At 36.0% G+C, this 72,089-nt stretch overlaps 2 protein-coding genes and 1 pseudogene across 2 annotated transcripts; 1 reads left to right on the plus strand and 2 right to left on the minus strand.

Moving 5' to 3' along the window:
- The first annotated feature begins 3,105 nt into the window (after nucleotides 1-3,105).
- Nucleotides 3,106-5,648, plus strand: LOC114387015 (prefoldin subunit 1-like). Its single transcript, XM_028347119.1, has 6 exons — nucleotides 3,106-3,398; nucleotides 3,502-3,555; nucleotides 4,612-4,717; nucleotides 4,862-4,868; nucleotides 4,987-5,071; nucleotides 5,280-5,648. Exons 1-6 carry the CDS (start codon nucleotides 3,375-3,377, stop codon nucleotides 5,391-5,393), a joined length of 390 nt encoding a protein of 129 aa, XP_028202920.1. The 5' UTR covers nucleotides 3,106-3,374; the 3' UTR covers nucleotides 5,394-5,648.
- Nucleotides 5,649-19,203: 13,555 nt separating this feature from the next.
- Nucleotides 19,204-29,146, minus strand: LOC114386192 (annotated as a pseudogene).
- Nucleotides 29,147-47,802: 18,656 nt separating this feature from the next.
- LOC114387123 (DNA-directed RNA polymerase V subunit 1-like) lies at nucleotides 47,803-64,364 on the minus strand. Its single transcript, XM_028347254.1, has 19 exons — nucleotides 64,213-64,364; nucleotides 64,016-64,099; nucleotides 62,762-62,866; nucleotides 62,017-62,143; nucleotides 61,814-61,929; nucleotides 61,276-61,329; nucleotides 60,568-60,738; nucleotides 59,838-59,996; nucleotides 57,589-59,481; nucleotides 57,316-57,491; nucleotides 57,016-57,091; nucleotides 56,276-56,400; nucleotides 55,104-55,240; nucleotides 54,085-54,359; nucleotides 51,720-51,893; nucleotides 51,496-51,636; nucleotides 49,284-51,406; nucleotides 48,775-48,889; nucleotides 47,803-48,480 (listed from the first exon to the last, which is right to left on the minus strand). The coding sequence occupies exons 3-19, from the start codon at nucleotides 62,840-62,842 to the stop codon at nucleotides 48,175-48,177; spliced, it is 6,249 nt and encodes a 2,082-aa protein (XP_028203055.1). The 5' UTR covers nucleotides 62,843-62,866; nucleotides 64,016-64,099; nucleotides 64,213-64,364; the 3' UTR covers nucleotides 47,803-48,174.
- Between the last annotated feature and the right edge of the window lie 7,725 nt (nucleotides 64,365-72,089).

Here is a 72,089-nt window from a genome sequence, read left to right on the forward strand (position 1 = left end):
CATACTTAACTGAATTCCAATGTTTACAGAACCATGTAACTCTACACCATGACAACCATAGTATAAAAAATATAAAAACTACAAGTCATGACACAGTTATCAAAACGATAAAACTCTGATTATAATTGAACAACAAATATAGTACTTATAGAACAGTATGCAAGTTATGTCCTTATCAAAATTAACATAAGCCTTAAAATTGACATTAATAGTTGTTTCCATAATAATTATTATCATAATGTTTTTATCTATAGTGATACAAAAATAGAAAAATAAAGTAAATAATTGCATGAGAATTGAGCTAAGAGTCTGTGAGCATTCAAAGTGTGCAACGTGGGTACAAGGTTGAACAGAAGGAGGAAGGTGTTAGATAGTTGTGTTGTGTGAGAATGAGAAGAGAAAGTTAGTTACATACATGTTGGGTTGGGAAGAAGCAGAGACAGAAAAGTGATGCAGAAAAGGATTGGAGAAAAGACAAATATGTGAAGGAGAACAACAAAGTCCATTAGAATTGGAAACAAAACTACACTTTCTCTTCTCTCTCTTTCTGTGTTCTGTCTTTGGCTCCACCTAATTCTTCTGCTCACAACTGCCGCTTCACATGCAAATGGCTTTCGTATGTATAATTAGACTTAATTATACAGTTGGTCCTTAATCATAATTACAACTTTAATTGGTTATCTCAGTTATTAAAAAGTTTAATCAGATATTTTAATGTTAAAAACTCCACCCTTATCAAAATCATGTAATCTTTGTCCAATTCGGTTTTTTAAGAGGTACAGGGACCCAAGTGAAAAACTTAATTAAACCTTTTAATAATTAGAATTCACCAACAAGTTATTGGTTATAGACTTGATTTTCTTATGTAGGTCTAGAGCCTTGTGGATGAAAAATATATGATTAGAAGGGAAATCTTAACCAATCAAGTTTTCCGATGAATAATAATCATAAGTCAACCTGATGGATAGTTTACACCAATATTATGGTGTTAAAAAATAATTAAGGATCCAATTAAACTTTTAATTATAATTAAGGGATTAATGGTATAATTAAGCCATATAATTATCTTAACTATAATTATTGTCATAGCTATAAATTTCAAAATTAAACATTATAAAACTTAATACACAACAACATGTTTTTATAACAATCTATTTATATTCTCTGTATATTTTACTAAATCTTAAAATAAATAGTTGATAATGTAACATTGTATATTTATAAAGTAAGACTTTATTTTCTCTATAAATCAATTAATCTGAAATTATAATAAATATAACTTTTAAGCTTATATTATTACAAAAGTTAATAAATTAATTATATATAAAATTGTGATTATATGATAATATAATATTAAAATTATTACTTTTAGTTTTTATTAACTAGAAGTCATGAGTTTCTCACATTATTTTCACATCCTTCTTAGTTTATATTGATACATAAATTTTATCTTTCATTTTTTATTATTTTGTAACTGTAGATATTAAAAGGGTTCAAAAGTGTTTGTATTAGTGCTAAAAGAACACCTTTTAAGTATAAGAATAAAAGATAAATGAAACTATAAAGATCAAATAATTGAGTATTTTTTTCCTTCAAAAAATCTACTATTAATTTTCTTCCTGTTACAACTCTACCAAGAGTTTGCTTTATCATGCTGAGGATGTTTCTAATTCAAATAAAATTACTAGTTAGTTCTCATAAAGAATAGTTATGTGGTTTAGATCATATAAGTAGATATGAAAATTAATGAAAGGGAGAAATAAAATAAAATATATTTATTGTTTGGATAATTTAAAAAATACGTTAGATAGAACAACATGCAAAATAATGAAACATATATTATGCATTTTTAAATCTGTTTTAAAACAAGTTTATATATGTGTGAAAGGATCCAAACACAATGGACGAAGCAGTCGATTCCAAAGACAATAGTGGTTATCAATGGTGGATCCACACTTATGTGACGGGTTGCACATTGATGTAAATCCATTTGCACAAGGGTTGATGTTGGATCTTCAAAGGTTTTATTTTTTTATTTTTTTTACTTGTATGAAATTCAGAAAATGGAATGGATAAGGAGAGAGAAAGTGACGAGTTTATGAAGGACTGAATGGAAGGAATTTGGTTCAAAGTCTGAATGTGTTTGGATGGAGAATGATGAAGATAACGATGGTGTTCAAGTGAGATTAAAGGCTGGTTTAAGTTTGGCAAATTTTTAGGAAACAAAGAAAACCTTAAATTTGAGTTTAAGGTAAAATTATGGTGGCTGGTTGGGAAAAAACAATTTCTGGGTTTGTGTAAGTCGAATGAAGGTTTAGAATGAAGAAGAAGGAGAATAAAGAATGTGGTTTGAAGAATCACTCCTCCGGAATTGGTGTCATACATAAGGTAGTGTTCCTTGATAAACCAATTCCTTGAATCACTCAAGATTCACTCTCACACTTTAGAAGATGATTAAAACTCAATTCAAGGTCTGTTGTCCTTTATTAGAAAATGCGCAGCGCATAAATAGGAATGACATCAAGTTGATTACAAAAGTGAGAAGATGAAATGATCACCAATAATAATAATTAATGGTGTCATTATACCTAATTAAAATTGTAATTATATCTAATTAAAATTAGAATTAAGACACAAAAACATGTGGAAAAATGCGTAAGTCCTAATCAGTCACAAGCCTAGAGTTTCCACCTTGTTAAACCTTAATTTCTTCAAGTTAAAACCAGCCCATAGGTGGTGCAAATCCAAATAGAATTGACCTCCACTTTAACATAAGTTTGGGCCTTTATTTCAACTAACAAAATGCTAATAAAACCACTCAATAAAGGTGACGCCCTCTACTCTTCTTGGAACATGGTACAATTGACAATTTGAAACTTTTTCATTTCTAACTTGGACCTAAATTCAAATAGCATGATTAACACTTGTTGAAGACTTCCTTGACCTTCTTTATTCTAACTCTTGTCATAGATTCTCCAAATCTTTCTAAAGATTCCTTACCCTTAGTACTTGTCATCTCCTCATCACACATGCACTCTCTCACCTTTAAAAAGTTATATATGAACAAAAATCTTAGCGTAAAACCTTATCCCATGTTTTTCTAAATCTGAATTTAATCCCAATCAAATATTCTATTATCTTTATTTTAAATCAAATATTCTATTATCTTTATTTTAATTTTATCTTATTTTGATCTTTAAATTCTTTTCTAAATATTTCCAAATAAAACCTACACGAAACGGTGCGTTTGATTCAAGTGCTTATTTTTCTTCTTCTTTTTCTGCTTCCTGTTCCCGGATCCAATCGCGTTAGGGTTTTTGAGAGTTGCAGTGTGCAGACTTCTTAGGATCATCTCTTAGCAGTGATCGATTGAGATGGCAGACGAAGCTAACAGAACTGTAATAACACTCTCTCTTTGTTTCGTTCTGTCTTCATATTCGAAATTGTTTTATATATACTTCTTCCAATTGCTGTAACCATTTTTTGATCCACAAAATGCAGGCTTTCCTTGAAATTCAAAGTCGCATGATCGATACTACTGGAAAAATAAAACAGGTTTGTCGTAATCTTTCTTGATTGCTAGTTATCATTATTTTTATTTGAATTTGATTGAACCTAGCTGAATAATTGAATTTTATTACCTTAAGCAAATAGTAGACAGTGTAAATTGAGTTTAAAATCTATGCACTTTTCAGAAATGATGCTAAGGATGACTTTTATGGTAATTATTATGAGTTTAATGATGATGACCTTTATAGTAATTATTATCTGATCACAAATCACGATTTATATGATTTTTAAGATAATTTTATAAAAGTAAAACAGCTTATCATAAATGGTGATCTATAATTGGGTGACACATAGTCTTTTTTCTCAATTATTATTCAACAAAATTAACATACTTGACTATTGCTGATTGTTTGACAGTGTGAAAACTCTTTACACTGTCAGTGAATGTATTATTTACTAGTAAATTTATAATTTTTTTTTTTCATATTTGGATTAATTTGTGGCTAAGTATTGGCTACTACTAGTAATTAGTAAGGTTAGGCTAGAGGTATCTTTGTAAAAGAAAAGGGCGCCTAAGGAATTTCTTTTTATCTTAAGTTTGATCAGAGGCTGAGTTGGGATGGATCCTAATGGAATCAGATCACGTTTAGTTTCATATATTGATGGTGTTTTTCCAGCATGTGTTTCCTGGCTCTATTCTTGATGTTTTAGAGGATTTAATTGATGTTCTTGGAATGGTTGTGAAGAAGCTGTTATGTTGAAAAAGAGTGATTTGATGCACAGTTGCAAACTATTGCTATGACTAATATATTATGATTTAATTGATGATTTGATGCACTTATTTTGCTATGACTAATACATTACAATATTTTAAGTGGTACGGCGTGTGTGTCTGTGCTGCCCTTGCACTGCTATCAACTCTGACTGAGAATACTTACATATGAGTTCTGAAAGAGAATAAGTAATTTTGTTTATTTATAGGTGGGAAAAAAGAATGAAAACCTTGACTTTTGTATTTTGCATATGGGAATTATATCTATATGCTTGTTAGGGGTTGCCTGAGACTCTTGGGATTTATATTATCTCCCTTGGCACATGCAGGTGCAAACCCAGATGCGTTCCAAAGAAGCAGAAAAGAAGCGTGCTTTTCTGACCATGGAGGAGCTGAAGCAAGTTCCTGATGATACTAATGTTTACAAATCCATTGGTATGTAAGGAAAATCACGAGCTCGTGTAATGCTGCTATTCTTTAAACAACCCAAAAAATTTGAATAATTTTATCGCTGTTTGTATTTAGTGATGCCCTAGTTTTCTACAGAAATATGATGAGTCCATTTATTTTGTTTTGCAGGGAGAATGTGAGTCGTGGTTACCTATTTGAACATACTACTAAATAGAGTACACAAAAACTTGATTTATGGGCTGTTTAGAAAATATAAATTGCATACATTAACCCGCTCTTAACATAATGGCCAGGTTTGTATTGGAGACCAAGGCAACATTAATGAATGAGCAGGAGAACAAGTTTAAGGATGGTGAAGCTTCAATTACAGCTTTACAGGTATATGTCCTTCCTTTGTTTGTGTGAAAACTTCTTGCCTTCCATCATTTTTATACTTATTTTATTTTGAATTTTCTAAAGGTGAAAAGGAGTTAAATCTCATTATTGAAACCAATATAACTATTTTTGCTAAATTTCTAAAGCAGTAAATATGAGTTTCCATAATCTTTTGAGTGAAAATAAGTTCTTATTCTATGGCTTTGAACAGAGCTCAAAAGAATACTTGGAAAAACAGATGGCAGAGGTGGAAACCAATTTGAGAGAACTGTTACAACAAGATCCTGGTCTTGCTAGGCAAATAATGTCAATGAATGTAGTGTAAACTTTCCATTAGTGAAATTAACTTCCATTGGTGGGTTTTCTGGTGCATTTGAGCAAAATAGAAAATTCAGGACTTGGTGAGATGTGAGGATGTGTACTGCCTGCTTCATGGGTGATTTTCTATCCTTCTCAAAATGTTGAATTTGGAGGGATTTTTGTAAGTTATTTTAATTCTTAGATTGCTATGTTTATTACATGAATGAGAATCCTTATTAGTTGTGTGCAGTATGGTTATTCATGCAACAACTTCTAGTTAGTGTATGTCTCTTCTATCTCCTTTGTGTTTGTGAGAAGGCCTAGTGCTTGGATGTAGCAGTTTGGTGATTGAGGATATTATAAACTATTAGGAAAAAAGGGGGGGCTGTAATAGAAACCATTAAAACTGAACTATTGGAAGCTTAATTTATGACAAAACTGAATGGGAACGCTTGATTTACATGAGCCAACCTCCCCTAATGAAAAAATGCTGTCCATGTTATAGTCGTTGAATATGTAGTATACTTGGAACTATATCTTCATTGGTTTAAGTCAGTAGTAGAAAAGAGTTGTGTTTTATGGTGATTGGAGAAGAGTAGCCTGAAGTTCTGGGAAACTGAAAAAGAAAAAGAAAAAGAAAAAGAAAAATCCCCAAAAGGTGAAAAAATAAGGAAGCACGCATTTCTAATTACACCATTACTGATTTTGTTATTTTGTTATGTAGATTACTACAGAGACACATTCATTAATTTACTAAATAAAGGGGGAATTTTTTTTCTTTACTATAAAAAATGTTTGTAATAAAGGAACTTTATGGGTGTTTGGCTTAAAGGAGAGAAGAGAAATAAAATAGATGGAAAGATAATTTGAAAAATGAGAAATAAAATGATGTGTTGTTTGGTTTAAGAGAAATAGGTGGCAAATATTATCGTGTCAAAGGAAATCGGTTTTTCTTTTTTGCCTAAAAAAAGTTCGATTTTTACTGCTTGTGAAGACAGAATTTGCAAACTTAACTCTCTTTAAAGTCATTGGTAACAAACAACCGGCCCACTATGCCGTCTGCAGTGTATTATTTCCGTCTATAGAAACAAACACAACCTATATATATATATATAAAAAAAAAAAAACTGCAGTTGCAAGCACTTAATCTAAAGATTGAAATCATTTAACTGATTCGTCCAAGTTTCTAAAAAACAAACGTATGAAACTTTAAACAATGCCTAAGAAGTTGTAGTCTAAAACATATGCATGGTTGGGTCTTTTTTATCTCTTGTATATTTTTTTTTAAAGAAAAAATATACAAGAGATAAAGAAGAGAGGATATAGGTATAAGTGGTACTGCACATGGATACAAAGCTAGTTAAAAAACTAGCACGCCTGATGACCAACTCTAAATATGTTCTCTTTCCCACTCCATGGTGTAATCATTAAAATTCGCTAAAATCTTAAACTTAGTTGCAAAGTGTCTATTTATAGAACCAAGGGAAGCGGAAAAAAACCCACCAAAGAATTACTTAATCACCATGAAATCCTGATAGAGCAGCAGTCATAGATGACATTGTAGTAGCCACAAGACCCAAGCGGATCCTTAAGAAACCACTGAGTTGGGAGGAATATGTCCACTAATCACTCGAAGATAGAAATAGAGGGACAATTTGGGAATCTCACCTTCGAGTAGTGCTGGCCTTCCTCATGGTGTGTATCTCCATTGTGCGCGCGTTTTGCATCTGCGTTTTGCCTTGTTCCCTACATGCCTATAAGACCGTTAGGATTAGTACTTATCTTTTAATTTCAAATACTATAAATATATGTAATGAATCAAGAGGAAGGCAATGAAAAATTCAGTTATTCAAATCTCTTATCTCTATTTTGTGGAGGTGATTCTTGTCCTCGAATTCAGGAATATACGCGCTTCTATTATTTGGTGCTTCCATTGATCCCTCCCATGGCCGACAACACCCGTGCTCATACCCTTTCTCGTTTAGAGGAGGTTGTCACCCTTCTAACCCAAAACCAGCACACCCTCACCACCACTCAAAACTCCCTTCACTCTCGTCTCGACGAGGTTATCTCACGCTTCCAGTCCCTCAAAGCTTCTTCCCCAACCCACTCCCCGCGACCTTCCCCTCCCTGTATGAACCTCAATGTACCTCGGTTTGATGGTACCAACGCATCGGCTTGGCTTTTCAAAATAAATCAGTTCTTCGACTACCACCGCACCCCTGAGGAGGAGCGCCTCCAGGTGGCTTCCTTCTACCTTGACGGGGCTGCCCTGAGCTGGTTCCAGTGGCTCTACCGCAACGACCAACAACCTTCCTGGTCCTCGTTCCTTCAGGCCCCCTAGCTCTGTTTCGCTCTATCCCTCTACGACGACCCCCGTGGTGCCCTGTTCAAGCTCTCCCAACAAGGATCGATGTTCGCTTACCTCGCCGAGTTCGAAGCCCTGGCCAACAGGATTATGGGTCTACCCACCCCTTTCCTCCTTAGTTGTTTTATTTCGGGTCTCATTCCTGAAATACGCCGCGAGGTTTTGGCCCTACAACCCTTGTCGCTTGTCCAGGCTGCGACTCTTGCCCGCCTACAGGAAGACAAAATTGTTGATGCCCGTTGTTCCTCCCGTCAAAAACCACCTTCCCATATTCTTCAACCCATCTCCACCTTGCCCCCGACACCACTCCTCCCCCTCTTCTACCTTCTTAACCCAAAACTACTTATAAGCAACTCACCCAGGCTGAGATGGCATCCCGCCGCAAGCGTGGCTTGTGCTACAACTGCAGCGAGCGCTACGGGCCTAATCATTACTCTCGCGCCAAGTTTTTTCTTCTTATTTCCTCCGAGGATGATGATGACACCCAACCACCTGACCCCCCTGACCTTTCCAAGCCCATTTCCCCACCACCACCACCTACAGACCATAACCCTGCCCAGCTCAGCCTCTACGCGCTATTAAGACACCCAGCTTCGACCACCTTTCGCGTAGTGGGCACTGTCCATGCCCATGACGTCATCATTCTCGTGGACAGTGGTAGCACCCATAACTTTGTCCACGACCGATTGGCTCACTTCCTCCATTTGCGTCCCCAATCTATCCCTGCTCTGGCAGTCATGGTCGGCAATGACACGGAGATCAAGTGTGATAAGGTTTGTCGCGATATCACCGTTACGATTCAGGGTCGCGCTTTTACCCTAGATTTGCATGTAATGGCTTTGGGTGGAACAAATATTGTCTTAGGCATGGCCTGGCTCAAGCTTTTGGGTCTAGTCACTACTGACTATTCACACCTCACAATGTCCTTCAAACATAACGGCGAGCCCATTACTATTCACGACAACGTCGATCTTGGCCCATTCGAAATACACCATGGCCAAGTCCGACACCTGGTCAACACGCACAGAATCGCGGCCCTATTCCATATCCAGCTCCAGGAACACAGTCCAACCCCTTCAGGATCCCCTTTCACACCCTTCTGTTACGTCCTCTGCTTACCAAATTTTCCCACCTTTTCCAAACTCCGACCCAGCTCCCAGCTCCTAGCTCCCACCACCCTGGCCAACAGACCACACAATCCACCTTGAACCCAACTCGAAACCAGTCAATGTTTGTCCCTACCGCTACCCTTACTACCAGAAACGGGAGATTGAATGGCAGGTGGAAGATATGCTCTGGCGGCAGCTAATTCGTCCCAGTCGCAGCCCGTACTTCTCTTCGGTGTTGCTGGTCAAGAAGAAAGACGTGACATGGAGATTTTGTGTAGACTACCGTGCACTAAATACGATCATTGTCAAGGATCGATTTCCTCTCCCCACCATAGACGAGCTTCTTGATGATTTGGGCAACTCATCTTGGTTCTTGAAGATGGACCTTGCTCAAGGTTTCCATCAAATTCGCATGGTGGAGCACGACGTCCCTAAAATGGCTTTTAGAACGCACCAAGGGCACTATGAGTACGTCGTGATGCCATTTGGCCTCTGTAACGCACCGTCCATGTTCTAGACGACGATGAATGAGTTATTCCATCCATTCATTCGCAAATTTGTGCTGGTCTTCTTCGATGATATCTTGGTTTATAGTCGCGACTTCCGGGCTCATCTCAAACACTTGGATTGCGTCTTTCAGACTCTGCAATAGGGTGAATTCCATCTAAAAGCTTCCAAATGCATTTTCGGCCAACGACGTATCGAGTATCTCAGCCACTTTGTATCCTCCAAGGGCGTGGAACCGAACCCCTCCAAAATCACAGCTATGTCGCAATGGCCAGTACCATCCTCTCCCAAGCAGTTGTGCGGGTTCTTGGGCTTGACTGGGTCCTACCGGCGATTCGTCCACCATTATGCCCAAATCGCGGAACCACTCACCCAACTTCTCCGGAAGGAAAAATTTGCATGGTCTCCCGCTGCTCAGACTGCTTTTGACAACTTAAAGCAGGCCATGATCGTCACTCCGATGCTAGCCTTGCCGGACTTCAGTGTCCCTTTCGTTGTTGAGACCGATTCCTCGGGTTTCGGCATGGGATCCGTGTTGATGCAGAGGGGCCATCCAATCGCTTATTTTAGCAAGAAGTTCTGCCCCAAGCTACTTCGATCCTTAACATACATCCGCAAACTGCACACCATTACCACCGCTGTGAAATGCTGGCGACAATATCACCTGGGCCACGCGTTCGTCATACTCACTGACCATAAAAGCCATCAGGAGTTAATGACCCAGCCTGTGCAGAGTCCAGAGCAGCATGTGTATCTCACGAAGCTTCTTGGCTACAATTACATAATTCAATACAAGGTATGGCACAATAATGTGGTGGAAGATGCTCTCTCTCGTCTGCATGAACCAGGGCATACGGAGGAAGTTTTTTTAATCGTCTCGATGCCTCACCCCAAGTTCCCGGAGGAACAGAAAAAGGAATTGTACGCATCGGCGGAATTCCAAAATCTCATGCATCGCGTTCGCAGTGAACCTTCGCAATACCAGGCGTTCAAGATCAGAGACGACCTCTTACTGTACCAGGGCCGCATACGGGTTAACAGAGACAATCCCTTTATCCCTCTTCTCCTCGAAGAGTACCACAAATCTCCGTTAGGAGGACACATGGGGTTGGCCAAGACTCTATGTCGTCTTTGGCAGAGTTTCTTTCGGGATAGCATGCGCCGTGACGCACAGCAATACATCAAGGAATGCCAGGACTGCTTGTAAACTAAATACAGTACCCAGAAACCGGCAGGCCTTCTCCAACCAATTCTGCTGCTGTCACGACCCTGGGAAGATTTAGCCCTCGACTTCATTATTGGGCTACCTAATTCGAACGAAGCCATGATCATCATGACCGTCGTCAACCGCTTCTCGAAGGGCGCCCATTTCAGGTCTCTGTCGTCCCACTTCATAGCCCATATGGCGGCTTAACTCTTCATCAACCTCGTCTGCAAGCACCATGGGTTCCTTTGGAGCTTAATTTCCGACCGAGACCCTGTCTTTGTGAGCAAATTCTGGCAGGAACTTTTCAAATTATGTGGTACCAAGCTGCGCATGAGCACGACTTACCACCCTCAGAGCGACGGTCAATCGGAAGTGCTCAACCGCGTCGTCGAACAATACCTCTGTAGCTTTGTTCATGACAAATCGGCCAAATTGAGAAAATTTCTCAGCCTCGTGGAGTGGTGGTACAACACCTCCTGCCATTCTTCCACTGGCTTATCACCATACGAGAAACCGCCAGCCGCGATTCCAGACTACCTCCCTGGCTCCTCTATCGTCGAAGCCGTTGACTTCCTTCTGACTTCCCGCCAAGAGATGTTGAATGCTCTCTGACGGAAACTCGAGCGTTCCCAAGCTTAAATGAAGACCACCGTAGACCGTCATCGACGACAGGCTAACTTTACAGTTGGCGACTGGGTCTACGTGAAATTGAGACCCTATCGCCAAACGTCAGTAGCTGATAAGTTCCAGAAACTGGGGAAGCGCTTTTATGGACCATATCAGATAACTGAATCAGTAGACAAAGTCGTTTTTCATTTAGCCTTACCACCAACTGCTAAGATTCACCCCGTGTTCCACTGTTCGAAGCTTAAGCTCCATCATGGCCCCATTGTTACAGCACAATCCCTTCCACCATCTTCATGGGACAATAATCCAGTAATTAAGCAACTCGCCATCTTGGATCACAAATGGGATAAACAGGACCCCCCAGTACTGTCAGTCCTAGTCCAATGGGCAAGTTTGCAGCCTGAAGATGCCACTTGGGAGAACTGGGTCGATCTCCAAGGAATCTATCACCTTGAGGACAAGGTGCTTCCGCAAGGAGTAAGAGATGATAGAGCAGCAGCCATAGATGACTTGGCAGTAGCCACATGACCCAAGCAGATCCTTAAGAAACCATTGAGTTGGGAGGAATATGTCCACTAATCACTCAAAGACAGAAATAGAGGGACAATTTGGGAATCTCACCTTCGAGTAATGTTGAGTAGTGATGGCCTTCCTCATCGTGCGTATCTCCATCGTGCGCGCGTTTTGCATCTGCGTTTTGCCTTGTCCCCTGCATGCCAGCAAGACCGTTAGGATTAGTACTTATCTTTTTATTTCAAATACTATAAATATATGTAACGAATCAAGAGGAAGACAATGAAAAATTCAGTTATTCAAATCTCTTATCTCTATTTTCTGGAGGTGATTCCTGTCCTCAAATTCAGGAATATACGCACTTCTATCAAATCCTCCCTCATAATACTTAAGGCTTCCAACGCATGAAATCACCAAGATCCATGCAGTGCTGCACAACCCACCACCAAATACACAAACCATCGTTCCAAGAAACTCTTTACATGGTGCCTAGACACACATTTGGATTGGACACCCACTACATGAATGATAGCACGAACCCAACATAGCAATTCTTCATCCATGACCAGCTCTAGAACATATCATCCAAAATCTTCTATGATGCAAATGACTCTTCCTTGAAAATAATTGTTCCTACAAGACCAAATATTCTACACAACAGAACACCATAAGAATTTTCACATAACATTAATATTAATGGAGCTTGTGGATCCGACAGAAGAGCCGAAGATATACCCAACCAAGAGTAGCATATATCCCATATACTTCTAATGACTGGACATGAAAAAACATGTACTTCACAAACTCCTCTCCACATGCATAATTGGCATGCTCCAATCTCCTTTGTAATAAAAATGTTCCTTTTTTGCATATTTGAGATAGACGGAAAAACGGTTTTAACAAAGTCTCCAAATGAAGAACTAAATGTTGGGGGGACTTTCAAACTCCAAATGGTGTCAAAGATCTCTTTTCTCACGTTGTTAATCAATGAACTATGCAATCCATCGTATGCAGAATGTACTGTATATTATTTGGAATTATCAATCTCCCACTACCAAAAATCAACATGATCTAGTTTAGGACAATACACTCTTATTCGATCTTAGAGATTCACTAGTAAGTCACCTTCCCACCCAAATAGTTGTCTCTTGCCACCTAAACTCCCACAACCATACACCATCAACCCACCTACCCATGTCACCTATCATTTTATCTTGTTGATCTAATACCAAAAAAAGCCTACCAAACTTTTTGGCAATTGAAACCCCATCTAACCACCCATACTTCCAAAAACTAAAGTTACGACCACCCCCTATATCCCAAGAAATGCAACTATCAAACCACTTCATGGAATTTTCTTCACCACACACTTTTTTAAAATCTCTCCACCACAATGATGATCTATTAGATACGCCACTTTCTAACAACCTACACCACCTTCCATCACTCCAAAATGATCCTTTCTCCCATAAAACCTACCTCCATTTACCTAACAAAGCATTATTAAACAAATTAATATCCTTAATCCTTAACCCTCCATGACTCCTAGGACAACAAATCCTTTTCCAACTAACCCAAACAATTTTCCACCTTCCCTCCTTGCAACCCCAAAAGGAAATCCCTTTAGAGATTAACCAACTTATTAACAACCACCAATGGAGATTTAAAAAAGGATAAAAGAAAAGAGGAAGATAATAAATGACCTAATTGATGAGGTACACTCTATTGGGAAAGGATAAGTGTCTATGCTTCCTAGTTGCCAACTTCTTGTGGAATTTATCAACAATAGGCCTCCAAGTGTCTTTCTTCCTATGGTTCGCTCCGATTGGAATTCCCAAGTAAACAAGTGGTAGTGACATAGTTCTATAATTCAAAAAATCCACAAAAGCCTTCACTTCCCCTCTATCCCTTCCAACCACCCCAAAAGAGCTCCTATGGAAATTTACCTTCAAACTTGACACAACTTCAAAACATCTCAAGATGGTTTTAATTGTGATGACATTCTCCAATGATGTTTCTCCCACAAATAAAGTGTCATATGCATATCGTAAAAGGTTCACCTCCACCTTATCCTTTCCCACAAAGTAACCTTTAAATAGATTGAACCTCTTTGCTTTTCTCATTAAGCCGCTCAACCTTTTGGCCGCCACATTGAACAAAAAAGGAGCTAGTGGATCACCTTGTCACAACCCTTTTGAGATAGAGAATTCTTTTGTAGGACTCCCATTAACCAAAATTGACACCCTACTAGAAATAAAAAAAAAACCCTTTATCAACCAAATCCATTTATCATTAAACCCAAGTCTCTTAAGCATGTAAAATAAAAACCTCTAATTTATCGAATCACCCACCTTCTCAAAATCCACCTTAAACACAAAACACTTCCTTTTAAGCCTTCGAGCTTCATCCACAACCTTATTGGCTACCAAAACACTATAAAGTAAGTGCCTTCCTGTCAAAAAAGCACTATCAATGACACCCACCAATACCTTTCTCAACCTATTAGCCAACACCTTTGTCACAATTTTATATAAGCAACCTACTAATGAAATGGGCCAAAAATCATTAAGAGATTGAGGGTCCAAAGGTTTAGGGATCAAAGATACAAAAAAGGAATTGGACCCTCTAGGAAAAACTCTATATGGAAGTCTTAAAAAAACCTCATAAAGTCACTCTTCAAGACATCACAATCCTACACCGCCTTCTTCACTTCACTCTTCGTAAAAGGAGCGGTCAAACTTTGCTTTTCTTCCAACATAATTTTGAGAGAAAAAGACCCCATCAAGAGTGGGCCTAGAGACATCAGATTCCAAAAACCTTTGATAAAAGAAATCTTTTACACCTCCCTTGACCCTAGAAGGGTCCTCTACTTATTCCTATCTAACATCAATCCTCTCATTGTATTTCTTCTTCTTTTCCAATTCACCACCACATGAAAAAACTTTTCCCTCTTTTAACCACCTTGATCTTGATCTTTGTCTTAGAAGATATTCATGGTATGGTGCAAGCTTCCAAAATTCATCTTGTAATTCTCTCCTAATTGTGATACCACCCTCATCCAACCCCTTCATTTCCTTTGACATCTAATTCATTCATCTTTCGCCCACATAAAATATATTGAGTCTTGACATCCTCACTTTTCTCCTTACTCCAACTCTTAATACATCCTTTCAACCCCTTAAGTTTCTCCTTAAGTATATACCCTTTCAACCTCGAATCTCCATCCTCTTCCAAGCCTCCTCCACACACACCTTGAAGCTTTCTTTCTTCTGCCACTAATCCATGACACGAAAAGGTTTTAGACTTCAATCAACGGATATATTTTTCAAATGAAGCGAACAATGATTTGATATATTTCTCTTAAGCACATACACTGTACTCCCCGACCACATACTATACCACTCCATGGACACCAAGGCTCTATCAATATGACTCTTATTACTGCCATTGAGCCTAATCCAAGTAAAGCTTCTACTAACTAAGAGTGGCTCAACCAATTCCATTGAATCAATGAAATGATTGAATTCCCTCATGACCTTATCCTCCCCATGTACACACCAATTCCCAATCTCTCCCCATTCCTCCTTATACAATTAAAGTCATTTATGACACACTATTTTGTTATACAACTTGTTGACCTCCTCCCACATAAATCTTCCCATAGCCTTTACTTGTTTACCAGATCTCATGGAGAATATATATTAGCCATCACAATGTTTGAATTTCTTACACGCCACACTTCTTCAAGAAGGATAAATCCTTCACACACCATTTTAACAACAACTTCAAAATCTTATTTTCCCCAGATGCATAGAAGTCCCCCTCCACCATTAATAGTGGGGGCCATAACCTAATCAATGTTATAATGTCCCCACATAACATTGGTCCCTAGATATACTTTGCTTCTTGGTTTCTTGTAAGCATAACAGTTGTACCCTCTCCTTGGCAATCAGGTCTCTAATTGTTTTGGACTTTACCTGATTACCCAGACTCCTGATTTTCATAGAAAGATCCTTAGAAATTCAACATGTTCCTTCCCTACTCTCCTGGCCTTTTTCTCCTTACCAACACAATTTTGGTCCTTGTCCTCCAGCCTTACAAACTCCTGAACCATGTTTCCCTCCTTGCCCTTGTAAGAAACCCCAAGATGTTGCCTTTACTCCAAAATTCCTCTAGCTTCATCTTTTTTGTCATGTACCAATAATTTACCCTACACATGCTTTTTGAACTTGCAGGAAACCAAGGATATAAAGTGACCCTTCCCCCTATTGACGTCTTCCTCCATGTCCAAAGATACCAAAAGGTTGTTTGGAATGAACTACCTTAGCACTAAATCCACTAGAAATTGATTTCGAGCTTATCCTCGAGGTTGAGGGAATGAAATGAGCAAATCTATTCTCTATTGAAATATTGGGACGTTGCAAAATTTTTACCAAACTAGCATTCAACTCCCTCCTAGCATTACTTTTAGGTCTAGTGTTGGCCTTTTCTCTCTCTTCACCTATCACGAGAATGAGTCAAGGCCCAATATCCTCCACTTTGCCACACAAACCTATTTTTTGCATATCGATTTTCCCCTTTGACTTCACAATGGTTGGGACAACCAAAGTGGTTTCCACCTCCGTATGGCCCACCCCTAGAATACAGCCTCCTTTATTCTTTTCCTCACCATCCATAGGGTTAGAATCCCCCAGTCTCACCTCTTTTTTATCTCTAACCCAGTTACTCCCCTCTTTTTTATCTCTAACTCGGTTACTCCCCTCTTTAGGTGACTCTTTACCTCCTAGATAACATATTTTGCATCCTTTTAGATCCTGAACCTCTTCTTCAGAATGGTGATCCTTGTCCTCCATACCTTTTCCATCTTGGTGTGTCCCTCCAGCTCCTTCCATTTGTTGTACTTTTTGCATACGCCTATCACCTTTATATGATAGCCTATCTTGACACATTTTTGCATGGTTATCAGAACATTTGCCTGAGATTAAGGTGTCACCATCCTCTTCGACCACCACGCATGCATCATCCGCCTCATCCTCCACCATCCCAGCAATCTTTGGGTACTCAGAGAACTCTGAGCAAGATGACTTTACTTCATATCCCATATCATTTTCCATAGATGATGCTCCTTCCTCATCCTCATGCTCTTCCTATCTATCACATTCGCAGTTCTTTACAAAAGTATTTTTTTCTTCAGTGCATCTCACCTTGCAAACGATTCCATTGAGTGTGTGAGATCGAGTGTGGTGATGTTAGCTTAACCAAGATCCTTCCATACTCCAAATGCTCCATGTTTTTTGTCTCTTCATCTAGACCCACAAAAGAATCGAAAAGACATAAAAAGTTGAGAGAAGATAAGCTCCCCCCAAACATTTAAAGGTATGTCGTATACCCTTACCCATGACAACCTGTAGCTCAACGATATGTAAGGATCCCATTCTTTAATCGAATGGAAGGGCGCTAAAACCCCCTTGTCTCCCCTCCTTCATTACATACCGCTATCATTACCTCTCCCTTCACCCCCGATATCAACATCAAATCCTCCCCAATGTACGTCATCTTAGCCATATCGGAACTAACCAAAGCACATGCATTATAGAGTTTGTTGAACATAGTGAGATTCAAGAGTCTACCAACATAACTGTTGAGAATCCTTCCATTAATGTCGGTATTGATCTTGAAATTTCCCTTTCCATTCCTCCTTTAGCTTGATTTTTTTTTTGGATTTGATTTAGCTTGCTATCTAGCATTACCCCTTTTGTTTGGTCCCGTACTTGCTTAATGTCGAACAAGGTTGTTTGAAACACCATGTTGTTAAGCTCTTCTAACGCTCATCCCATTGACATTCTTTGTTTAACCCCCAAAATATTCCCAACTAAACCTAGGTATATTGACATGCATCTTCATGTTGACGATTGTCCAAATGTTCCTCCAACCATTTTGGATTCTAGATATCCAAAAATCTTACGAACCCAAATTTGAGTCCCTCCCTCTTCCTCCTTGCCAAAATCTCAAACCCCCAAACTATTCCCCATTTCTAAAATAGTCTCCATAGGACCATAGCCTTGATATCTTCCGGGAAATGAGTGAAGAAGAAAGATATCAGCGTGCCATTGACTCTGTTCCGACCCCTCTTATCCCTCTACTCGCCTATTCTCTCTTCTTGTTCTCTCTTTGATTTGTTGTCTCCATTTTTGTTGTTATACCATTTGATTGTCCATATCCAAATCATTCCTATATAATGATAGCGTTCTTAGAGGAAAACATTATAAGCTGATTAGACATTTAATATGACATAGTCTTATCTAATTTATTTTATTATTAAACTATAAAATTATATTTCAAAGGGGACTTTTGATTTAATTGGTTGGTTCTACCTTAATAAATATCGATCTTGCTTCAATGTAAGGGTGAGAGCTACATTCTCATTTTTACATTGTTGTAGTCCTATGGATTGTATTCAAAATTATTAACCACATTATTTTTTTTATATAGATTAAAGTATAATATACTTTCAAAACTTAAAATGCAACTTCTGATTAATGATATAATAGAGGTAGAAAAGGAAACAAAAGCATGCAAGAGATCTTCAATCATCTTTAATCCACACATGACTACTTTTATGCTCTATTTGACAGAGGTAAAAAGAAAAGAAAGGAAAAGGAAGGAATGAAAAGGATTAAAAAGATGATAATTTCTACAATGAGCCTATGAATTAGGTGGTTCACTTATATATGGACCAGTTGTTTTGTGTCATTAGATTTAAATTAAAATAATGAATGGTCCAGATTATTAAAGTATTTTAATTTTTAAAACTTTTATGTTAATGGTTTTATAATTGAATTGACATTTTTAACCTTAATAAGTGATTTGTCACTGGACAACCTTTGCTTGGCAATATGGTGGCAACACCCTCTCTCAATCCTAACTCTTCACCGCTTCATCATTCCCTTGTTCTTCATTGCCTATTATCATTATCCCACCTTGCCGGCTCTAACCCACCATGTACTGCCTAGTGCTTGTTTGAATCACTTCATAGAGCTCTGAAATTTTGGGTGATTTTCAGGCAGTAGGCTGTAACACAAAACGAATGTATGTAGAACAATGTTGTGTAACAGAGCTTGTAGAAAAGCCACAAATCTAAGTAAGGCTTTGTTTAAGGTGTTTTATAATTTAAAGAGATTGTGAGAGCACAAATTGTGTCTTAAATCTCTGGAATTAAGATTTAACATCTAATTAACCCTCTCTATACAACTCATTATTAAGTTATAAGACCATACTTTGACGGTTGTGAAATATAGTTGTCCTAGATTGTGCTGTGATTTTATTATTATTATTTAAATCCCAATGACATGATTTTAATTAATGTTTATGAAATATATTTAAAACACAATTTCTTACATAAATGTCACGCAAGCAAATTCAAAGGAGCCGGAACTAACTTACACAACCGAGGGCTAGTCTCAGACAAGCGCTCCATTAAATCCTGGAGTTGTAATTATTTTTTGTTCATTTCATTGTCCTTAATCTTCAAATAAGAACAGTAAATTATTCATCTCACAGCTACAGCACATTTATTAAACAAGTTGTGAAATTGTTGCTTTGTTCTTGTGGCAGTGGAACAAATTTGTACAATAAGATTATTCTTCCACATTATTAAATCAAGCTTCCAACTAAAATGATTGCATGAGAAGTTTCTTTACACCAACAGCTTTGAAGTTTCGTTGTAGTCCTTAGTAGCATACCAGTCTTTGGCCTTCGGTCTTCTACATGATGTTTATTCTTGAATAGAACAAGTCGTGTGATCCAAGAAATCAAGAGTTTTTAAACTGGGATTTGTAGATGTTATGACCAGAAGTGGCTGGAGTTACTGGACACAGCCTAACAGAGAATGAGTATGGCACAGGAGGAATCAAATACTGTTTGTGGACACATGGTGACCAACTATCATCTCCACCCAATCCCATGTGCTTGTGATCCAGATGAATCTGTGATCCCATAAGACATTAAACATAATAAACTGCACAATAATAATAATAAAAAATAATAATAATTTGGGAAATATATTTTTAGTTCCTGTAAATAGGATTATAGGACAATGGTCTGTCTTCTTTTAGTGTTTCATATATGGAAATGTGTCATATGCAGTCCTTATTTTCATAAATAAGGATCAAAAGAAGACGATTTTTTGTATAAGATAAGGAGTATATTTGACCTATTTTATAAAGATTTAAATATATTTTTCACACCTAAAAAATAAGTTATTTTTATTTTATTATCTAAATTTTATTTTTTTTATCTAAGTATTTGAATTTTTTTTATATTTTACTTTTATAACAGACGAAATGTCACGTCATCAATATTTAATTTCTAATATGTCAACAAATTTTTCACATCATTTTTTATTAATGAAATTATTTAAAAAAATCCCCTTCTCCCTTTTCCCCTTCTCCCTCCTCTCCTTCTCCTCTTCTCACTCTTCCAAAGATCCCTTCCTTCACCACATTCACCTTCACATCAACATAAAACCATCATCAGAACCCTCATTGTCATACACGGCTACACCGGCAAGTCCAGTTGGCTCCTCCAGCTCACCACCATCCACTTTGCCAAGATTGGCCTCGCCACCTGTGCCCTCAACCACCGTGGCCATAGGCGGTTTCAAGGCCCGGCTACCCTGGGCAATTGCCCAGGCTCTGGCATAACCCTTTTAATTTTATGTTACTAATATTTTTCTTTTTTTTTTTTTGGTGCTGTACTATTATTTTTCTTTATTAATGAATTAAACGGGCAACTATCATGTTTAGCACGCAGATTCAACAAAAAGTATCTTGATGTTAAATAGTTAGTTGAACTAGCTGGCATAACCCTTTTTGTGGACTGTGTATTCTTATCCTTCACTCTTTTTTTTTTTTTCTTGGTAGAATTTTCCTTCTCATTTATTTACCCTTTGTAAACAATAATTACGATAATTCATGCAATAGGGTAATAACAACTATAGAAACACCAATCACATGAATTCATTATTATTGGTCAGCTTTTTCACAAATTTACTATGAGCTTAAAGCAAATATCATGTGATGTTGTTCTATAAATCTAAGTTGTACATTTATCAATTACTAGTATTTTAGTGAATGTTTATTTTATATAACTAAAATTTATAATTTATAATAAATAAATACTTATATATAAATTATGAAATAATTTTACACAAACATAAAAATGGAGAAAATTAAAAGAAAAATATTAAAGAAAGGGCAAGAAATTGAAAGGGCAAAACAATTATAAGAGTTAAAAATTAAAAGGGCAAAAATATAGGTAACAGAAACAAAAGAAGTAAAGCTTCGTCACCGCAGCAACACTGTAGAAACCTTAAAGCTTCCGCCATCGACACCTACTGGTTCTTTTCCGACTACCGCCTTCCCCTTTTTGTCCGGTTAGTAATTGTTTAATTTCAACTGATTGTGGTTTTAAAGTGAAACAATTAACACAAAGGTAGCAGAGAAGAAGAAGAAGAAAAATTTGGGTTTATTTGCACCGCCTAGTAGTAGCAGACACAGAGAAGAAGAAAAATTTGGATTTGTCTTTGAAAGGTTAAATATTTTATGTTATATAGAAGTACTAACATTGTGAAAATGGGTCCCATATTTTTCAAGTTTATCTAAAATCTCATATGGTGAAATTATAATATTGTATCATACTGATAACTTCAATAAATTTCATTATAAAAAATATTTACTTTATAATATATTTTGTCATTTTGTGTGCTGCTAAGTGTCAGATTAAGCTACTACACAGCAAGATTCATTGGTTATAAAAGTTTTATTGATAAGTCAAACTAAAGTGTGTATCTAGTAATATTATAAGCATATAGTATTATTTATAATAGCAGTAAAAAGATCTTTTACAGTGGAATCATACCACTTGTAAATTTGTTTATTGATAGATAAATTATCTACAATAAAGGTTTCTTTTGGTTATCTAATTTTATTAGTTTCTATAATGGTGTTTAATTGAATATAATATAATGCTTGTTCCTACTCTTTATAAATCATAAGAGATTACTTTTATTTTGAAAAACTATTCTTATTTAAATTTTGATTCTTATGATTTTAATTGTTAATTGAGTATTAACTTAAGATCATTTAATTTCAGAGATGAGGAGATTTTTGGTTGATAGAGCAAGTATTGAGAATGTGAATGTTGTACAACAAGAAGCCGAATTAGAACCGCCACCTAATGTGGTTAATGAGTTTAACCCAAATGAGATTGTGCGTGATCCAGGTCATAGGAAACAAACGAGCTTTCAAATATATTGCAAAGAAAAGATCTTAATATTGTGAATGCCATGGAATTAGTTGATGTTGTCAAAGCTCGGTTGGGCACAATGAGAGAGAGAGTGGCTGGAATAATTTTTTTGCCGATGTCCAAGGATTTTGTGTTGCTAAAAGTATTCTGGTACCAAATATGGATGACGAAATACCAGTTCGGGGTCGTTCAAGAGCAGAAGGGAGGACTATCACTAATCTTCATCATTACCGTGCAGAGATTTTTTATGTTGCTATTGATAAAATATGTGTGGAGATGGATCACCGCTTTAGTGAAGGAAGTAACATTATACTTGATTGCTTCTCATGTCTTGACCCCAAGAACTCTTTCTCCAAGTTTGATGTTGATAAGCTTGCTCGTCTTGCTGATATTTATCATGCAGACTTTTCTGATGATGACCGAGGAACAATTAGGGATCAACTTGAAACTTATGTGCTTCAAGTGAGAAGAAATGCTTCTTTTTCCACTTGTGAAGATGTTCAAAGTTTGGCTATGAAGATGGTTCAAACTGAGAAACATTTGGTATTTCCATTGGTTTATAAACTTATTGAGCTAGCTTTGATATTGCCGGTGTTGACAGCATCCGTTGAAAGAGCTTTTTCAGCAATGAAGATTATCAAGTCTAAATTGCGCAATAAGATCAACGATGTGTGGTTCAATGACTTGATGGTATGTTACACCGAGCGGGAGATATTCAAGTCACTTGATGATATTGATATTATTCGAACATTTACCGCAAAGAAGTCTCGGAAAGGACACTTGCCTCGTAATTTTATTTAACCCGCTATTGTAAGATTATGTTTATCTCTTTTATTTTAAACTATATTTTTGTTGACAAAATGACGAGTCTCTTTTATTTTGATTGATTACTATTTACATATTATATACAATGTGAATTTGCTATCTTTAAATTTTTGCCCAGGCTTTATAATTTTTCTGGCTCCGCCACTGACCGTGGCCACGGCTTCTCGGACGGCCTAGTTGCTCACATCCCCGACATCAACCCCGTCATCGATGACTGCACAACCTTTGAGAATTTCCGTTCTCGCTTTGATCCCTTGCTTCCTTCGTTTCTCTACATCAAATCCCTTGGCAGCGCAATCACGCTTTTAATCACTCTCCGCCGCTGTGAAATGCTGTGGAGCGGTGTTATTCTCAACAGCACCATATGCAGGATTAGCGCCAAGTTCAAGCCGCTGTGGCCGCTCGAGCACTTCCTCCCCATCGTCGCCACAGTCATCCCAACGTGGTGCGTGGTTCCCATGCAGTTGTGAGACCCAAGCTCCTTTCTTTTTCAGATCAGAGTTAGGTGGAGTCAGATTTGTCCTCATCAGTGATGGAAGAAGAGACAATGGTGGTGGGCAGCGAGGATGTTGGAGAAGAGGTGGTGGTCCACGAGGGTGGAGAAAATGAGAATCTCTTCTGTGTTCCCATATTCAGACTAAACCCAAGCTTTTATGTGTAATGGAATGCTAGGAGTGCTTGCCATTATCTGAGTGGTCTGAAGAAAAGATTAAGAGTAAGAAGATGTGAGAGTTCCTAGGTGAGAAAAGGGAGAAGGAGAGGAGAGAGACGAGAAAGGAGAAGGGAAACACGGATAATTGAATTTTTTAAATAATTTAAATAATAAAAAATGACGTGAAAAATTTGTAAACATGTTAGTGATTAGGCATTAATAACATGACACTATCTAATACGTCATCACTTCACAGAATGAGACTAACAACAAATATTAAAGTGAAACATAAAAAAATATTTAAATCTTTCATAAATAAGTGACTTAATGGAGACAACTTACTTTTGAGAGATTAAAAACAAACATTATCCTATTTAAAAGGACTAAAAATCCTAGTTAATTAATAATTTCTATGAAATGTGTCATAATATATAAAAAAATGACCATATTACCATATCATAAAACTCTTGTTACATATCACCATAGCAGGTAACATTCAAATAACCTAATTGCTCATAAAAGAATTTGTATGAAGTAATTTATGTCACAAAGAACAGAACACAACCACAATGTACTTTAATGCAGCAAACTGAATGAACATACACTACATATAGTTGCAAAAATGTCAAGACTTAATAAACTTTATCGAATATTAACCTTAGGGAAGCTACAATTGGACCCAGAGATCAGGGCAGCAAAGTTAAACATCCCTAACTTTGACCTGGAAGAAACATATGCAGAAATATTGAAGCAAGTTATAAATACCTCAATGCTATCTCCTTCAATGAGCTCTTCATTGTGTGTGGCACGGTCAAATTCCAAGGTGCTGTAGTAGCTTGCACTCATTTGCATGGGTGGAGAGCTACCATACTTAGAAGCATATATTCCAAAACCATTTTTGTTTCTGAATGTTGCCCATCTAACATCTGCCCTACCTGAAGATTCTCCAGGAACAATATATGGAACGTGCAACTCACCAACATTATGTTCGTAGAATGCAATTTGGGTTGCAGCTTTTCGATCTGGATAACACTCAAATGGTCCTCTTCCATACCAAGTTGCTTGATCCAAAGACTTTTCCACATTTAATTTGATTCCCACACGTGGCAAAGGAGGAAGATCAGGATTTGGTTTCATATTGCATTCTATAATGACATCCCCAGAAGCATAAATTGTATATGTCATTTCTGTTGTATATAAAACCTTTGACTTGTCTTGGTTAGAGATAGAACCATCCTCTCCCTTGGTAACACCAACAAAAACCATCAATATTGTAACTGAGTTCTCTGTAATATTTTGTACAGAACAGCTCTCAGTAATGAAGTGGAGGCAGTCCATTCCAGCAGCTTTCCACCTGGACAAATAACTGGCTGAATTTCCTCCTTTATCATTATCGATAGGAGCTCGCCAGAAACATGGGAGGATGCCATTTTTCATAACATGTACTCCCATAACCCAGCATTTAATATTAATACCAATGTTTCATCAAGAGTAAAGTCATACAAAAATTTGGAAAGAGACATCACGAGACTTCTATTAAAGAGGAAACTTAAATAATAAAATATAAACATTTCCAAAATTATGGCGTGTTTTCGCCCTTCAAATATTTCAAAACTTGGGTGTTTGTTTTAAGGTATTGCAAGGGATTCCCGGGAAAGTGAGCTTGGGAATATCATATTCCCATGTTTGGCACAATTTTTTAGAAAAACATTCCTAGGAATTTGATATGGCAACAAATTAGGATTATCATCTAAATCTTGAATTATTTAGTTTACCTTATTTCTTATTTCTTTATCTTTCCTTATGTCAGATTCTTATTTTATTAATTAAGGTAATTTTTAGATAAGATCTTATTAATTAGAGATATCTTATTTTTATTTTACCCATTAAGATAATTGTTAGTTATGATTCTATCAATTAGGTTTCTCTTTATTTTTATTTTATCAATTAGGATAATTGTTAGGATCTCTTTGTAACCGATTTAAAAGGCAGACTTTATGGAAATAAAACAAGAAGAAATATTCAGAAAAGTTGTGTTAGTTTAGGAGGGGTGCTGTTAGGGGTGGAAATCAGTCAAGTCAAGCCAAGCTTTACTAGGCTTGAATTCGGTTTGAGTTAAATGCGTAAGGCTTGAGCTTAACTCATTACTTGTCATAGACTTTTTTTAAAGGCTCGGCTTGGCTTACATAAAAGTCTGGCTTAGCCCACGAACCTATTTAAAAGCTTGATTAAAGATGTCTTTAATTAATTAATTATTTTAAGACCTAGTGAAATACTAACTAAAAAAAGAAACTTATAAAATTTCATATAAGTAATGTACAAATCCAAAAATAATGGATAAAAAAAAATCATATTGAATTCAAGTCGTTAAAGCACAAAGTATATCAAAAGAAAATAAGAAGAGCATAATATTAAAAAATGTATGGATTAGGTCCTCAGCCCCAAAGTTTACAAATCTATTTTAAGTCCAAGCCCATAAATGAAATAAAATAAAATTTGGACAAAATAAGATAAGATTGGATGAAATAAAATCTGGAGAAATAAAATCTAGATGAAATAAAATTTGGATAAAATAAGATTTGATAAAATAAAATTATTATTATTATTATTATTGTTATTATTATTATTATTATTGTTATTATTATTATTATTATTATTATTATTATTATTATTATTGTTAGTTAAACAGGTCGGCTTATCAAGATTAACAAGTTTTTTTTATAGTTTGGACTTGGCCTTTTTATTTGAAAAGACTTTTTAAAAAGCTTAAGTTTTGCCTTTATAATAAACAAGCCGAGCCGAACCGAACCTTACATAAGCCGAGCCAAAGGCCCTTGACAAGCTGCTCGGCTCATTTCCACTCCTAGGTGCTGTCAAGGACAAATTTGATTCTTGCTTTCACTATAGGTCGAAAGAAGTCTTCCGTGTCTAGACCCATGACCCAATTCTACGTTAAGGTTCATAATAGTTATTGATTTCCAGGAAAACAAAATCTTCAAATTTACCTTGCTTCTCATCCCCGTGGTGGAAGGTGGGTACTGGGTATCTTAGATTCTCATGAAATGGAAGTTATTTTCTATATTAACTACCCCTCTCCACTTCATTATTTCACGTTTTTTCCATTTTTTTTTTCAATTTTTAATTAAATAATTTTTTTTTCTAAAATTACTATATACAACCAAACATGTTCATGGGAATAATATTCCTAGGTATAGGAATGTGATTCCCGTGCAATCTTATACAATGAACCAAACACTCCCTCAAGAGATATGAATAAGGAGTGAAAGGATAGTAGTGAGAAGGAATGAAAATTTCTGGGAATTCATTGGGAGGCTTAGGCCAAGGTCAGAATCTGTTATTGCAACTCTGATTTTCTATCTTTTCCTTTCACTTTACATCTCCTAGTGACTGTTGTGTTATTCACTGTTACCACTGTAACTGGACCTTTGCTCAGATTTTTTTTCATATATTTTCAGCATTAAACCAGTCTCTATCATATCTATTATCAAAACCTTGAACCTAAAAAATATTTAGGTTTGGATAAATAAGCTTTATCTCATAGCAAACACTTAGGCTCCTATCAGAGGATTCAAAAAGAAAAACAATTTGATCAGAAAATATTGTATTTATTGTGATTGGAGATTTAAAGGCATTAGTATTGAAGATACAGAAACCATTATTCAAGGCATTCTTCATTATATAACATGAAGTAATTCTAATTTCTACATCTAAATAAACTGTAATTGTTTTCATTTTAAAGAGACAAGAAAAATTCCAATTTAACCTAACAATCAATGGACAATAATAAATTGAAAGTTCAGGTTTACCTTCCAGCTTTCAACTAAACCTGTTTTAGTATTCAATGTCAAATCCCAAACATCTTGCTGTTTGACTATGATTGTATCTCCTAGTGTTTCAGCAACCAGAGAGTGCCACCACTAGTATCAACAGCCTGAATACAACAGCCATTCATAAGATAGAAAATTTGAATTTAAGCAATATCAGCATATACTATAAATTACTAAACCTCATTACTCAACCCTAATTCTATATATAGAATTTCGATATATTAATTCTAATGGGTTGCCCGGGACTAGTCGGATGAAGTAGATAATTTATTCTTTAATCTAAAGAGACGTATGTCTCAGTTCTAAAATGAATAAATATGGTAAAAAGTTACATGAGGAATAATGTTTCTCCTGGCAGTCAATTGAACTTGAGCGGATGAAACAATATCACCAGCTTCAACCCAGCGTGTGGAGTTCAAAAGTTTAGCCATTATAGTCAGGAATAGTTCTTCTTCATCAGCTGAAGCCCATAGAGAATACCATGGACCTGATTGCCAATCAACAGCATAACTACTCTAGGGCTTTATATGGGTGAGGCCTAAAATACCAGATCCAAGGTTGTATCCATCTGCAGAAATAGACCAGCTGAACTCCAATCCTTCTGTTGTTTGAAAAAAATGAGTATTTTTTATCTGCAAAATAAATAATCAAGTAAAATTCGAATAGAGAAACACAACCTCCAGATAAACTGAGTACCTCCAATTTTCCTTCCTTTAAAGCCACCTTGGTTGGTTGGTATAAGTACTTAACCTCTGAAACAGAAGACACAGTCATGACTAATGATGTAAACAGACGAATAATGCATTGTGACTCCTCGAAGGTGGTGTGGGAAAAAATGAGCCAATATATCAATTTACCGTGTAAAACAGGATGAGGAGTTCGATCGGGAAATGTGAGGCCATTCAAACAGAAATTCAAGTCATTGGGAACATCCCCGAATTCACCTCCATATGCCCAATGCTTTGTACCATCTTCATAAACTTTCACCAAGGCCTACATGCAAGCAAAGTGTAAAATTGAGAGAACTCAGACAAAATAAAGTGATGTTGATCATTCATCAATTTGATTTGGATACGGTATTCAAAAACCACTCACCTGATCGACCCAATCCCAAATAAAGCCTCCTTGGAGTCCAAATGTGTTGTCAATTGCTTCCCAATATATATGTAGATTCCCATTACTGTTTCCCATTGCATGTGAATACCTGTAAAATCAGGGAACGGTAGAAGTCATATTATGTTGTTGATGTAAAACTACAAATCATACTCGCACAGTATCAGAGGACGTGTTTCAGTTGGATCATTGGAAATTTTCACCATGTCCCAAACACGCATATACATAGGACACACAATATCAGTGCATGGAGTCCTGGATCCACCTCCTTCATAATGCAATACCCGCGATGAATCTCTTCCTCGAATCCAACCTGATACATTGACAGAATGAAGAAAAGAAAAATATATATTAGCAAGCAATTTTTCAAACAAATGTAACAGCAGAGTCAGTAAAAAAGTGCACAACCTACCAGCTAAAGCAAAATGATTTGTTCCAAATCCAGATTCATTCCCTAAAGACCAGGAGATAATGCATGTGTGATTTTTATCTCTCTCAATCATGCCAATCACACGATCCAGCATTGCAGTTGCCCACTTTGGCTCCATAGTAGGATGCTAGAGATGTTTTGAGTAGTCAAAATAATGTGTCTCAATATTGGCTTCATCTATCATGTACATGTCAAACAAATCGCATAGCTCATACCAACGAGGATGTTGGGGATAATGGCTGTTCCTCACAGCATTAATATTGTTTTGCTTCATTAAGACTAAATCCTGTAGGCACAACATTATTAGTATCTAAAAAACAAATAACATTTGGCCATCATAAAGAGACAAACGGACAATTTTATTTAAGGGTGAAATAAGATTAGCAGTACCTTGATCATGCAGGATTCTATGTTTGCCTTCCCCAATTGTGGATGATGTTCATGCCTGTTCACACCTCTGATTACCACTGCATGTCCATTAACAAGCAGTTATTTGTGGGCTTTAGACACTTTTCTAAATCCTACTGGACATGATTCACAGTCAACAACGCGCCCAGATCGATCTTTCAGGACAACAACTAGGGTATAGAGGTATGGCTGCGATAAATGCAAACAAAAATGATACATGAAAAACAAATAGGTAAAAGAGCAATAACAAAAATAATGGACATATGAAGCTTTAAGAAACTCCAAATATGTCAATAAATTTCTTATCACATAAAACAATTGATAAATCATCATCATGATGCAGGTCTTCAACTTTCCATACAAGTTTAAGGAACTCCGGTAAAAAACTTCATCTGCCTATCACTCAATGGCTATGGAAACAAAGTATGTCATAGATGAAAAATTGCATGGGAAGAAGGTAACAAGACATGAAACTGAGGAGATATTGGCAGGATTAAAGTTGTGGAGTAAGAATTAAACACAAGATCTCAATAACTACAACATTATTTTTCAATAGTGATGTAATCATTAGTTTGCTAATCCATGAATAAAATCCACCCAGACACATGAAAAAATATTGAAATTGCTCACTTTCTCTGCAGACCAAAGCTTTGGTGATTGCAGTTCCCCTGTAAGCACATAGCCATGAAACCCTAATGGTTGTGTTGGTGCACTTGATGGTTGGAGCTTTATGTCTGCCAAATTAGATGAAAGGAGATCAGGATTCCCGTCAGAGGTGTACCAGCTTCCAGAATCAAACAATGTAGCTTCTATAGTGTAGTTTGTGAGAACATTATCCTTGGATGTCTCTTGTAATCTATCTATTTTTACTTCAACCTGGATTATATATGCATGAAATTGATAATATATCCCAAATAACAATAACATGCAAAATAAAAACATCAGTGTTCTTATAACATCAATGACACGATGGGGAAAATATGGTAGAATAAACGAAACAAAGGTAAAATTCATTGTGAAAAATTGAAAATATAGGGAACGTCAATTCATTTATAAATTTGGGTAATTGCATACACTTTTACAAAAATCAAAGCAACAAAACAATAGAGAATTAAAAAATAATTGGATTTACAAGAATTACGTGTAACAAATAAATAACAGAATTATGACATTAAAAATAATGAGCATAATTAACAAAATATCTATGCTTACCATTATCTCTGCGTAAGAAAAATCTTCGGCGAGGTTTGCTTTGAAAAAGTAGTCAGTAATAAATACCTACATACCAATATTTTGAAAGATATTAGCATCGAGCAGGAAAAAAATAGTCAAACGGCTGAAAACTTGGACAATCTATATTCAAAACAAAAACTAGATACAAAGATACATCTAAATAATTATCAAAGTTGGATTTAATCTAACTCCTAGTTTGTTCTACAAAACTTTCACTACTAAAAAATTTCCTTTTTACGACCCGCATTCTAAGACAGTTATAACCGTCTTAGAATGTCACGCGTGCCAGTTTTGTAATTAAGAAGAATAATTTTTCTTTTATGACACACATTCTAAGACGGTTCTACCGAACCGTCTTAGAATGTACTAGGGGCAATTTAAACAACTACGGGTTTGTATATAGAAACGTCGTTGTTTTTTTCCCTAATTACATAATTGCCACGCGTGTACTTAATTAATTTGAAATCCCTATACTAGCTAGCGCTTCCTTCAGTCTCGTCTCTTGCGCTTCCTTTGAACCCTTCCGTCTCTTGCGCTTCCGCTCGCAAAAAGGTCGGAGCTCCATGCGACGAGGTCTACTATACACAATCCACTAAAAAAAACCTCTCGCAAAACCCACACTCCCACGCCAAAACGATGTCGTCTTCGGATTCCCAAAACCCCGCCGCCGCCACAACATCGTCGGAGGCCCAAGTCAGCAAAAAGGCCGCCAAGAAGGAGGCCGCCAAGCTGGAAAAGCTCCGCCAACGCTAGAAAATCACCGCCACGACCAACCTTTCTCCATTGACCAGGAGGACCCCCTCGGCGGGAACTACGGCGACGTACCGCTGGTGGAGCTATAGTCCAAGACATCGTTGGACGTTGGCGAGTGGACGCGCGTGGAGGCGCTCAGCAACGCGCTGGAGTTCACTTCTGGTGAGTTCACTTCCGGCAGCGACACTCTCTCCGTTGACCCCGCGCTCACCCTCTCCGTCGCCGAAAACAGCGGTGGCTCCGCCATTCTCAGAGCGGCCTTCAACCGATATAGAGGGATCGTGTTCAAGAACATCGTTGGTGTCGGGTTTAGTTTCATCAGAAAGCTGAGGGAACAATTGGTGTCTTCTGTTTTAGCATTCGACGTTGGCACTTTGAAGATCACATTCCATTCAGACCATGAGGAGGTGAGGGTTTGGGCTCTCAATTTTTTCTTGAGATTATAATTTTGGGTTTGAGCTTGCTTATATACATTGTTTTAGTCTTGTCATTAGTCACTGTGGATCTCCAATCGAGTGAGAATTTTTTTTTGTTTTCTCTTTGCAGCTTCAATTTGGAGTGGATGAAAGTAATACCTTGCTGGTTCCCAAAGCCAAGGAATCTTCCCAAAATTAAGGAATCTTCCCATCACGCTAAGCGAGCTGAGTGCCTCGCTTAGCGGATGTTACTCGCTAAGCACATATGCCTTGCTTAGCAAGACACCAGCTACTTGACCCTCTCTTCTTTTAGCCTAAAACTGAAGTGGTTTCAACATCAATTCACAAAATGAGAGTATCTACTGTATAAAATCAAACTAAACATGAAAATATGTACAATTCCTACAAAAAGAACCATAAATTGTGGGAAAGAGGCTAATTTCATGTAACTATTCAATCCAAAATTTAGTCGTAAATAATGACTAACAATGGCCCTACGCTGTCCTGGTATCGTTGGATGTTTCAGAATGGTTTTTTCCCTTCATGGCCGGCGATGCTTCAAGCATTTGAGTCGAGGTTCACGCCCTCCTTCTATGACAACCCTCAAGGAGCCCTATTCAAGCTCCAACAGACAGGTACAGTGAGCGAGTACTTGACGGAGTTCGAGAGATTGGCGAATCGGATTGTGGGCCTTGCCCCTTCGTGCTTGCTGAATTACTTTGTCTCTGGTTTGCTTCCTGAACTCCGCCGGGAAGTTTAGGCTCTGCGACCGATTTCCCTGCCTCAAGCGACCAAACTCGTGCGACTCCAGGAGGACAAGATGTTGGATCGCCGCTGCGGCCCCCGCATCCTGTCCGTGTCTCATTCCCCTTTCACGCCCAAACCTGCAACACCTCTTCCTCTTAATCCCTCTAAAATCCAGGTCAGGCGCCTCACGGCGGAGGAGCTGGCAGTCCATCGTGACCAGGGGCTGTGTTACCACTGCGACGACAAGTGGTCTCACGGCCACCGCTGCATGCCTCGCTTGCACCTTCTCATTGACGTGGAGCCCATTTCTAACCCGGTCCCCTTCGACCCGCCATATCCTCCGAAGGTGGAAACTTTGTTGCTCCCGCAAATTAGTTTGAATGCCATGGAAGGCAGCCCCGCACCGCAAACATTTCGCCTTCTGGGATCTCTGCGCCACCATCAGGTTACTATTCTAGTAGACGGTGGCAGCACGTACAACTTCATTCAGTCGCATGTGGCCAAGTTTCTCTCCTTGTCGTCTACCCCTACCATGACTCTTCACGTCATGGTGGGCAACATACATACCCTCGACTGTGACACCCTATCCGTCCAAGTTCCCATTTCGATCTAGGGCCATTCCTTTACGCTTGATTTATTTCACTTGCCTCTGTGTGGTGCAGACATCGTATTAGGTGTGCAGTGGCTCAAGTTATTGGGCCCAATCACTACTGATTATCAGGCGTTGACCATGACCTTCACACACATGGGCCGCTCCATTACTCTCAGTGCAGATGCTTCCCCTTCGCTCTCACTTGCATCAGCCCATCAACTTAAAAGGCTTGCCCAGACCTAGAGCATATCAACTCTATTTCACATAACCACCATATCAGCCCAACCTTCACCATCTTCACTCCCACCAGACACCTCCCGTACCCCTCATAGATATCCTCCGTCCTCAACCTCGATATCTTCACTAAACCTACCCAATTACCCCCATTGCGCAACATCCAACATCATATTCATCTTCTCCCACACACAACCCCAGTTAGCGTTCATCCCTATCACTATCCTAATTTCCTGAAGATGAAAATTAAGAAGCAAATATCCACCATGCTCGAAGCCGACATAATCCAACCAAGCCACAACCCCTTCTCGTCCCCTATCCTGTTGGTCAAAAAGAAAGATGGAACATGGCATTATTGTGTGGATTACCAGGCTTTAAACGCCGTCACTATTAAAGACCATTTTCCCATGCCAACTATTGACGAATTGCTTGATGATTTGGGACAAGCATCTTGGTTCTCGACGCTTGATTTACGTCAAGGCTTTCACCAGATAAGAATGGTCGAGGATGACATACATAAAACAACATTTCAAACTCACCAAGGTCACTACGAGTTCTGGGTTATGTCGTTAGGCTTATGTAATGCTCCCTCGACGTTCCAGGCCGCCATGAATGACACACTTCGCCCATTTTTACGAAAATATGTCGCGGTATTTTTAGATGACATTCTGGTTTACAGCGTTGATCTGGACTCACATGTTACTCATCTGGAGTTTTTCTTGTCCATTCTATCAGACCACCAATTCCTTCTTCGGCAATCGAAATGTTTATTTGCTTAGATGCAACTCAATTACTTGGGCCACATCATCTTGTCCCAAGGCACAGCCCCAAACCCGGACAAGGTAGCGACTATGATTGCTTGGCCAATACCAACGTCCCCCACGGCTCTCGGAGGGTTCTTGGGATTGAAAGGGTTCTATCGTAAGTTCATTAAAGGGTACGCTGCAATAGCTTCACCCCTTACATGCCTCTTACGCAAGGAAAAATTATGTTGGTCCCCAGAGGTGCAACAAGCCTTTCACCACCTTCAACAGGCAATGGTTCAAGCCCCTGTCTTAGTCAACCCCAATTTTTCGCTCCCATTCACCATTGAAATGGATGCATCGGGTTCCTCCATGGATGCAGTACTGCTTCAGGACGACCACCCAATTGCTTATTACAGCAAAGTCCTTTGTCCCCGATTACAGAGAGTGTCGGCCTATGTTCCCGAATTACATGCAATCACGTCATTTGTTCGAAAATGGCACCACTACTTGTTGGGAACTTCATTCACAATCCTCACCGACCACAAGATTCTAAAAGATCTCATGTCTCAGATCATTCAGACCCCGGAATAGGAGACTTATTTGTCTAAACTTCTGGGTTATGATTACATAATCAAGTACAAGCCCAAGGCCACTAATGTCGTCGCTGATGCATTGTCGCAAATCTTTCCGGCAGAGGCCACATGCTTATCTTTGACCATGCCTCATTTTCTTTTCTTGCAGTAATTGTGGCAGTCCCTGTTGCAGGATCCTCAATATGTCAGTCTTTTGTAGGACATTCAAGTGTGTCCCGATGCCCACTTCGATCTCGTCATTCATCAAGACCTTATTCTTCGACACGGTCATATTTGGATCCCGTTCCCAACACCATTTACGATAATCCTCTTAGAAAAATTCCATTCTTCTCATCTCGGTGGTCACACTGGGGTATCAAAGACTCTCCATAGATTAAGACAGAACTTCGATTGGCCCCATATCTAGGACGATGTTCGCCGGTATGTCGCGCAATGCTCCACGTGTCAACAGACCAAGTACGAGATAAAGAAAGCTGATGGTTTGTTACAATCACTTCCGATATCGGCTCATGTCTAGGAGGATTTATCTCTCAATTTCATCACAGGATTGCCCTCCTCCCATGGCTTCACGGTGATATTGGTGGTCGTAGACCATTTTTCAAAGGGAGCCCATTTCGGTGCTCTTCCTACGCATCATACGGCATACAAGGTCGTCGTGCTATTCCTCGACATCGTTTGCAAGCTACACGATTTTCCATGCAGCCTGGTCTCCAATAGAGATCCTATTTTTATCAGTAGCTTCTAGCGCGAATTATTCCGATTAAGTGGCACTAAGCTCTGCATGAGTACTGCATACCATCTACAAATTGATGGTCAAATGAAGGTTCTTAACCAGACCCTGGAACAGTATCTCTGCGCGTATGTCCACCACCAACCATCTTCCGAATGGTCATACAACACGACCATACATGCCGGTACCGGGATTTCACCGTTCAAGGCCATCTATGGCAAATCACCCCCGACAATCGCCCAATACTTGCAAGGCAATTCTTCCATAAATGTTGTTGATTCTTTACTTACCTCCAGGATGACCATTCGTGCGCAATTACAATGACGCCTACGCAAAGCCCAGGAAGTGATGAAAGCTACGGGTAACAAACACCGCTAGGACCTTTCATTTGTTGCCAGCGACTGGGTGTACGTTCGACTTTGCCCCTATCAACAGACGTCGATAGCCCCTATGTATACCAAATTGGCCAAACGTTTCTACGGCCCTTTTCAGGTGAACGAACGAATAGGTCCAGTAGCATACAAGTTGTTATAGCCGAATTCTTCTTGCATTCATCCAGTCTTCCACGTCTCCCTTTTGAAGTAACATCAGGGTCCTTTACCTTCTTCTCCGATAACTCTTCCCCATGCCAATTCTGATAACCATCCTTTGGTTACACCCTTAACCATTTTAGATTGGAAGTTGGACAACTCTATTTCGCCACCACTCAAGCAGGTCCTGGTCCAATGGGAAGGGTTGGCTCCAGAAGAGGTTTCCTGGGAGTCATGGGATGAGTTGCGCCACATTCACAACCTTGAGGACAAGGTTGTTTTCGAGGAAGGGGGTGTTGATAGCAACTCAGCATATACCAACACAGGCCACATCACAGAAGCTAATAGCTACAATGGCAAGCCAATGAGAGTTAGTAAGAAGCCCACTTACCCCGCAAGAATACATTTTAGACACTGAAAAAGCATGAAGCCACTAAGCTGGTTACAGATCCTTTTCGCTCACAACATTCCACTAGTTAGTTGTCGAGATAATTCTGTTATAACAAATTGAATTCTGTTAGAACGCTAGTATAAATATGTAAAGAAGTGGAATGAATAATCAGAAACTTATCTCAATTTAGCTTTTCCTTTTGCCCTTTACTATTTACAGTTTCATATCACTATCAATGGCCAAAGCTGCTCTTTCACTTTCATATCTTATGGTGGTGAAGTGAAAGTGATGGTTTGAACAACATGCCATGACTCGTCGTTTTGGAAACCGGGGTTTGAATAAGGTTTTTTTCTTCGTTGAATTATTTTAAAGAACACTTACTCATATAGTATACTCTATTATTTTTTTCAGAAAGTATAAAAATTTGTTAATCTCATTTCTTATTCATCAGAATTATTCATAATTTTGTCATCGGATTGTAACTCAATTAATTGACTAAGAATGTGAGTTATATAAAGTTTTTGATTAGTATTGATAAAAAAAATTATAATCAATATTAATAATGATTTTTAATTAATTAATAATTTTATCATATATTATAGATTGTGATTGAATGATGTGTAAATTTTTTTATTAATATAACTTATTTTAAAGAAATAACTTCAGTTTACCAATAAATTTGTACATCAATTGATATATAATTGTTTGTATACTAAAACGGAAAAGTGATTTAAGATTATACAAAAAATGACTTGTTTTTTTAAAAAAATTATCGGAAAAAAAAGAAGTTATATTTTGTTTGGTTAAATTTATATAAAAAATCATATTTTAAAATGTATTTATAATTAGAGCTTTTTATTAAAGCTATTCAAAATAATTAAAATTCTGATTTTTTTCAACGACTAAACAAATATACTTAAATTTTTAAAAGTGATTTTTTCCATAAAAAATTGGAACAAACGAGTTGAATTTTTTTTTCAAAAATAATCCATCTTGACCATGTACTAGCTTAATTTTACATTTTTGGCTGATGTTACCATCAAAATATATATTATTTGACAAATGTTTTATGGATAAAAGATTCCTTTGTCCACCGGTGCTTCAAAATTTCTTAATTTCTTATATTTTTTGTAAATTACTCCCATTAAATTAAAAGTTACAAAAAAGATTGGTATTATAGATTCCAAGCAAGTCCTCTCCTTCACTTCATTGCCACCGTTGCATCAACACTAACTCTCCTAAAGCAGCCATGAGTACGGATGGTACCGATCAAAGAAGTCCTAAACTCACGGTATAATGAAGGTTTTTCACACATAGTTCCCGAAATTTAGAAGATAATTGCTAATAACACTCAATGGATATGAACTAGTCTGTAAGCCATGCGTACGCACGGGTCACTTGGTTAATAAAATTGCAATCACAGGAGCATAATTGAATATTAAATAGATATATAATTATAATGTTGATGAAATAGAGTGTCTGTGCTATAAATACTATCTGTCAGGATGTTGTTTGTATCATTAAACTGTAAGTGAAAAAATAATATTTGTCAGGGTGTTGTTCGTATATTTTTACTGTAAGTGATATAAATATTATCTGTCAAGATGCTGTTTGTATATAACATAAAGATAATTTGCATGAAGACTTGATTGTGTTGAAAATATTTTAGAGTTGATTTAAATTATATAAAAGAAACATGGGAAATAAATTAGAAATGTTTTGTTTTTCTGGAAAGAAATTATTTTAGATGTATTTAATTGTGTAGAGGGACTAAATTTTAAAAATAATTTTGTAAAAATGTTTAGTGAGCATATGAAAATAATATTTTGATTATAAAAGATAATTTAGACTCATAAAAAAACTATGTTTTAGTCTTTGTTTAAAAAAATGTTTCAATGTATACAAATAATTTGTTGTGATGTTAAATAATTTTGTTATCTCTATAAATAATAGTATTTAATTCTGATCCAAAATAAAATTTAATTTAATTAAAAAAAATTCAAATTTAATTTAATAGTATTTAATTCATGAATGAGGTTGAACCATGGTTGTGTAATGGCAGGGACGTCGTGGTGGATGGTGAGTGGCCATTTGGTGGATTTTGAAAGTCCGTGGTGGATGGTAATACTTTTTTTGGAGCCATACACAAATTTGGAAGCCGCTGCAGGAAGTGTCTGTATCATCAAAAGAAAGAATGGTTAAACAAATTGATGAGGAAACTACAAAGTATGATAGACTGAAAAAAGTGTAGTATAACGCACTAAAGGTAGGTTCTGCTGTAGCATATCATCTGTGATATCAACAGTAAAGATGTATCTCCTTCTATAAATGATGGGTTTTAGGTTAGACTGGTGGTGTGCAGGTCTGTCAATATGAACGGTGAAAGTGGTGTTTTTGTCACCGGCGACCAAACGTAGAATCACGCTTTCGTGGAGGTTGTGTGCCCTTCTAAAATCATTCAAGCCATCAGCAAAAAAGCATTTAGTACCAAGTGTTCTTACCCTAATGAAATGTATCTCGCCATCGTAGTGGAATAAAACGTATTTGGGGTAGTTGCGCAGCCATTGCCTGTGATAGGTAAAAGGAACTTGGAGAAGGTTTTGCAGGCAAAGAAAGTAAGGTGGGGCAGTTGAAAAAAAATGGAAATGCAGTTAAGTAGAAAATGTTTTTTTTATGTGAAATGTTACCTTTTGAACTCTGAAAGGTGCGGTGAATCTTATACTGTCCATTGGATCGCGTGGAAACTATACGAATAATATGAAAATGTTAAGTAACCAAAGGAATAAAGGAAACAGATATAAGAAAGATGACAATGAGAAGAAGAAGAAATAAATTACAATAGTGGAGCGTGATGCGGAAGTGGCCATAAGAATGCAAAGAAGATGAATAGGGAGTCTACTTTGATTTGGCAGGATGCGAAGAGGATGAATACGAAGTGCAGTATAGGTAGATATATGTGTAGAGAAGTGTTGTAAGTGTTGGTGGTGTTATATCGATATAATGATTGATTTAATTAACAAATTAAATGGTGACTCTTGGATGCAAAGAAGATGAATAGGGAGTTTGGTTTGGTTTGGCAGAATGTGAAGAAGATGAATAGATGTGTACTATACGTAGATATATCTGTATAGAAGTTTTGTAAGTGGTGGTGGTGTTATATCGATATAATGATTGATTTAATTAAGAAATTAAATTAAATGGTGACTCTTTGTAGTTGAACAATGCAAAAAAGAGTTGTGAAGAGTCACAACCCTATACAGCGCTGACGTCTCTCGATAATGATTACATCTGATGTAGTATAGGGAGATACAACTGCAGTAATTGTCTTAGTGCATTTATTACGATAGTGCCTTGGTGGTGTAAGTTTTATGTGGGATGGGAAAGCGGTTTTTGGAAGTTCAGAAGGCAATCTGATAGCAGAGTAAGCGGGGATATGAAGCGTGTAGGAAGCGGGAAAAGTAAGGGTTGAGCAGCAGTTGTGCAGTGTATTTATTAGCAATAGGGATTGGTTGGTGTAATTTTAATTTGGCAGTGAATATAAGTTGAATTTATTTGTAGAGTAAGTGGATGTTCAAAATTTTATGGTATAGGACTAAAAGCATGAATACAAATTGTGGATGGTTGGTCCAGCACCCCAAGGACTTCGAAAACATTTTCATTAAATTAAATCATATGATATCATTCATATTCATCATATCATATCATCATATTAAATATTAAAGGATTGAAGTTGGATTTATTTGTAGACTAACTGGAAGTGTAAAAACCAATTGTATAGGAGTGTAAGCACGAATACAAAATGTGCAGGGGTGGCCCAGGTAGTTGGAAAACATTTTCGTTAAATCACATTAAATAAAAAAGGATTTCAATTTAATTAACCATAATATGGATTTGTACGTGTATTTCGTAAATTATTGTATGATTTGTAGTTATATAAATAAATTACCATGAAATAACAATTTGATATTGACCATGTAATATAAATTTTCAGATAACATTTGCAGCATTAAATAAATTTGTTGAAGTTGGATTGAATTCCCCGAAGTCAGTATAGGAATTTTGGAATGCAACAGCATACATGATATATGTGTTATATGTCAAACTGAACAAAAGGAGTAAAAGAGAATATAATGTAGAATTAAATAAATTAGTTGAAGTTGCATTGAATTCCCCGAAGTGACTATAACAATTTTGGAATGCAACAACATACATAGTGCATGTGTTATATGTCAGACTGAATAAAACAAACAAACAGAAAGGTGTAATTAATGGGACAGCATAATTGTATTGTATGATGGAAGGATACTTGTTTATAAATTCGCAAAGACTTCGTTGTAAACAACATTAGTGGTAATATTTTTTGGATTACCATCATTGTCATGTATGAGAATATGAAGTCCATCTTTGTTTTTGACCCTTGAGAGTGCAACATATAGTTGGCCATGACTAAAACCTGGGTGTGGCAAATACAGTCCTATGTGATGAAATGATTGTCCCTGAGATTTGTTTATAGTCATAGCATGAGAAACTATGAATGGAAACTGCCTCCTTATAAGTTTGAATGGCCATGCAGATTCAGAAGGAGACATATTTATTTTGGGTATGTATGTCCTATTTCCTGAATTCGGCCCAGTAATTACTTCAGCCTCAATCACATTAGATCCGAGTTTGGTGATAATGAGCCTAGTTCCATTGCACAGGCCATCATTCTGGTCGAGATTTCGTAATAGCATGATTGGAGTTCCAACCTTAAGTTTTAATTTATGATTAGGTATACCTGATGTTTGCAATGAATATAGAAATTCAGGTGGCAATAATGCAAAAACAGGATTGAGCAATTCATCTGATTTATCAATACTATCTGCGCTGCAATACTCTTTTTCGTGATTGGGTATAAGTGATAGGACATAATCATTTATTTTGTCAACAATTTCTTTTTTAGACGCAAAAACAACTCTTTTTTGCAAGTAATCTGTGTCACTGTAGTTATCTATCAAGCTGGGATAGGTGGCTTCAACAATAGCATGGATAGGATCATCATAATTTTTTATGAGAAACTCATTTGGAATAGTGATTTCTGAAAATCCGTCATTATATTGTCCAATTTTTCCATCTCCTATGTCAAGTAGCCAATGTGAAAATTGTTTGAGTTCTTCATTGTTGGGCTGTTGGGGAACATTTGATAGAAATCTCATGTTTTTTGTAAGTTTAAGAATTTGGCAATGGTCCCAAATGTATGAAGCATTTATAGTTGCATGGACGATGTCTGAGCAATTACCTTTTGGAACAATTGGCAAGATCTGTCGGAAATCTCCCCCAAAAACCATAATTTTCCCTCCAAAAGGCAGATTGTTTTGCATGATGTCTTTAAGACTTTTATCTAGTGCCTCAAATGCAAATTTGTGACACATTGGAGCTTCATCCCAGACTATTAGTTTTGTAACCTTTAATAATTCAGCTAACTCACTGCCTTGATGAATATTGCATGTTGAATTTTTTGTTGCATGGACTGGCATAGCAAATTTGGAATGTGCAGTCCGACCACCAGGCAATAGTAATGAAGCAATTCCACTTGAAGCAACTGTACAAACAATTCCACCATTGGAGCGTATACCAGATGATAAGGTTGTCCAAACAAATGTTTTGCCAGTTCCACCATATCCACAGAGAAAGTAAACTGCAACTGATTGAGTGTTAACCACAGACATAATGGTATCGACAATAGTTTTTTGCTCATCTGTAATTATATATTCACATATTAACAAATAGTAATATATAATATTGTGATTAAGGAGTTCCTATATCAAATGTGTCATAATTTGTGAGTACCTGTCAGCAATTGGTATGTCGTGTTGTATTGTTCTGCTAACATCTCTTTGTCATATGTCATTTCATTATGGATCAGATTATTATGATGTTGGTTTCGTGCATATCCTATTGCGTATGGCATGGATGGAAAATCTCGCAAGCTTCTTCTGTTCGCTTGTAGCATATTCTCAATCTCAGTTAAGCATAAATGAATTGTTTCCTTTTCAGTAAGGCGAATACCTGTGATTAGCAAAATAATAAACATAATGATTATGAGTAAACAATATTTATTTAGAATATATAAAATCACCTTGTTTTCTATGATTGAATATGATATCATCTGCCATCTATTAGCTGATGTGTTCAATTTGAAATATGAAATTTCTATTTTACATCTTTTATTTGGCATTATATAACCTTGTCCAACGCATCACAATTTTTTCTTTGATTTCTCTTCGCCATCAATGAAATTAAAAATTGCAACTGAAATATCGAACGCATGATATTAGCAAAGTAGTGATAGCTACAAAAATGGAGTGATAACATTCATGGCAAATACATTCCAAATAAGGAAATACGATGTCAGGATAGAAACTTTGATTAATTTAAAGAGTTCCTTGATTGAGAAGGAAAACTTAAACTAAAAATTTAACACAATCCTCTGCATGCTATTTTTTTCTTAATCTGGTTTTTTTCCTGTTATTTTCAGGCAATTCAGATGGGAATGGAATTCATTAAGCAGTTAATCAACAAACAGATTAAAAACGTGAGAATATCGAGTAGCAACATGATCGCCAACGTAGCTATAAATTTTCCTCCTTGGGTGTTTTTTAATATTTGATGATATTTGAACACCAATTTATCTCCTTCACTGTTTTTTTTTATTTAGGCTAACTCCGCCATTAATTTGTTAGAACCATATAGACCATCAAAGGTATGGTAAACAACAATTCAATTGTATCGAGGACAACCAAACAAAGAATACTGGGAAAATCAATTGTTTTCAATGCCACATTTAATATAAGAAAACTTACAATACTACAGCAGGAACACAATATGGACAGATCTCAATTTAGAACGTCTAAAAGCATGAATCCAAAAAAACCGATTTTCAAATGTGCATATGCAGTGATAACAAAAACTACATAATTGTCTGTTCAATATGCCAATATTTTAATAGCAGCGTGAAAACACAACAACAAGAATCTGGAATCAGCTAAATTAGCTCCTATGAGAATGTCTTGTTAATTTGTTAGACAATATCTGGGCTGGCGAAATTTGAGAGCTCCCTAACTCATCATCGGCTTCATCAGATGACATTCGCCTTTTGGGTGTTAAAGGCAACCCCGCAACTGGATCATGGTTAGCTGTGGCAGACAGAAATTGCTACATAAAGCATAAACTGGTAAATAAAAAACATATAAGATATCAATGTTCATGACAGCAACATTAACTCACACATTCAGCATGCGTAGCATCATTGCAATCAACATTGGAAGGATCTATTTTGAAACATGTCTGCACCATATATAAGTTGATGATAGTCAAACTCATGAATCATATCATCATGACAACAACGACTAAAATAGATATCAGAAAAGAACACCTCACTATCAGGCAGCATCTCCAGAACAGCATTGATCAAATCCAGGTCTTTTGAGTATTTAAGTACAACTAGATTTTTGAATCTTGATTGAATCCTAACCTTAAAAGCAAGCACATGACCCAACAATTTGTCAAGTGCTTGAGGGGAAGCATTCAAATCAAGATCATCATCCTACCAAAACAGCACATATTCACCAGCTGCCAGTTACAACTCGAAGAACAAAATATAATACATAAAATGAGAAGCAGCATATCATAAAGCATGAACATACTTCAATCTTGACCCTATTCACACCATCAGCTGTTTGGCCAATCAATTCAGCACATTCACGGTCCCAAAGCAAAAAATTTTCACTCTCATTGTTTTGTGTAACCATGACCTCAACTCTATACCTACCAATTTAGATGCCAGTCAAAAACAAAATACTGAATAAAACATGTTAATGGACTAAAACTCCAATTACCTTAGAACAGGCTGATCATTATCCTTGCCACATCCACATGTGAATGGTCCTGTTTGGATGTTAGTTTTCCTATGACATTGAGCACAGGCTGGATAACACCATGAATGGTTATCCATGACTATTTTGCTAATAGTCCCCACGGTAACACAAACAACGTCCTTTTAAAAAACTATAACAATCAAATTGCCAACAATAAAATGACATCGTTAGATACATTAGCTATAATATATGAATGCGAACAAATCTAACCAAATTTGACTTCCAACTGCAATGAATATAAAATAAACACAGATAACAGGTCCACCTTAGAAATGGCATTGGTTTCTAAAATAGTTTTGGCTTCAGTCTTTGAAAGAAACGAATCCTTTGATGATAGCTGACTTCCCCCTGAAACTTGTGAGCGTGCTTGATCGCCAAGTAGCAAAACTTGACTCACCTAAACACCTAAATCTAAAAGCCTAAGCCAATCGAATAAATAGAATCAAACAACAGAAAACAGTCAAGACGATTGTCACACGAATTTAACAACTACAGAGCAAAGATGATAAGCAAAATACCTCTCTTTAAATTCCTAAATTTCTAATATAGGATCATTAATCAATAATTTTGACGCCTTGAAGGAATTGGTCACTGAAGCTGGATAACTTCCTGTAAATGCCAACAACAGCAACAACAAAACTCAGCTATTGAGTATCCAAATCAACAAATAAAATATCATACTTACCATGTGCATCTTTTATTCTGGCATGCGTCAATATAACAACCATCGGCCCATCATCCCCACGTTCATTCAAATAGGATAGGAACTGAGCATAGTAATGCTCCCAAAGTGTGCAAGACAAAATTTCACCACTACAGCAAAGAAACAACATTACATTCATCACCTCATAAGGATAAGATAGACATAAGCACCATGCAAAATGAAAAATAAAATTCTCGACAATATAAACTCTAAATAACCAAATATACACAGGAGATAGCAAAAACTGTGATTAACCATAACCTCAAATCCTTCATTCTAAAAACAACCCTGGTATTTTTCGATGAAACATGCCGAAAGACCACCTGATCAATGACCCCAATAATATCTTAAACCACCAGAAATGAAAATAGGTCATCGAAAAAAAACCCAAAGAAGTTATGATCAAAATGAAAGCACAAATTGTGACTATACTCACCAACCAACAGGCCAGACACAAAATTGCCAGCAACAACATTTGGAAATTCAACAAATCAAAATTCCTTAAAAGGCAGTTCATGCAAATCAGCTTCTCTAACAACCGTTACTCCAATAAAAAATAACTTGTACTCATGTTCGCACACTCTAAATTGACCATCATTCTTAACAACTTTGAAATTATGCATAACATAAGTGCAATTCTCTTTCAAATCAGCTTTCCAAGACTTGAGGTGTTCCGATTTACAAATAGCATGAATTTGATCACCCTGAAATATGCAAACTATATAATCAATAAATGACATCAACAACAATCCAACAATCAAATAGAGAGCACAAAATATACCTCAGAATCAACAAAAACCATTTCCGCTTGCTCAGACTTGTTAGGAGTCCCAACGAACCAAAGATAGGTGATCCTAACAGCAAGCTTAAGCGTTTCTTTTGATCCATCAATAGACCTAATCTTGTCAAGAATCCTCACCATAAAATTACATAGACCTGCGAATTCTAAATCAAAAATGTAATAAATCCAAAACCATGCAAATGCTATGTAAAGAATGATTGTCAATTTAGAATAGAAAATAATGCTGACAAAAAATAGAACAACAACACAGACTCAAATGACACATGCAATAACATTTCAATCAATGACAAAATACCATAAAAACTATGATACTATTCGTTGAACTACTAAGCCAATACATGCAACAACCTGAACAAAAAAAAAAACCAAATCAGCAAATAGCAGAGAAGCATAAACAAAAATTATATCTCTGAACAAATAATATTGCAACCATCAACAAACAAATAGAAAGGCCGAAAACAAACACAACAAAGTTCAGCTTTTGGAAAACAGAATACCAACCCATCCTTAAACCACACATGCAATAAGATTTTCATCAATGCCAACATACCACAAAAAGTATTACACTATCAATCAATCCAACAAACAATAACAGACAAATGGAAGCCAACAAAAAAAAACTAAGAGTTTGTAAATAATGAAAAACATAACAGAACACGTGCCAGAGCAACATAAACATGCAGAAACCAAAATCACCAAACAACAAAAACCTGACAAAATCACACATGCAGAACACACAAACAATAATATGGTTAATCAAAAAACACACATGCACAACAGACGAACAATAATATGATTAACGAAAAACCATGTAAATACAATCCAACCATTGAAGCCAATGATAAGAGACAAAAAACAAAAAAGCCAACTCAGCAAAAAAGCAAAAAAACTGAACCAAACAATTATAGCTCTAAAGGAATAATACGATCAATCCAAAATCATGTAAATGCAATCCAAAGAACAACTGACAAATGCAGGCCAACGAAAAGAAAAGCAAGAATTTGTGAATAATAAAGAATAGAACAGAACACGTGCTAGAAGAACATAAACATGCACTCGAACCTTCAACCACAGAAGAACGGAAATCACAAACTGGAAACCACAGCCTCATGCCAAAATCCTAAACAACAGAACAGCTAAAAAACAAATGAAAAAAGTTAAACAAATGCAATCAGCAGCTTGCAACTTGCTAGTGAAAGAAGTAAAAAACGCTACAAAGAAGCCACGTACACCACCAACCACCAAAACTGCAAACGACAATCTAATCACTCAACAACACACCAAGCTACGTGGCTTAAAACCATAATCATAGAACCATAAAATAACACATGGCAGCAAGGTAGCAAAAAACCAACCCAACCTAGAAGGGCATAAATGACCAAAAAACAAAAAACTTGGACAGGTGTCAAGCTCTTAGCTATGGGTATTTTGACCAAAAAACCAAAATTTTGGACAACTGTCAACCTCTCAGCCATGGATATTTCAGTATTTTCCATTTCCTTCTCTTTTCTTATAGATATTGATTCTATTAATTTGGAATGAAACCTACCAAATAAGAAAAAAAATGACCCATACTTAATGTGACCTGCATATTTCACCTGATAAGAAAGTATGTCAGAAAAAAACTGTGGAACTGTTGCTTCCATTTCTTGTGTTGAGTCATATAATTCCAAAACTCAAGCTATTAAAGCTTCCTGAAACATAATCCCAGAAATAACATCAAAATATTTGGAAACAATCCGAAGCCATGTCCCATGTCTACACAATTCTGAGAAGCTTAAATTTCTAACTAACTCGTTCTTTCACATAAATTTGAGCAATACTTGTCATCGCAGAAATTGCACCCAAAAGGTTTTCACTATTAACAAATGAGTGATTGTAATGGATGGTTATAGGACTCGACACATGATCAAAATAAGAAAAATGGTGATAATGTTTTCGTTACACTAAATAATATTTTGAAAATAAAATTTACCAGAAATTATAAAAAACGGCGTGGTTAACAAAAATGGGCAGTTAAAGTAATTCCTGCCTTCGACCAAGACCTCTAAAAATCGATATACCAAACCAGTTAAGCAATGTATTACAAAGATGAGACAAGAAAAAACTAAATCAAAGAAATTTTACCAGTTTAAATATAACTCGGAAATGCTTAGTAACCTATTAAACAGAATATAAGCCACAATCTGATTCATGAAACTCTAATCACAAGGATGCCATTTTTGCATCAGTGGTCCAATCAAGGTCTGAAACCCAGGTGCCATTGATGATTAAACAAAATGATGAGCAAAGTTTGCTAGGTACATCATATGTGCTGTAATCATCAGAACAATATTAACATCTGCACAAGGGTGTTTGCTATCATCATTCACATGCTAAAAAAATTACCATCTAACTGTTCACCAAAAAGAGGAACACTTTCCTACAGGAAAATTGGTCAGCTATGACAAACTATTCAGTGGCCTCAACTGCACTGTTTCTGTACAATATTATGGACACAACTGTAATCTACTCATTGGTTTCCATAGGGGTGGGTGTTGAGATCTGCTCAGCCGGAGTTGCTGCTTCATCCCGGCCTGGCGTTGCTGTCTGCTCACCCGGAGTGGCTGCTTCATCCCGCCCTGGTGTTGCAGTCTGGTCCCCCCGTGCACGAGGTTTCCGAAAATATTTTCCAAGGAATGATTCAGCAAGGTCAGGATACTTCTTGCTTATATAGTTGGCCAAACACTTCCGGTAGGAAAAGTCCTTGCTTTCACCATCTTTACAAACCACATAAAAGCATCTACTTTCCTGGAAACTACTGTGTTTGTTAACCTGTTGCAAGTACTCCCAACATTAAATCCAGGAAAATATAAAGACGGACAATTATTTTAAGTTTCAATGCAACCCATTATCCAAGAGTGGATAAATAGATCATGTATTGTGTGTACTAAAACTCACACAGATGTGCAAGGAAATAGAGAAACCAATATAAACCCATCATTCAGTACAAAAATATTGGAAGTTTAGGAAAGAAACTCGTTTATCTAGGGCAACTACGATGATATCAATCATAAATCATAAATAAATGTGAATGAAAGATACAATGTAAACAGAGTTTGATGATACCATGACATAATCAATTCCAGTGCCCATTTTGGTTTCTTTATCTGGGTGGTGCTCAAAGACATTCTCCAGTACAAAAAGTTGATCTTCAGCAGCCAGTGGGTCCCCATCATTGTACCTTCAACAGGAATTTAATTAAAAACTTCAGATAAAAATGCTCCAGTTTATGATACAAAATTCATAGAAGCAGAGGGAAAACATACAGAGTACAGCCAAAGGGAACAGAGGAATTGATTAGTAACACAAGCTTTTACCAGGAGAAAAAATCAAAGTAATAATAGCTATATTGCTAATGGAATCTAGTTAAAACAAAAAATAAATAAGAAAAACTGTTGAGCAGAAACAAAGGTTCCTAAAATGGAAGGAATGACACCTTGTGCAGTTTCAAATTATGCTACTTGCAATTTAGTGCAGGTAAAACAAAGGTGAAAATAAAATGGCCAGGCCTAACTTGAGCATAGATATTATATTATACTATTATTAGATAGTATTTACAGCCATGAGTAACTTACCCCTGTTGTTGCATGATTCGTCTGATAGACTGCATAATGGGTTCAATATCCTTCAGAACATCCTGCTCACCAGATGAATAAATGTCCAATCTCTGTCCAGGTGCTCTAGGTGGGCGATTCCTATTTTTCCAGTCACCAGCATTTGAACCCCGGCCTTGCGAACCTTCAAATCGATTTTTCTTAAACGAGTCTCTACCTTGCTTTCCCCACTGAAAACCTTTTTCACTTTCTGAATTAGCTGAAGCAATATGTGATTCCCATCCCTGTGAACTTGAATTTTGATTTGACTGATTATGGGAATCCCATGCTTGACTTTCTGAGGATTTGGGTTTTCCCCAAGAGGCATTGCCGACTTTTGATTCAGCTTTCCAATTACCAGAATTCCAAGCATCCTCTTGGGGCTTTTCTGACCCACCATCTATTGTTTCAGCTTTATTTCTCACCCATGCAGACCCAGAATTTTCTTTTTGGGTATCATCTTCCAATTTACCCGAGCCCCATGAGTCATTCTGCACATTTTCAGATCCACCAGCTGGTATTTCAGACTTGTTCTTTCCCCAGCTGGACCATTCACTAGATTTGGATTTTGCCAGATCTGTTCTGTTGGCACCCCAACCACCAGACCCAGAATTGTCTTCTTGGGTAACTTTGTCTTTCCTCTTACCGGAGCCCCAAGAATCTTGGACATTGTCTTCTTGGGTAACTTCTTTCTTCTTTCCCCAGTCTGACCATTCATTAGATTTTGTCTGATCTGCTGCATTTGCATCCCAAGCACCAAGCCTGGAATTGTCTTCTTGGGTAACATCTTTCTTCTTTCCCCAACCTGACCATTCATTAGATTTTGTCTGATCTTCTGCATTTGCATCCCAAGCACCAAACCTGGAATTGTCTTCTTGGGTAACATCTTTCTTCTTTCCCCAACCTGACCATTCATTAGATTTTGTCTGATCTGCTGCATTTGCATCCCAAGCACCAAGCCTGGAATTGTCTTCTTGGGTAACTTCTTTCTTCTTTCCCCAACCTGACCATTCATTAGATTTTGTCTGATCTGCTGTATTTGCATCCCAAGCACCAAGCCTGGAATTGTCTTCTTGGGTAACATCTTTCTTCTTTCCCCAACCCGACCATTCACTAGATTTTGTCTGATCTGCTGCATTTGCATCCCAAGCACCAAGCCTGGAATTGTCTTCTTGGGTAATATCTTTCTTCTTTCCCCAACCCGACCAGTCACTAGATTTTGTCTGATCTGCTGCATTTGCATCCCAAGCACCAAGCCTGGAATTGTCTTCTTGGGTAACATCTTTCTTCTTTCCCCAACCCGACCATTCACTAGATTTTGTCTGATCTGCTGCATTTGCATCCCAAGCACCAAGCCTGGAATTGTCTTCTTGGGCAACATCAGCCTTCCACTTACTTGAGCCCCAAGAATCTTCTTGAACTGCTTTAGATCCACCAGCTGGTATTTCAGACTGGTTACTTCCCCAGGCAGACCATTCATTAGATTTAGTGTTTGCATGATCTACTGTGGTGCTTGTATTCCAAGCATTAGACTTGGAAGAGTCTTCTTGGTTGACAGTTTTCCCCCAAGAATTCTCTTGGGCAGTTTCAGATCTACCATCTTTTATTTCAGTTTTGTTACTACTTGCCCAACCAACTGGTATTTCAGACTTGTTACTTCCCCAGGCAGACCATTCATTAGATTTAGTTTTTGTCTGATCTGCTATGGTGCTTGTACTCCAAGGGTTAGACTTGGAAGAGTCTTCTTGGTTGACAGTTTTCCCCCAAGAATTCTTGGGGGCAATTTCAGATCTACCATCTTTTATTTCAGCTTTGTTACTACTTGCCCAACCTGACCACTCATTGGTTTTTGATTCACCCTGATTTGAACTTACATCCCAACCATTGGATGTTGAACCATTCAGTACTTCAGGATTCTCTTCAAAGACAGCTTCAAAACCAGAGTTATGTTGTGGGGACATGCCCAAGTCCATATATTCTTCTTCCAGCAAATCATCAATATCTTCACCCAAACAAGCATCGGTTTCTTCTTCGCCATTGGTAAAGCTTTTCACCATGTGAAGAAAACTGTAAACATCCATCCCTTCAATTTCATTTGATTTTATCTGCAAAAGAAAATATCAATATTCAAATAATGTTTACACAACTCCAATTCTTATCAAGTCCAATATTAAATCTGAGTATAATCAAATACCTCATTTGCATCCCAAACAACATCAAATTTTGATCCTGTACCAACTGCCACATGTTTACCCCAGGAACAGGAGGCAACTATGCTTGACAGAGAATCAGTATGGCATTTCTCAGCAGCTCTCTCAAAACACTTTTTAGGTGTCTGCATAGTCACATTTACAAAGTAAGAATAATAATAACCTGATACATCTCATGATTACAACAATTATCAAGGCAGCAACTTACAAAGAGTGTTGCATCTGTGAATGGTACTTGTATATTTAATTGACGAGACAGAGCTTTATATCCACCTATATTAAAGCCAACCAAGTTCCCACCACAAGTCATACTACTAGCTAACAGAATTAGATGCTCCCTAAGTACACCTTTCGCCACCATTTTCACAGATGCTGCAACACGCTGCAGGCAGCCACAAAAGGATGAGATAGGAATAAAAGGTGGAGCCATAATGGGTGGCCACTAAAGATTGGATCATGATCAAATCTTTCATCAAACAAGAAACAATAATTAATGATTTTCTCTTAGAAGAAAATTTAATTAAGAGAAAATAGAAGCATACAGAAGACAGATATATACCATAATTGATGATAACAATTGGATCATGTCATAATGATCAAGAAGATTTCATCAAACAAGACACAATAATTGATATCTCTCACACACTTTCTCTTAAAAAAAATGAAAATTCACTAGAGACTAAAGAGGAAATACAAGCATAGCGAAATTCACTAAAGACTAAACAGGAAATATAAGCATAGCAAAGTCCTAATGGGAGGATAACAAAACATGTAAACCAAAGATTATGAAATAGGGAGCAATACTAAGCATGCAGTGAGCCTTTCCAATAGTAAAAGATAAATGTTAAAAATAACAATATTCCTGAAGACATAAAAGCGCAGCACAGAGATGACATAGTGGAAAATAAATTCCAAATCAAACTTAGAGACAAGTATAAAACAAACCTCCTCAATGTTATAAACATCACACTCCAAAACACACAAGAGAACAGCAAAAGTTGCATAGCACCATAAAAACTTAGCTGTTAGGTTTATTTTCAGTTGATTATTTCCCTTATATTAAGAGTTAATTATGATAGAAATAGATTTTACAGCTTTGTTCGGTATGTTTTCATTTTGGGCCTTGTGCCCTTCAGTTAGTTTCATTTCAGGTGCAGTCTGTTTGCTGCCCTCAGCTCAGTCATAGTGTAATCTAAATATAGATTATGCATTTCATTGTAATAAATTGTTCATTAAAAACAAATCCAGTTAGTTCACTAAGATTCACTTAATAATAATAAAAGAAGTCCTCCACACAATTAGTGATCATGAAGGAGACAGAAATCAATGACCCAAAAACTTTGGCGAATGAGACAAAATATGCATTCACAGATTTAAATAAAAAGAAATACTAGAAACTTCAAATCTCAAAACTCAAATGTTTCAAAAGTAGCATATTCATCTTTAATTTATTCAGTGGTTTTCTATTGCTACTAGGCAACAAGGTTATTATTCTATTCTTACTACTAAGTAGCCAATGTAAGTTGTTAGTTTGGTAGAATTACTAAGGGTATGTTTGGGTAATCAACTTAAAAGAACTTCTAAATGCACCCCAAGACTAGGACTTCTAAAAAAGGACATTTTAAAATAATTGAATTACTCACAAATAAAATATATCAAAAACTCATTTACAATACAAAATGATAAATGATCTTTAGATCTAAATGACTAAATCTTCACATTTCCCTAGCTCACAATCCTGTGCTTCATACCAGAACAAATCCCATGGAATAGGATATCTTCTCTGTTTGTGAAAAAGATGCTAAAATAGATTTAGTTGTTTGTCATGCTCCATCACAGAACCAATATGATTACATTCTGGCGAATGCCCTTGGAACCACTTGCTTTGCTAACCTTTGCAACAAACTCGGAGTAGTAGATTATGACAACATAGTTCATCCCAGTCAATTCTCACCCTAGGGATTACAAGGGGAATGTTAGACTGAACTATACCTAGCTTTCTGTTAGTTTTCTGTTATAGATTAGATCAAATTAGTCAAATACCACCCTTGGGATTCAAGGCAATATTACACTGAATTGTACCTAGCTTTCCGTTAGCCTTCTGTCAGTTATTAGATTGTTCACAGCTATCACTAGACAGTCATAAAGCATGCAGCTCAAGCTCAGCCAATATATTGGTTTTGCTTGTACCCAATATATAGAACATAATATTCAGGATAAAGAACTTGTTCTTTCCCTCTCTCAAATTCTATCAAGTTTCAAGCATGAATTTTTAAAGTTACAACTATACTGGTAAATACATGAAAGTAAAAAATGCCAACAGAATCAGATCAAATGCTCTTTAAATAAATGAAAAACACCACGTGATGATGCTCTAAGCATCCAACTATAAGTCACAGCTGATTATGACAGTTGGAATGTACATTAAAATAAAATAAATTCACTTTTTAAAATTGATGAATGAGGAAATATGCAGCATAGACAGTAATGCAAAGAGAGGAAATATGCTAAAGATAATAAGCATAAGAGCAAACAACTAAACATTATGTTTAATATATTCTTTAGAAACTCACCTGAATCGCTTGATCAAAAGTACATGATATCCCCAGTAATTCCTGAATCTGCTTAATAGCGTAAGGGATGGAACGCCTGGTATCAATCAAGTGAAGAACAGGAAGGCAGGCATCAAGTACAACTCTCCAAGCATCGCCACTCTGCTTGACAGCTTCCTTCTCGAGAATGATGTCAAGTGCCAATTCACCATTAGAAGATTTATAAGGGTTTCGGACCCATGTGTTTGTATCTGGACTAACCCAGATTATACTCGCAGAGCTAATGCGCGGGTCTCCTATTTATTTATGAGGGCAAATCAGAAGCATTACTAACAAGAAAATATGTGACATAAGTATTCGTGACTATAAATGCAACAAAACATATGACAGGCCACAAATAAAAAATGATTGACAACAAATATGAACAAGAAATAAACATTGGAGAGTCCTAGATTGTGAAGCATTAGCATTTGAATGCAGGACAGGTCCTCTATTAACAACTTTGTTCTTTCTTTGAAAGCCAATGGGATTTCTGATAGTGCCTATGTTGGCCAGTGGTAAATATTCCAGTGCTTGAAGAGAATGGTCAAAGACTTGGGAGCTATCTTTCAAGCACACCACCATGGTTTTATTATTAAGGAGAGTACTAGTTACATAAGTTATTTATTTGAAATGGGCCAATTTGTTTTAAATTATGCCGTCTGATATTTTGTTTCAGATTTGCTACTTGTAACAGCCAAAAGCTTAGTAATCTTTAAGAGAGAACATTAGAGTTAGAACTTGGAGTCTTGTTGAAGTAGTGAATTTGATGAATTGCACTGGATTGTAGTATTGTACTAATACTTGGCCTAATTATTAGAATAAATAAGACTATATGACCATTAAGTTAGTGAATTGTGGCACATCAATTAAATCCCACATTATTCTAATTCTAAGTATCATTTTTCTCTTTTCCACCTCACCTACAAAACAGTACATATAGATTTAATGAAAAAAGAAATAGAGTACTTCCATTGAAGAAATGATTGTAAGGAAAATACCTTGGATTATTGTTTTAAACAGAACAGGGCAGATCTTTTCAGCCAGGACCTTTACAGCATTATCCAAATCACTATCATAATTCTTTAGCCAAAATGTTAAACATGGTGCAGCAGGATGTGAAGATGAGCAAGACTCACTGCTAAGATGGAACATAATCAGAAAGTGATATAGACCAACAAATAAACTGCAATAATCAGAAAAGAAAGCATGTGATAACAATAACATAATACATATAAAGGCATGTACATACAAAAGCTTTGACTTCTTTTTTCTTTCCTTCCTTATTTGGATCAAAAAAGTTAATACGTAGGAATAGTGAAGAAAAGGAGATAAGAAATTGTCATAAACAATCCAGGGAAAATTTCATTTTTAATAGTCTCTGAAACAGAAAGAAAAACCATAGTTTTCCAAGTACAATACTGAGAATGTGGGACACAACATAGAAGGGTTACACCTCAGCAATATAAGATTCACAAACTCAACAGATATGGTAGCTGAGTTTCTTGGTTTAAATATCAGTATAGCACATGTTTCAAATTTCCAATTTGTAATAGCACATGTCACTAGTAGACATTAGGGATTTGATCTTATGAGCATTTAATGGAGATTCTTTTGTATCAGCATATTGTTATTATAAATACACGTGTGATCTGTTTCAGACACTCAATTACATAAAACTGATAGTTGGGGGTACCTGATGATATAAATACACACTAAACATGATTAATTACAATCATAAGACTACACTCAAATTCCCAGTTTTAACACCAAGTCTAATTCCCAGTCCCAGACTGAAGTGTAAAACCACTTACCTCATGATCAATAAAATATAGATCTTGTATCCTAGATACAACAAAGATTGAGCACTTTACAGTTCCTCTTACGATCAGATAGGACTGTCAGGCCTCTTAAAGAGTTGTAATTTCAAACTTGTATAGAGAGTGGACAGCTTTGTTATGTTTTCATTTTCCTGTCCGCCTTTTACTTTGCTTTTACCATTTATGCAACAATATTTTTACAAGGAACAGTGTCATTTTTTTCTTTTGAAAAAAAAAAGCACTTCTAGCCAACTACCAAACATACTGCAAACAAAACTTACTTCAGGGATGGATGAATAATTATAAATGCATGACCAACTATCAAATGCAAAAGGAAAGAACTGAGGATTAACCTAAATGATAATTCAATGTTCTTCAAAGATTGATTAACTTTCTTTTTCTGACTAAAAGACTTGAGTCTTTCATGGCATTTGTCGAAAACATAGGCCATGCTGATCTTCAGCTCCTCTAACATCATCTGTTCAAAAGGATATTCCAAGTTATTAAAACAATAATAGTAATTACAAATTTACAATTACAAACAATAAGAATAATTCAAAATCAACAAATCTTCTCCCAGGGGAAAAAATCCAGAGGCATGCAAAAAATGTTGAATCATGTCAGTTTATTAAGTTTCGTTAACACTACATGGTTTTGGTAGAGAGGATAGAGAAACGGAGACAAAGTAGAATGGAATTGATATAGATCTGACTTGATGTGATTCACAACAAAATAATGATATGTTCATAAAAATAAAGCACTAAACCTCATGTACTAATCATAATCCTAACCAAGGAAAACAAAACATGAGATATTAGTAAATAGGGAAAGAAAGGAAATTGGGAAGAAAGTTCTAGAAGATAATCTCTATGACACACTAAAATATTCTAATATACAGTCTTGATATTATTAGATATTTTATATAGTTCTTAGATACCCTAAGATATGATCAAGATTTTAATGGATATTTTCATAAATATTATATTCTAACAAGTATCATATAATGAAGGAAATTTTTTTAGCATAGTCGCCAATGAAAGTAGGCAGTGATATGTAAATGTGCTCAAATTGAATGAAAAGGAAATCCAATAACCTCATCCAAATAAATATGACCAACAAGTCCAACATCAGTTTCAGAATTTTCCTTTTGAGTTCGCTGTTGTTGGTATCTGCAGATAAGAAACAGGACCCCAAAAATTAAACTAAACTCATCCTTCAATAATATAAAATATCACAACTTACTCAAATAATGCAAAAGACTATGGTTAACCAATCCCAAACAAAATCACTAGTAGATGAACAGTAGACAACATTCTTGAATTTTACTTTTTTTTATATAACTAAAAGATGTGTAGAATAAAGTTAAAGTATAACATTAAAAGAAGAAACTTACTCAATAATGAACTCCACAGCTGCATCCTTGAGACTGACTTTTCTCAATTGATCTTTAACTGAATATGCTGCATTTTCTCGGCAATAACTCCCTCCACAATCACAGTCATTCAAGTACAAAATGACACGCCTATCAACAAGTTCATTCCTAAAATTAACCTTGCAGAGTAATATTTCCTGAAAATAAAATGCATAAATAAAAAATTCAGGGAAAAATCATTTACTGAGATATTAAAAAACAGATAACCTTCATTCACTACAAAGAAATGTCCACCTTCATCAACTCCCATGAAGAGTTGCTACTAGGACTAGCATCAAGGACAGCCTTGTAAGCAGGATTTGACATAGCAGTTGCAGCCAACACACCTACAGGCTCACCAGCAGGGAATAAGTGCTCACTTTTGTCTCCAGCTTGTATCCCGTATTCAAACTGGATGATGGAATTACTACAAATGTTTCTGACAGTTCCATCATAACAGATAACAACATCCCGAAGGATGGCCATCAAATTCTTAAAGAGTGTTCCTGGTTCAGATAATCCTCTCGAAGAACGCACCATTATTTCCCTTGTTGAAATCGAATGCACCATCTCTTCGTATGGATCCAAACCATTAAAAAAACACCCTTTGAGCAGTCCATACTCAGCAGAGGGATAACCATCCCCGTCATAACAACACTTTGCATGAAAATGTGATGCCACATCATCTACCAATCCCTTTGAGTAGAATCTTCCCCTATCAAAAAGTTGCTGCCCTAAAAACCCAATCTGCTGAACAACCTTATCAATAGCAGATTTACTCTTCGAATCAATTAAATCTCCTAATTTAGTTGACTTTAGAGCAAAATTAATGATAGGAAGTTCAACATCTCGAATGTGCTTCTCCAGTTGCTGCGCCACCAGCTCATTGTACAAGGACCTCAGCTGATACAGCAGAGAAGAAACTTTTCCAATGCTTTTTCTTATTATCCTTTTAATTGCCCTGGATATTGAAAACTCTTCCAGGCTAACACTAAACCCTTCCGCAAATAAGCTTTCCATCAAAAAGGGTTGCAATACATCAAAGAAATTAAGTGCCTCCTTGGGACCCTTGCCAAAGAAAATTGAAGCTGCTATTTCATTTACGGTTGCAGGCAGAACATCCCTGCTGAATTCAAATTCTAAGATCTCACTCTGCCTAATCAAATACCGTCCCCCAGTGCAATCAAAACCCAAAGGTAAAGCACACTGTAAAATTTGGATGGAAGTCCAACAAGCATCACCAGAACTGGCCTTGAGCAAAGCAGGCCGAGGCAAAGGAAGCAAAATAAACATCGCCAATTGATTAGCTGCTGCTCTATCAAAAAAACATCTCTTGACCAACATCTTCAGTGACAACAACGAGTCTGTGGATAACTGTAGGTTCAAATTACCACTGTGAGAGCTGAGCAGTTGATTCTCCACAGAAAATAGCTCCACAACTTCAGCTTTAGCAGCAAGTGATTGCGGATAAAACAGATGGACACAGTCACCATCAAAATCAGCCCCAAGTGGTCCACAAATTAAAGGATTTATCTTCACAGTGTGGTCTTCATGGATGTAAACATAAAGGGCTTGTAAGGAGTGCTTGTGTGTTGTAGGTGGTCTGTTGATGAAGACAATATCCCCATCCATAATCCTCCGATGCACTATCTGACCAGGCTTGAGATATATGTGCCCCTTTGAGCCCTCCCTGAGTGAATAAGTTGACCCACCTTCCTTGTAGGTCAGGCACAAATGTTCATCAACCAACTTCTGTAAATATCTGATGTTGTGGATGTTAACTCTCTCCTCAAACGTTATCCGTTGGGCAACTTCAACCGGAATTCCTACTTCATTTATCCTCTTATAACAATCTCCAGTAATTACATTCCGGGAAGAAAAACCTGAACCCTTTCTTATAAATAATGTCCTCATTTTCTCAAGCCATGCTTTTGTTGAGGATGCAGTAAGCTCTTTATTGACCCCAAAATGTGTCTCTATATCACGTGCTGGCTTAGAAGTTCCTCTAATTTGAAAATATTGATCAACCACAGACTGCAAATCATTTGCTTCTACGTGATGAGACTCGAAATTTGGTTCACCAGATCTAGAGCTTTTTATGATTTCAACCTTCCTGAGCAATTTTCTGAGAATTGTTATGGAAGGATCCTGAAAAGCAACATAAATACATCACTCACCAATGCACTATGGCCAAAATAAAATCAGGCTCATAAAACCAAGATATGAATACTAGGGTGAGAAAATCAAAGAGAGAGAGTTTCAATAATCTGTGCAATTTATTTTACATAATGAACTCTGAATGGAGTTTTCATATATTTAATCATGTATTCATGGTTCAGAATTTTACAGCAGAGCCATTATCAAGTCTAGTTTAAATTTAGGCAGTTAATGCAGCCGATTATGATAGCAAAATTAACTGTAACAAAAAATAGAATTAAGCATAATAGAGAGAGAAATTGATTAGTAAGACTTTTTCTGATACAATAATATGTTCACTTTCTCACCGACGACATGACACTGACACCGTCTGAAACTTCTGGCACAGACAAGCAATTTGGTGGCACCGGAAGATACTTCAAAACATATCCATCTTGAGGAAAATATCCTTTTCCAGCAAGCTTTTTTTTTGTCTCTATCGGAATTCTCTTAATAATTTCCATTGCCTGATATATATGTAGAGCAAAATATTAATCAAAAGGCAAACAACAGGTTTCAATAGAAAGATGGTGAATTAAAAATAAATAGCACACAACAATTTGCCTGAAACTCTCAATTACAGACCATTGTAACAGCCAATCAAAAACATTTAAGGAGTCAAGATTTCAATCATCTAGAAAATGCAAATGCCAATTCTTGTGGTGTAACGAAGCAAATAAATAGAATTGTCAAGATAAAAATATAAACCACTACATAGAATGGGTAGTTAAACTAAGATAGATAGAGATCATTCCCTGTACATAACTGATACAAATAATTACATATGGAATATCCATCAAAGAAACATAATGTCAAGGTTAAAAGAATAAGAGGGATACATATATATATATATATATATAAAGAGAGAGAGAGAGAGAGAGAGAGAGAGAGATAGAAACATAAAGAGGCCTAATAAAATGAAGTACATAAAAAGGAGAATTGCAAAAATTTAATAAATTGGGCAACCTATATGCAAACATGTAAAAGCAACAGCCATTTGAGAAGTAAAGCGACAAGAGGGGTTAGTAGAAACTAAACCTCACAAGGAAGCAAGGCTCGAGTGTGATCACCCCCATAGCGATAACCATATTTTTCTAAGAAACTCCAAAAACCATTTTGCATCTTGGATTTGGATACTTTCAACGCCAGATAACAAGCCCCATCACTTGTTTTAACTTCCCGAATAGAAACTAGAGCAGCCTTATCCTCCTAAAAGGAAGAAATAAAAACCATGAACCTTGCAAATGAAATTTTACATTAAAAAAAAAATCCCATATATCACAAATTAGAATCAATAGTAAGCAAAATTTAGCCAATTCTGATAAGAAACTGAAGCATTAATTATGTACCAAGACAAAAACATACAAACCTAAAGAGAATAATGCACAGCTAAGTAAACCATGAACAAAAACAGGGAGGGGGGGGAATAAAGTAGATGGACGATCTAGTGCCAAAAGGTGTATTATGGTAAAAAGTAAAGATAGTGAAGATACGATCTTAAACAGTAGGATCAGGACAAGGGGTTATACAAGCAAAATGTGAGACAATAACATAGATCATAAGATTCTACCAAGAATAAAATATATACATACACGTGCATATAAATTAGAATGTCTAATATTCTTAGCATAGCCTGTATAAATGGTAGAATAAATTATAAACAATACTAGGAAGCAGGAACTATTTCAAGATTGTATGTTTGCATACCTATTGAGAGAAAAAATTATGCAATTTAATCATACTAACCTGACAACAAGGAGATATTAATCTCTGGGCTAAACCACTGCTTGAAGCTGGAAGCTGAAAGGTTGTGAGCCAGTAAGATCAAGCACATATAATAGCATTAGATGAAGCTTTTATCCTTGAATTAAATTTAGCAACTAAATTGTATGAAGCCAGGATTACTAAAAAAAATTAGACAAAATTAACAACTCTCATTCAGGACCATTATCTTCAAAATATGAGGTCAAGAATTAAAAAAAAAAAAAAAGTCATGAACAGCAAAGTTGTTATAATTTAACTAATTTAAATGTTTCCTTGTGGATCTTAATTAATTAAGAGATCTCTTTTGTGATACAAAATAGCAGGCATATTTAACCATATTCATCTTAAAGGTGCAATCACCCTTGTGCAGCCTTCTTTAAAGAAGTCAAACTTCTTTTTTATTTCACACATTTTACATATCACCTGTCTGTCCATACTCTATATTAGTTCAAACTGTTTTTCTAAATTGACAATCAATTCTCTTCTGTATATGACATGACAATATTACATTTGTCAATACCTTGGTTTTCCTTAATTTTAGGCAGTTTAAGCAGACCATGCTCAGCATCCGTTTCAAGTCACTGATATGACTTGGGTGATATATTGGAATTGGCAACTCAATATATCCGAAGTGACCTGAAAAGTAATATCAAATTACTTCATTTGAAATATATCTTTTTTTAGCATTTAAAAGAAAGCACAGAAAAGGAGCAAATACCAAACCTTCGCATTTTCCAACTTCAGAAGTACCACAAGATTCACATCTGCCAAACTCAAGGGGCAGCCCAAGGAATGGATTTGACAGCTGACTAGCATGACTAATTGAAGAGTCACTAATGGATGCTGTACACTATCAAGGTGAAAGCAGAAAATTTACCAAACTGATCAAAACTACTTAAATATTGAAAGGCCATAACATCAATTTATATTAAAAAATGTAATTAATTCTAACAAAGCCAACTTTTGATTAAAATCCAATAAATTTAATCAAAACCAGACATGCACAAGCAACAAGATCAGAATTGAGAAAAATAAAACTATGACCAGTAAACAGTCATGATATGTGTGTGTGTGTGTGTGTGAGTTAATTTCAAATATTCAATCCACAATAAAAATAAAATAAGACCATGCATCTGAAACAACATGCATAAATTTCAACTTTTTGAGAAATGTCACAAACAAAAATAATAGTCCAAATAAGGTCCATAAAGGAACCCATCAGAAAACACTACAAAAAAATCTAGCAAATATTTCCTAAAGTCCAAGCAAGCCATCCTTCATCCTTGGCACTGCCACTGATGTCTGATTATAACAGCATTGTCCAAACTTGATACAAGGTTATCTCATTTGAGTTAATTAATAAAAGAGATACTAACTGAATATCACAAAGACCTCAACTGCTCTGTGGAAGAGCTTTAGTCATACAATTTAACTAGAAAACGAACAAATGAATTTGTTTTGTGCTTACAATTTCCTGGCGTGTAGCCATACCAAATTTGATCCCAACAACGGTCCCATCTAAAACACTTGAAGGGGGATTATCCTCCATTACTTTCGTGGTCAATTACAGTGCCTGCTGAATAATAACTAATAGTTACAGCCATTAATTGTAAACCTTACAAAACTTCAACAGAATTACAGAGGAAAAGTAATTAAACAATCAATGAAACAGAAAAATACTACAAAGGTAACCCAGTGTAATTTTAGAGAAACATTATAGCACCTTTCTCCATTTACGCACACTTTCACAGAATCAAGCAAATAAAACAAGTCTGTAGAGACAGCATATAATGAATACATCTGACATGTGCAATACCAACTGACCACCATGAATGTCTGAAGGGATTACTAGATATCACAAATGTTTAGCATAATTAGAATATAACTTTTAAAAATCAACTTATCAAGCACCCTATCAAAGAGGTGATGCTTCCAATCTTACTAGAAAATACTATCACCTTAAAAACACTCCCCGCATAAAACAACCAATTATGTCAAAGTCAATCCTCAAACAATTCCGATCTAGGCATTTGAAAAACAGAGAGATCACGCTGAAATGGTTAATTAATCACAAGTTACAACCACAACTACATTAGTAATTGTAATTATTATTATTATTATACTCTAAAAAATTTACTCCTTAGTTATGGCATTAAATGGCTTTACACGCATAAACTCTACCAATACCCCATCCAAAATCATGCAAGCTTATAATCACCTAAACCAACTCCTAAAGGGGGTAAAAAAATAAAATAAAAAAATAAAAAAACGCTCACTACTTCATCCAAAGCTACATTTTCAAATTATGGCATTAAATGGCTTTACACACATAAACTCTACCAATGCCCCAACCAAAATCATGCAAGCTCTTAAAACGAGTAAAATAATTGCTGTCACTACTTCATACAAAGCTACCTTTTCAAATCCTGTTTCACCACACACACAAAAAGCTGAATCCCAAAAATTTTAAAAATAAAAAATAACAAAAGTGGTTGATGACATGTTCAACAAAACAAAAACCGATGAAAACAATAAAATAATAGAAGGAGAGATACAGAGAGAAATAAAACGAACAATGGCATGAACATTTTCCCTAAAAACGAGCACATTCTAAGAAACAGAGCAAGTCAAACTAAAACCCAACCACGATCACAATAAAAACAAACTCAAAAAAAAAAAGAAAGCAAGGAAAAAGAAAACATGATTCTTCTTCTTCTTCGACCTGATTCTACCTCAGGAGCGAAACAAAAGCTGTTCAATTCAAACGTCTCGCTCAGCTCGCAAAACCCTAGAAAATGCAAAGAACCTGCATAAAAAAGGAGCAAGCCACAGAATCGGTACCGAAAACGCGAAAGGGAACGAAAATGCCTTTGCATGAAAACGGAAATGCAGAAGAACGCAAACGCAAAATCGAAGTACCTCGTTGCGCGAAACCGATCGAAACAACAAAGAGCGAGAGAGAAAGAGGGTTTCGAAGGGGAAAGGTTTTCCGGAGAGAAATGAAATGAGAGAGAGTGTGTGAGACTGAGAGTGAGTAAGCGAGTGAGTGTGAAATGAACATGAACATGAAATGAAATTTTACTTTTTTTTTTTCTCTTTTATCAAAAAAATGGGGGAATTTCATTTTATTTTTTAATTTTTCTAATTTTAAAGTTGCGTTTTACGCTGTGTGCAGACTCCTGGGTTTTGGGGAGCGGGGTTTTGGGGATGAAATGACTGTTTTACCCTCAGTGACTCTTTTTACTAGCTTTTGTTAATTATGGACTTGGGGTTTAATTGGAAATTTGGCATTGAGTTAGTAAAAGGGTGTTGTTATTGACCCCAATGTCTTTGTTATTGATTCTTACAAGCCCTCAAAATTCTAATGTTTTTTAAAAAATTCACACCTCCTTTTGTGCAGTAAAAATATAATGTCATAATGTTTTTTTGGGAAGAAAAAAATATATATAACAGAATCACACTTTTGTTATATATTTTTCTAGAATTTTAAAAATTTTACATATTACATACAATTTTATATAAATGTCAATTACATATTGAGGTTCATATCCACAAAAATAATTGAATACACATTCAACATTTGTTATGAACAAAATGTCTACTACATATTTAAAGAAAGGTCAATTATATATTAATACTGCATATTTCAATCCTTAGAAAGATCTAGTACATGTTGAGAACCTCTAACTAATAGAAATTATATTGTGTTAAAAGCTTGTATGCGTTGATTATAAGCTCTTTGACATGAGCGGGCTTTTGGTGTGCAATATTTTCTCCATTGTGGTACAACAGGAGGTAAGGGACAACGATCTTTTAAAAAAGCTTCATTATCATACATACAAAGGACAAAATCAGCGAAAAAAAATAAATGTTAGCTTACAAAGGTAAATAGTATGTTTAGTAGATATTATATACTTGCACAAAGTGATTTTATTGACAAGTCCAATGGAAATGAGATGGGGTTTTGCTGGCACGAGACCCCTAAGTGGAAAGAAGGTTCAACTCTGCAACCTAGATAAGTGGACCAATACAATATTATACTGACTAGCAATGACATAACCCTGTGTTGTAATAAAATGAGATGAGAATAATTCTCGCAATTTAATAAAATAAAACTTAAGCCAAAAAAATTAATGTCAATACCTATTTGTTGTTATGTTTATAAGATGCATGACCTGATCAACTCATACTTCTACAAACTTCTCCTTGAAAGGCGACAACCATGTTTGTTGGACAAAGTCAACAAATGTTTTATAATGTGTGCACCGAGTTGTAAAGCTCTTAAAGCATGCATTATATGATACTTCATTCAAAGACTACAACAATAGTTCTCAAGCATCCATGATATTTTGTCACTCTTCACCCTTACCTACGAGGATTTCGCATTTTGTGCTAACATTCTTTGTAATGTGGAACAAACATAACAAGTTCGTTGAAGAAGAAAAGATAGTCTTCAATGCATTCATGATCCATATTACTAACAATAACCTGAGGCAACAGTTATCTTTTACAAACAATCCTTTCAACTTGCTTTATTCATTCTCTCATAACTTAAATAAGCAAAGACAATTGTGAAAGTCATGTTTGTTGAAGTGATACCAACAATTTCCAACAACGGAAAATGATACTTGTTTGTCTTGTAAGTTGTATTACAAATCAACACTGTTGGAAATGAATTCGAGAGTTTGATGGAATCTGGATGTGCCCTCAATATATCTCTGACGACATCTTCATTGTCCAGTCGTCACGTTCTATCAACGTCATCAAATGTTGTATTTCCATTCTTGGTCCCCTTTGTTCGCAATGATATTTCTAACATTCATTGTATATGATTTTGATGGTGTTGAGATTTGTCTAGTCTTGATCTTTGATTGTCAACCAAATTTGACCAGGCTTCACCATGCTTTTGGTCAATTGGTTAACCATGGTTTTTCCTTCCACGCTTAAACAATCAGCATATTAATGACCAAGCAATGTTTCCATCACTTTATGGTTATGGAAACCATATTCAATAGTAAGTCTCTACCCTACAATTCTCGCAAACTTCCCTTTCAATTTAAAAGGACATTCACATTTTCTAGTTCCAGTAGACTTGTGCACTAACTTGTCTCTTTGTTATTTATACTTCTTTCCCCCCTTTTCACAACCCAGTATAACTTATGTTTTTTTACTTACGAATGACAATCACAAACCAACCTACACTCCTTTATCACACGTTGAGCCCAATTTAGCAAATCATCATGCTCTTGAAAAATCTAAAAGATAAAAAATTATTCAATAAAAAAACACAAAACACATACAAATAAACCTTATCGGTCATGAAATAACTAGAAAAGTAAGGATAGCTAGGTTGTGCCTGCATATCAGTGTCTTCACCACCCACATTTTCATTATTATTATTATCTCCCATACCATCATTAGGTTCGGCTCCATATAAAAGGCCGAGCTGGTTAAAGAATTAGTTTCCATTATCAATATTTCTCCATTCAACTAGCATTGTAACCTCGTCAAATATAAACCTATTCTAATACATTGACCTACATAATCAATACATCATTGTAAGAAAAAATGGACAACAGAAACGTGATTCTATTGTGCAAATGAACCTGTTGCACAACAGAATCACTATGTTCTGTTGTACAAAAGAACATGTTGTACAACAAAATTTTGTGCATCAACAACATTGAAAATAACATAATCATGATTCTGTTGTGCAAAATTTCACAATAGAATCGTGATTCCGTTGGATCATGAAAATGAAAAAAAAAATACCTAACAATGTGAGTGCAGAGAGTGAAGTGTTGGACAGAGGGAAAAAGAAAGGAGGAAGAATGAATGAAGAAAGGGAAGGAGGGAAATGAGAATAAAGATAGAGGAGTTGGGGAAGGGTTAGGTGGGGTGGTAATTGCTCTTGGCTGGTAAGGGCCAAGAACAATTTTGTTGGGACTAATAGTAACACCAAAAGTGAAAAGTTTCACACAAAATTTGCATGTTTGGGTCACGCACAACCTAGTAAGTCACTTTCTTCATAAATGAAATGAATTGTAGTTTAAAAAAATCACCTAACTAGGGTGGATAATTAATAGATGTTTGTATTCACAAAATTTATGGGTTTTCAGGTGGGATTTGTATATAAAGGCTAGTTTTCTTTTTGAAAAAAGTATTTGAACATTATTAATGTGTAAATGTGTGTTTGGAAAGTAGATACTTTAAATATATATACATATATATATACATATTTTATAAAATTAGTAAAATATAAATTTAATGAAATGTTTATTAAACTTTTTTTAGAAATCACAACAATCATATATATATATATATAGAAATCACAAAGTTGTGTTCTGTTTTGCAGGAGATCAATAGTAAGATTGATGTGGTTTTGAGGGAAAGAGAGGAAGATCAAGCTTAGATGAATCATATTATTTCAAGGCTGATGGAAGCTTGCTTGCGAAGCTTCTATGAAGGGTGGATCTTTGAGCTTTAATAAGGTTCTTCAATGGTGATTTTCAGCCATGGAGTTGCAACGGAAGATAAAGGAAAAGAGGTGAGAGGATGCGTCATCCACTAGAGAATAAGCCATGGAAGGAGAAACTTCACCACCAAGAGAGTGCCTTGGATAAGAAGCTTAGAGAGGAAGTTTCAATGGAGGAAGAGAATGAGAGAAAGAGGCGTGGAAATTGAAGGAGAATAGGGAGAGAAGTTGAACTTTGAAGTGTGTCTCAGAAGTTTCTCAATCATCAAAGTTGTGGCAAGTGTTACACATATTTTTATTTATAGCCTAGGTCACTAACTTGTGAATTTCATTTTCATTTCATGTGAATTTAAAAGAAATATTCCAAGAATATGCCAAAGGTATCTTAGCATATTTCCTTTAAATGCCACAAGCATGGAAGGTGTGACTCTAGCACATGGGAAATTTCCTTGAGAAGCAAGGAAGGTATCTGGCTTCGAGAGGCCCAAGTCCAGATGAATCTTTGCTACTCACACCCCTCAAATAGCTAAACTCACCCTCATGCCAAAATACATGAAAATACAAAAAAATCTCTAATACAAAGACTACTCAAAATGTCCTGAAATACAAGGCTAAAATCCTATATTACTAAGGTATCCTTAACTTGTAGGGTAGGGTACCCTACAAACCTAAAATGGCCAAAATACAAGGCTCAAAAAAAGGAAAACTTATTCTAATATTTACAAAGAACAGTTGACCCAACATTGGCCCATGGGCTCATAAATCTATCATGAGGTTCATGAGAACCTTAGGACCTTCTTCAACAGCTTTAGCACAATCCTCTTGGAGCCTCTTGCTCATGGCTCTAGTGAATGGTCCTTTCCTAGGGAGGATTGCATCAAAGGCTAAATGACATTGATCTTCCTATCTCCAAGTCTTCAGATAAAGGTTGTGCAATCAATGTTATTGATTTGTCATTACATGGTTGAAAACTTACAAGTTCGATTTTGCTTTGATGGAATAAAATATGTACTTAGGATTTTTTTTTACTTCTATATCTAATTTGTACTTGGTGTTATTCGATATGTTGTAAAACTACAGTATTTTCATTTTCTAATTTGAAGAGATATGTTGGATTTAATGTCCTAAACAATTATGAATCTTGTGTTCATTGTTAAAGACAACTCATCATGCATTTAACAAGATTAATGTCCTAATCTGACTCCTTTTTCTCTTTGTTAAGGAACCATATGAAATGCAACATTTTGAAAGACAATTTTGTTTTTTGTCAATCACAAGCACCACGAAATAGCATGTCATATTGAAAAATTGAGCATAATGATGATGTGCATATAAATATCAGTGAAAAAACTCATCCAATCATAAGTGGCAATACCTTGTATTGAAAATTTAAATTATACTATAATGTTGTAATGTTCATATTATTTTTTTCCAATTTTGATACCTCATTAGAAAGAAAAATGAGGGGAAAAAGTGAAAAAATGTCTCAATTTAATTATTATAGGATTAATATATTGTGCCATATTATAGAGAAATGATGCGGATTCAAAAGGGAAAAAAAACTTCTCTTATGAGTGATTGAAAAAGAGAGATGAACAATAACAATAAAAATAAAAATAAGGTTTAAATATATTTTTATCTCTAATAAATATTTAATTTTTGTTTTTGTTCCTTAATAAGTTTTTGCTTTGCATTTAGAGTCCCTAATAAAATAATTATTTTATTTTTGGTCTATGGCACTTTTTTTGGTCCATGATAAATTAGTGAGTTTTGTGTTTACTTCTTAATAATTTTTTTTTCATTTGTAATTAATATGAGCTTAAACAAAACTCGCTAATTTATTAGAGAACAAACACAATATTTGTTAATTTATAAGGGACTAAAACAAAATATGAAAAATAAAAATAAATTTATTGTTTTATTTGGGATTTAATGGAAAATAAAAATTTATTAGAAAATAAATGAAAAATTAAATATTTACTAGGAATAAAATATATATTTAAGACTTAAAATAAAAGGAATTAATCAATGGGATATGTCGTTGAATATTTTTCTAAGTGTAGATAGACAAAAATAACAATGTCGTGTAAAAAGATGATTTAAGGGAGCAAAATATGTACAATATTTTTAACATTTGTGATTTTCGACTTCTTGACGACTCTTACATTATAATTCTTCACGCGGTGACACTTCACTCAAAATCTTTGTTGGTCAGAAACCTCCACTGGTCGGAACCCTTAGTAGGTAGCCTTTTTCCGAGACCTCAAAAATTAGTTCTGACTGCTTCTAGAATCAATGACTAACCCCACATTTTCGGAAACCAACACAAGACTTTTCAGTGTGCTTTTCCCTCACTCACACACTTTATAGGAAATTTTCCAGAATGTCACTTATCCCATAACTACTCTAAGTCTAGCACGCTCAACTATGAAGTTCTTATGTAATAAACTACCGAAAAGTATATCCATCTTGTTGGTATAGGTAGTACCAATTAATTTCCTTAAGTCATTCTCAATTGTACGATCTTACACCTGCACAGCCCTTGGATCCCTCTCATTTTGGTGTGATTCATCAGAGTGTTACAATATTTCTTAAAAACAAACTGATCATGCTATGGTGACCATGGATTGGCTAAATATTTTTCCTCATGCAACTCTTAATAATTTATTGGCTCCTATTTTTTTTTACCATAATCCTATCCTATTATCTACTGATCAATCTCATAAACCTTGGAAAAACAAAGATTCAAATTTGAAAATTCTTGGTTCTACAAGGAAGGTCTTGACAGAGTGGTGCATGAGAATTGGTACTAGTCTGATGGTGGAGATGTTCACAAAATTAAAGGGTGTAGGAAGGATCTTGAGGCTTGGGGTCCATGAAGCATGAACTCTGATACATATATCGAACATGATACAGACATAAATACTTTGACTCAATTAATGTTTAAAATATAAGACACAAGTACATCACATACACATACCAATAGAGAGATTCTAATTAAATAAAATATGAGTAATATATAATAAAATATCTAAATTGACGGTATATTCATCTTTTTAAACCAATCTTTTAAGTTTTTTCAAGTGTATTAGTTGTGTAAAGGTGACGATGTCAATGTTCAAGCCAACAAAAAGTAATTTTTGAAGGACAAGTGTTTGGGTTTTTCGATGTTGGAAACATGTTTGACTCAGCGACACTTTAAACAAGAGAGGTGTTTGTACTTCTTGGGGGAAGCAAATTAAAAGTTGTTTAAGGATGACATTATTCAGTGTAGAAAAAACATTGAAAATGCTTGAGGAGCTTGAGGTGTTGTTCCTGAATATAATGAGGCGTGAGAATTGTTTTCTAAGCTTCTTCTTCAAGAAGATAACTTTTGGAAACAACAGTCTAAAGTACATTGATTGAAGGAAAGATACCTCAACACTAAATAATTTATAGAGATTCTATGAGATTTTCTTGTTATTATTTATATTTGTTTACCGTTACTATAGTTGGTATATGTGCAGAATATTTTGTCTGCAACAAATCTGCATATAATATTTGTTTAGGAATAGTTAGCGGGTAAGTAGCATAAATTAAGGAAACTTTCCTAAAAAATTTATGTATATGTATGTGCTTTGTACAATAATGAAAGGCAAGATTTGCATCATAATTTCTTCTTTATGGTATCAGAGCTCAATGTGATAGGTTAGCAATTGCTATCGTGACTGAAGAAAGAAAGAAAGTTGTTGTTGATGAAGTGATGTCAAGGAAGACAATCTCACCTTATGAAATCATTGTGAATGACAACCCAAGAAATTTCTTAACATAGGTTCAATTGAAAGGAGAAAGCTACGATGAGTAGGTTCGCTCTCTTAAAACCACTTTGAGGGCAAGAAAGAAGTTTGGGTTTGTAGATGGAACAACTAAACAACATGTAGAGAAATCACCAAATCTTGAAGATTGGTGGACCAAGAATTTGTTGTTGGTGTCGTGGATAATGAACACCATTGAACCCACACTCCATTCAACAATATCACATATGGAGATGGCACAAGACCTGTGGATAGATATGCTAGAACATTTCTCAATAGCAAATGATCCCCACATACAACAACTCAAAGCAGAGTTGACTGAATGCAAACAAAAAGGAATGATTATTGTTGCTTATTAAGAAACGTTGAAGAAATTATGGGAAGCATGAGCAAATTCATGCATTCATGTGTAGAGGGTGTACTTGCAACCTAGCATCCAAGGTGGAAAAAAATGTGAAGAAAAATTCATCAATTTCTCATAGGACTTGATGAGAGACATTTTATGGGACTGCTAGATCAAATTTTCT

Source organism: Glycine soja, chromosome 15 (genome assembly GCF_004193775.1).
Source record: "Glycine soja cultivar W05 chromosome 15, ASM419377v2, whole genome shotgun sequence".
Taxonomy (NCBI): domain Eukaryota; kingdom Viridiplantae; phylum Streptophyta; class Magnoliopsida; order Fabales; family Fabaceae; genus Glycine; species Glycine soja.

Coding starts and splice junctions, on each gene's coding strand:
- LOC114387015 (XM_028347119.1), top strand. CDS start 3,375: ATGGCAGACGAAGCTAACAGAACT. Junction 3,399..3,501: donor CAGACGAAGCTAACAGAACT/GTAATAACACTC, acceptor CACAAAATGCAG/GCTTTCCTTGAAATTCAAAG. Junction 3,556..4,611: donor CTACTGGAAAAATAAAACAG/GTTTGTCGTAAT, acceptor TGGCACATGCAG/GTGCAAACCCAGATGCGTTC.
- LOC114387123 (XM_028347254.1), bottom strand. CDS start 62,842: ATGGAGGATAATCCCCCTTCAAGTGTTTTAGATGGGACCGTTGTTGGG. Junction 62,144..62,761: donor TGGCTACACGCCAGGAAATT/GTAAGCACAAAA, acceptor TCACCTTGATAG/TGTACAGCATCCATTAGTGA. Junction 51,894..54,084: donor CTTTTGATCAAGCGATTCAG/GTGAGTTTCTAA, acceptor GGCTGCCTGCAG/CGTGTTGCAGCATCTGTGAA.